This window comes from Aegilops tauschii, chromosome 7 (assembly GCF_002575655.3).
Source record: "Aegilops tauschii subsp. strangulata cultivar AL8/78 chromosome 7, Aet v6.0, whole genome shotgun sequence".
Classification (NCBI taxonomy): domain Eukaryota; kingdom Viridiplantae; phylum Streptophyta; class Magnoliopsida; order Poales; family Poaceae; genus Aegilops; species Aegilops tauschii.
The window spans coordinates 433,971,972-434,042,679 of record NC_053041.3 but is presented as its reverse complement, the minus strand read 5'-3'; the positions used below and the strand labels follow the sequence as shown (position 1 = coordinate 434,042,679).

The 70,708-nt window shown below is 46.9% G+C and overlaps 5 protein-coding genes across 8 annotated transcripts; 1 reads left to right on the top strand and 4 right to left on the bottom strand.

Annotated features, from left to right (window-relative positions):
- Positions 1-22,247: 22,247 nt before the first annotated feature.
- On the bottom strand, positions 22,248-28,807 carry LOC109735340 (uncharacterized). 3 transcript variants are annotated; one of them, XR_006665949.1, is made up of 6 exons: positions 28,491-28,807; positions 27,629-27,719; positions 23,984-25,871; positions 23,198-23,885; positions 23,021-23,101; positions 22,248-22,946 (listed from the first exon to the last, which is right to left on the bottom strand). XR_006665949.1 is itself a non-coding variant. In XM_045230607.1 (6 exons), exons 3-6 carry the CDS (start codon positions 24,301-24,303, stop codon positions 22,392-22,394), a joined length of 1,644 nt encoding a protein of 547 aa, XP_045086542.1. In that variant the 5' UTR covers positions 24,304-24,934; positions 24,972-25,871; positions 27,629-28,807; the 3' UTR covers positions 22,248-22,391. The 3 variants fall into 3 exon arrangements, 2 of the variants coding, with proteins under 2 accessions (XP_045086542.1, XP_073360240.1); XM_045230607.1 differs by having other exon boundaries at positions 23,984-24,934; positions 24,972-25,871; positions 27,629-28,807; XM_073504139.1 differs by having other exon boundaries at positions 27,629-28,807.
- Positions 28,808-29,032: 225 nt separating this feature from the next.
- Positions 29,033-31,480, bottom strand: LOC109735339 (uncharacterized). The gene has a single exon (XM_020294550.3). It carries the CDS (start codon positions 31,378-31,380, stop codon positions 29,350-29,352), a length of 2,031 nt encoding a protein of 676 aa, XP_020150139.1. The 5' UTR covers positions 31,381-31,480; the 3' UTR covers positions 29,033-29,349.
- A 355-nt stretch (positions 31,481-31,835) lies between these two features.
- On the bottom strand, positions 31,836-37,928 carry LOC109735338 (uncharacterized protein At5g41620). Of its 2 annotated transcripts, none has more exons than XM_020294548.4 (3): positions 37,124-37,928; positions 34,234-34,359; positions 31,836-33,867 (listed from the first exon to the last, which is right to left on the bottom strand). In XM_020294548.4, exons 1-3 carry the CDS (start codon positions 37,538-37,540, stop codon positions 32,176-32,178), a joined length of 2,235 nt encoding a protein of 744 aa, XP_020150137.1. In that variant the 5' UTR covers positions 37,541-37,928; the 3' UTR covers positions 31,836-32,175. The 2 variants fall into 2 exon arrangements, with proteins under 2 accessions (XP_020150137.1, XP_020150138.1); XM_020294549.4 differs by lacking the exon at positions 37,124-37,928 and adding an exon at positions 34,444-37,083.
- Positions 37,929-41,430: 3,502 nt separating this feature from the next.
- Positions 41,431-43,253, top strand: LOC109735332 (uncharacterized). The gene is made up of 3 exons (XM_020294542.4): positions 41,431-41,885; positions 42,012-42,161; positions 42,461-43,253. The coding sequence occupies exons 1-3, from the start codon at positions 41,796-41,798 to the stop codon at positions 43,001-43,003; spliced, it is 783 nt and encodes a 260-aa protein (XP_020150131.3). The 5' UTR covers positions 41,431-41,795; the 3' UTR covers positions 43,004-43,253.
- Positions 43,254-56,684: 13,431 nt separating this feature from the next.
- Positions 56,685-58,725, bottom strand: LOC109735346 (DIMBOA UDP-glucosyltransferase BX8-like). Its single transcript, XM_020294562.3, has one exon. It carries the CDS (start codon positions 58,165-58,167, stop codon positions 56,833-56,835), a length of 1,335 nt encoding a protein of 444 aa, XP_020150151.1. The 5' UTR covers positions 58,168-58,725; the 3' UTR covers positions 56,685-56,832.
- Positions 58,726-70,708: the final 11,983 nt, after the last annotated feature.

The window sequence follows — 70,708 nt, the reverse complement described above, 5'->3', positions numbered from 1 at the left end:
TGCGCTACCTACCACTTGCTATATCATGCCTCCCATGTTGCCATGTCAAGCCTCTAACCATCCTTTCCTAGCAAACCGTTGTTTGGCTATGTTACCGCTTTTGCTCAGCCCCTCTTATAGCGTTGCTAGTTGCAGGTGAAGTTGAAGTTTGTTCCATGTTGGGACATGGATATTGTTGGGATATCACAATATATCTTATTTTAATTAATGCATCTATATACTTGGTAAAGGGTGGAAGGCTCGGCCTTATGCCTGGTGTTTTGTTCCACTCTTGCCGCCCTAGTTTCCGTCATACCGGTGTTATGTTCCTTGATTTTGCGTTCCTTACGCGGTTGGGTGATTTATGGGACCCCTTGACAGTTCGCTTTGAATAAAACTCCTCCAGCAAGGCCCAACCTTGGTTTTACCATTTGCCTACCTAAGCCTTTTTCCCTTGGGTTCTGCAGACTCAAGGGTCATCTTTATTTTAACCCCCCCGGGCCAGTGCTCCTCCGAGTGTTGGTCCAAACTAGAGCCCTTTGCAGCACCACCTCGGGGAAACTTGAGGCCTGGTTTTAGTTGTATGGACTGCTCATCCGGTGTGCCCTGAGAACGAGATATGTGCAGCTCCTATCGGGATTTGTCAGCACATTCGGGTGGTCTTGCTGGTCTTGTTTTACCATTGTCGAAATGTCTTGTAAACCGGGATTCCGAGACTGATCGGGTCTTCCCGGGAGAAGGAATATCCTTCGTTGACCGTGAGAGCTTATAATGGGCTAAGTTGGGACACCCCTGCAGGGTATTATCTTTCAAAAGCCGTGCCCGCGGTTATGAGGCAGATGGGAATTTGTTAATGTCTGGTTGTAGAGAACTTGACACTTGACTTAATTAAAATACATCAACCGCGTGTGTAGCCGTGATGGTCTCTTCTCGGCGGAGTCCGGGAAGTGAACACGGTTCTTGTGTTATGGTTGTGCGTAAGTAGTTTCAGGATCACTTCTTGATCATTACTAGTTGACGACCGTTTCGTTGCTTCTCTTCTCGCTCTTATTTGCGTATGTTAGCCACCATATATGCTAGTGCTTGCTGCAGCTCCACCTCACTACCCTTTCCTACCCATAAGCTTAAATAGTCTTGATCTCGCGAGTGTGAGATTGCTGAGTCCTCGTGACTCACCAGATACTTCCAAACAGTTGCAGGTGCCGAGGATACCAGTGCAGGTGATGCAACCGAGCTCAAGTGTGAGTTTGACAAGGACCTTGGTCGTTACTATGTTTCGTTTCCTGTTGATCAGTAGTGGAGCCCAGTTGGGACGATCAGGGATCTAGCATTTGGGGTTGTCTTCTTTTATTTTGGTTCCGTAATCGGACCTATGTGTGTACTCTGATTGATGTATGATTTATTAATGTATTGTGTGAAGTGGCGATTGTAAGCCAACTCTTTATCCCATTCTTGTTCATTACATGGGATTGTGTAAAGATGACCCTTCTTGCGACTAAACCACAATGCGGTTATGCCTCTAAGTCGTGCCTCGACACGTGGGAGATATAGCCGCATCGTGGGCGTTACAAGTTGGTAATCAGAGCCATCCCCGACTTAGGAGCCCCTTGCTTGATCGAATCGCTGGCGTTGTTGAGTCTAGAACAAAAATGTTTTGAGTCTTAGGATTATATATATTGGTGAGTAGGATTCTTTTTACTCCTCAGTCCCTTCGTCGCTCTGGTGAGGTCTCCTGACGTAGAAGTTTTGACTCTTCTCTCCTCAAATTTCACAAAAAAAATTAGGATCACGCGGGTATCTTGGAATCGTTCCGATGGTTTTGTGACGAGAACATTGTTCTTGGTGCCTCCTGACATTTAGGGGTTGTGGCAGTGTCCCGGGGAGTTGAGCTCCGAGGTGTTGTCGTCACAATTTTATCGTTGCAGTTCTGGAATACCTGAGTTTCGCCGACATCGAAAATCTCTTTTATGCAGTTGTTGGTGAGATCACCTCGACGCCACCCAGTATTGGGGCGGGAGTTCGGGAGTATTGCCATAACTCGTATAACGGATGCTTTTCGAAGGTTGAGGTAAATGATTTCCGAAGGTTTCTTGGTTATGTGTTGAAGGATGGATACAGCTGGATCTAGGTATTGTTAGTTTGGGTGAGATATATTGTGTCCCTTGTATCCCCAACACCTGATTGCATAACCAGAAAGTTTCGGGAGTTTATAAGTGGGAATTCAAGTAGCTCCTAGGATATCTTTCCGACAGATGCATGATATGAGATTGGGGTTCGACGTCTAGTGGTCCGCCTTTCCACGGTTGGTTTTACAGTGGTCTCGTAGTGTCTTAAAGAGTCCTTGGCTATGCCGACTCGGGGACGCTTCATATGTCATGTGCACTGCCTTGTACATGATGGTCCTGTACGATCGAGCCCGTGTGGGCCCCACCACGAAAACTTCGGATTAAATCTCTATCATATGTTTGTTCCGGCTTATTCTGCAAGCCAAATCCTTTGTTTTTGTTTTGTTTTGTGGTATTCGAGTTGCTTCAATGCCAAGTGTTGATTCCATACCTCATTCGAAGCGGTGCTCTCATATTTCTATGGGAATACTAATCCTTTTTTATCGTCGAGATTGTCTTGTCAACCTTTTCAACCGCTGTTTTCATCTTCAAGTTATTCCATCCACTTCATCCTTGTAAGATCAACTCTCATCTTCTCAACGTTGTTGTTTTCCCATCCCCATTTATTTTTCTTATCCGCCCTTCGGCCATTTTGTTCACGGAGTCTGAAGTCGCTAATCGAGTATCCTTCTACTCATGCCGAATGGTCATGCCAATTCTCTTTTCCAACCGGCGTGCTTCTCTTCAAGTGGATCCGATCATTTCAACATTCGCAAGATCACCTCTCAGTTTTCCCAATGTTGTTTGTTTCATCCGCCCCAAGTTGCTTTCGTTTTCCCACCCTCACCCTTTTCTTCAAGGACTCATATTTCTTAATCAAGTATCCTTTTTATTGATGCGAAGTCTCTTCATTCTTTTCTTTCAATGTTCTTATCCGGTGATTTCCCATGAAGATACTAACGGAGCTTCAAGTTTATTATTCTTCGTTCTTTTTCTTCTCCGGTGGACTAAATTCAAGCCTTCAATGTTGGTCACATTCCTTTCCTTGTTTCAAATGCTTTCTCATGCCGGTGTACCTCTTAATCATCCACTTCTCGCCATTCATTTGTTCTGGAGTACCGAAGATATCTCAGAAGATTTCTGTCTCCATTATCAATCCGTTCAAGCTATTTTGAGGTTGTTATCTCTTTTGAGCCATTTAATTCAACCGGCGCAATCTTTCTTTTAAGCATTCAACGGTGTATCTTTTGAGTGGGCCCTAACCCACAGGTTTTTTCCCAGGATCTTACCTAACTCTTCTAATTCTTTCCGGAGTTATTCTCAAATTCATTGCAAAGTTTGACGTAAGAATGAATTATCATCAGTCAAATGTCTTTCTCCAAGATCTTTCAAACTCTTTTCATTGTTGGTTCAATCTTTCTAATTTTCATCCCTGAGTATCTCAACAATTCATGGTGGTGTTTCTCGTCGTCATTCTCGGATTTTGAAGACCGAAGAAGATTTTCTCTTAAATCTTGCTCCATTCTCTTCAAGATTCATGGTTATAGCTTGATGCCATCCTCTCATAATTGTTTTCGATTGTGAGAATACTTTTCACCTATCTGGAGCAATTCATGAGTCTTTTCAGTTTGATTCTCTGGAGCCCATCATCTCAGAATTATTCATTTAAGCTTTCAGCTCTCGTTCTCCAAATCATATCGGTGCATCATTCAAGTATTATCTAATTAGCTCGGGATCTCTGCGTTCACTTGTATCTAAATTCTCTCAAGTATCTTCGTTCATTTTCTAATTCTTCCTGGTGTTTCTTTATCTTTTCTTCTTTCATTTCAATTCTTACAGTGGTTCGTTCAAGATTTCTCTTCCTTCGTTATCATATCAATTTATTCGTTGTTTCAATCCTACCGGTGGTTCGTCGAAGACTTTTCTCAAGTTTGCGCTATATCTATCTTAATCCTTTCTACGAGAATAAGTAGTATGCCAAATCCGTTGCTTGTCATCAATCTAAATTGGTGAAGGATACGCGTAATGTAATTCTTATTCTTGTTTCCTCCAAGTGATTAATTCCTTCTTCCGGAGTTCGTTCATGATATCAAATTCTCGGTTCCAAGTTGTTTATCTTTTCTTTCCGGAGCTCCAAGTTATTTCAATTATATCATTTCAAAGCTTCATCTAATCATTGCAAGGCTTCTCCTGGAGTTCTTTTCAACTTTCCCTTTCGTTTGATCATTCTTTTATTATCGTAGTTCTTCATGGAGGATCAACATGGTGGCTCATCAAGGATTCCTTTCATTCTTCAATTGTTCTTCAAGAATTCTCTCGAAGTTATGATCCATCAAGCCATACTTCAAAATAAACATGGTGTTCAACACATGTTTTGTTTTGTGGAGTCCAAGCACTCTTCATCTTGCATTCTAAAGTGCAATTCGTTCTACCTTATCATTTGAGGTGGTGTTATGTCATTCTTGATAATTTTCTTCATGTTTCGCGTTTCACATGTTGTCAGGGATGAGATATTTTAGATCCATCAATCTCTTTGTTGGAGTTATCTTGTGTCATATTTCACCTAAAGCCGTCCCTAAGGAATGTTGCTATTATGGTGCTTATCAATGATCCAAGTTTTCTTCTATCCTCTTGGTGAAAGAAGTTTTTCATCGCCTTGGTGCTCTCACTCAAACCAATGGCTTCCTTTAGTGGCCGTTTGTCACCTCATATGTTGAGATGTTTCCATAAGCCCACTCCAAGCTTATTATTTTCGTTGTTGGTTTTCCAACAACTCCGTTCAATCCTACTTCGTAAGGATGCTCTTTAAAATTCATTTATGGTAGGAGATGTTGGTTTCATTCTTCGTTCTATTCACTCCAACTATCTAACTATCATGCATTATTTCCGGAGGCTTTGTGATGTTGCTCTCTTCGACCAATCATCTTGTTTTGTCAAGATCATGTAATTTTTCCTTTCTTATCCGTTTAGCCGGAGTGTCGTCTTTTCATTCGAGTTCTCTCATCTTATCAAGTTTTGTCTCCTTCCTCAACCGGAGAGCTGTCTAAAATCTTTCTTACCCCTTGTGCCATTCTTTCATTAGTTCCGGAGGCAGTGTGTTGTTAATTTCATCGAGTATCCTCTCATCTTGTCAAGATCATGCTCAATTCCTTCCATTTACAGTCGGAGTGCTGCCCAAATTATATCATTCTTATTCCTTCCCCATCTTGTTTTAACCGGAGTGGTTTAAATATCTATCTTGTCACTTAACCTCTTGGTTCTCGCCGTATCCCAGGTTCCTCTTATCTAACGGAGTGTTTGCAATCGCGTTCATCTCCATTGTATTCTTCTTTAAATTATTTAACCTCTCAATGTTCGTGGTTTCACTCGTTTGTCAAAGAAGCAACTTTGTTTTACCTCTTCCTCTTCCGTTTTTCTCCGGTGCCATCTTAGATCTTGGGACGAGATCCTCTTGTATTGGTGGAGTGTTGTAACGCCCCGAGAACGATGCTCCAGACGGCTTCCATGTTTTTCGTGTTCGCCGTGTGTTTTATTTGTTGGTTGCATTTCATCATAGCATCATTTGCATTGCATCATGTCATCATGCCATCAATTTCACAAACCAACTAAAAACTCACTTACATAAATTGCATGGATCCTTGATTCATATAAATCAAGGGAATTCACATGGTGATTTCTCTTTAAAACATATTCGAAGTCTCTCAATATTATCAGGGAGCTATAGTAAATATTCCATTAATTTGGAATTGACCATAACACACTTGCATTTGAAACTCCTCTCGTCTCTAAATTATTTAAATCCTCCATCCTTCTCCCCTTGCTCCAAATCTAGTTGTGGAGCTTCGAAATTATGTCAAAGTAGTCACTTGACATTCAGTTAACTTCAGGTTTAATTGAACCTCCAAATAAATCCCTTGGCTCTTTTATTTTTCTGAAATATGGAAAAGAAACCCCTTTTCTTTCTTTTGGCCAGCCAAGCAGGCCTCCTGGCTTTTCCTTTCCATCCAAAGTGGCCCAAGATCCAGCTGGGCCTCCAGGCGACCGAAGGCCAGCCCAGCCTCTCTCCCTCGTTAACCCTAGCGCCAGGGGAGACCCTCCTGCTCGATCCCCATCTCCCTCCCGAGCGCCGTCACGCAGGGAGAGGGCAGCGCTAACCCTTCTCCCGATCCACTTCTCTCCCTCGATCCCTCGCTCTCCTCTCGATCCCCATCTCTCCCTCTCGTTTCCCGTGCCCGCCGCCTCACCCGCATCACGCCCGATCCCCTCGCTCCCGCATCCGCGCGCCTCCAGTGCGAGACCCGCACTCCGCCCTCGCCGGAGAAGAGAACCAGGCCGGAGCCCCGTCGGCCTCCTAGCCGCCGTCGCGCCCCCTTCCATCTCCAGCCGCTCCTCTGCAGCTCCTCCCCTGCCTCGTCCTCCGGTTGGGGTGCTCCAAGATCGCGCCCGCTGCTGCAGTTCGTCGCGCCTCCGCCTCCAGCCATCACCCGCGCCGCCGCCGTTCCCGCGCCGTCGACCTCCCCTTCGGCCTCTGTTGTCGCACCTCTGCGGTTCACGGTTGCCCTCTGCCTCAAGTCCGAGCTCGAGCCCTGCCCGACGCTGCCATGAACAGCCACCTCGCCTGCATCCTCTCGTCAGCCATCTCTGCCTGCTGCCGTTCTGCCATCTCCGGCCAACTCTGCTGCCACCGCTGCTGCCATGACCTCCCCTGGTTCAGCTTGTTTTGAATGAACAGCAGCCCGATGGCTTCTCTGCTCCAAGTGCCTTCTGCACGCCAAGGCCCGGTGCACCCCTCGTTTCGCCAAGTACCACGACACCCACGTTCGCCTGCAGAATGTGTACCACTACCGTCGCAAGAACCGAGACCGGCAAGTCTAGAGACCGCCAAGTACACCTTCGGTTCACCAAGTATCGCACCGGACGTCTACGACCCGTGTACAACTACCGTCGCCAAGACCGGATCGACAAGTACCCCAACAACGTGTGTACCACTACCGTCGACCTCGAAGACCCCGTGCACGTCAAGTTCCTTGACGTGACCCCGAACATCTACGGAGTGTGTACAACTACGAAACGTGTACAACTACTTCCCCTACGACCCGTGAACGACTACTTCCCTCGACGATTTTGAACCGCCCCGAAATGCACGCTTCAAAGGTATAACCGCCGAGACGATGACCCGTGGATGAATGCATGTTGTATGAGATGCTCGTGTTTGCACCGTGTCCGATTTGTCACTCGTTTCCATGCCACTAACTCGTGGGAACCCGGTAGTCGGGAGCACCCCACCATCTCTAGCATGTTCCGCACATCCGCACACTTCCTTTTGCACCGGTATCTCCATGAGCTACCGGAACCGGGATGTTGTCGTGGCACCATTTCCGTTTCGCCGCCGTGGCACCTTTTCTTTCCTTCGGCCATGGCGACAAATGCCTCGTATCATGCTCATGTCAGCATTTTCATAAAATTGCTTAAAACTTGCATATGTCATCCGCATCATGATAACAACGATTAAAATGTTTAAAATTGTTGTTTGCTTTAAATTGCTAAATAACATATGGGGATTTCCGGAATTGTTGTTTGTTGTTCCGGCCCCATTTAAACTGGCCTAGATAGGTAGATTTCATATGCTTCACCCCTTGCCATGGTTAAATAACTTTTAATATTGTTGGGTACATAAACAAGAGCGAACTAAATAACTTGAATGTGGTGTTTCGTCAATATGCAACTCGTTGCATATTGAGCTCCACTTAATTTGTAGTATTGTTTGTGCACTTTGCCATGCCATGCCATGCCTCATTAAACCGGACATGCATCATACTTGTTTGTGCATCATGCCATGTGTATGTGATGGTTGTTTACCATGATGTTTTCTTCTTTCCGGTTGCGCTTCTCCTTGGTAGTTCCGGTAACGTTGCGATTGTGAGGATCCATTCGACTACGTTGGTTCGTCTACTTCATGGACTCGTTCTTCTTCCTTGCGGGATCTCAGGCAAGATGACCATACCCTCGAAATCACTTCTATCTTTGCTTGCTAGTTGTCCGTTCTATTGCTATGCTGCGCTACCTACCACTTGCTATATCATGCCTCCCATGTTGCCATGTCAAGCCTCTAACCATCCTTTCCTAGCAAACCGTTGTTTGGCTATGTTACCGCTTTTGCTCAGCCCCTCTTATAGCGTTGCTAGTTGCAGGTGAAGTTGAAGTTTGTTCCATGTTGGGACATGGATATTGTTGGGATATCACAATATATCTTATTTTAATTAATGCATCTATATACTTGGTAAAGGGTGGAAGGCTCGGCCTTATGCCTGGTGTTTTGTTCCACTCTTGCCGCCCTAGTTTCCGTCATACCGGTGTTATGTTCCTTGATTTTGCGTTCCTTACGCGGTTGGGTGATTTATGGGACCCCCTCGACAGTTCGCTTTGAATAAAACTCCTCCAGCAAGGCCCAACCTTGGTTTTACCAGTTTCCTACCTAAGCCTTTTTCCCTTGAGTTCTGCAGACTCAAGGGTCCTCTTTATTTTAACCCCCCCGGGCCAGTGCTCCTCCGAGTGTTGGTCCAAACTAGAGCCCTTTGCAGCGCCACCTCGGGGAAACTTGAGGCCTGGTTTTAGTTGTACGGACTGCTCATCCGGTGTGCCCTGAGAACGAGATATGTGCAGCTCCTATCGGGATTTGTCGGCACATTCGGGTGGTCTTGCTGGTCTTGTTTTACCATTGTCGAAATGTCTTGTAAACCGGGATTCCGAGACTGATCGGGTCTTCCCGGGAGAAGGAATATCCTTCGTTGACCATGAGAACTTATAATGGGCTAAGTTGGGACACCCCTGCAGGGTATTATCTTTCGAAAGCCGTGCCCGCGGTTATGAGGCAGATGGGAATTTGTTAATGTCCGGTTGTAGAGAACTTGACACTTGACTTAATTAAAATACATCAACCGCGTGTGTAGCCGTGATGGTCTCTTCTCGGCGGAGTCCGGGAAGTGAACACGGTTCTTGTGTTATGGTTGTGCGTAAGTAGTTTCAGGATCACTTCTTGATCATTACTAGTTGACGACCGTTCCGTTGCTTCTCTTCTCGCTCTTATTTGCGTATGTTAGCCACCATATATGCTAGTGCTTGCTGCAGCTCCACCTCACTACCCTTTCCTACCCATAAGCTTAAATAGTCTTGATCTCGCGGGTCTGAGATTGCTGAGTCCTCGTGACTCACCAGATACTTCCAAACAGTTGCAGGTGCCGAGGATACCAGTGCAGGTGATGCAACCGAGCTCAAGTGTGAGTTCGACGAGGACCTTGGTCGTTACTATGTTTCGTTTCCTGTTGATCAGTAGTGGAGCCCAGTTGGGATGATCAGGGATCTAGCATTTGGGGTTGTCTTCTTTTATTTTGGCTTGATGGCCAACCGAATCGAATGGCGTTACTATTCAGTTGCAACGCCATGGCCAACCGAATGGCGGATGGCGGAGGTCAATTTGGCTTGAAAAAGCCATTTTTCGAGAGCACGCAAAGCACGTGCCTTACTTTTATAGAAGAGAGCAAAGTAATTTACAAGAGGTCTAGCGAGTGCGGGGCACTCGAAGTCAAACACCCACCACCACTCCTACAAGTACCCAAAGCTAATCTCTCACAAAGCGTTGTAAACTACCTCCTCCCCGGGCCGCCATATTCCAATCTCTAAGTTCATCAAGTATCTTCTTCACGAGCTCCTGCGCATCCTCCTGTTGCTCCGCTCTGTTAAATGCCGTGGCATTCCTTTGCTTCCAGAGTGACCATGCCGTGCAAATGACCAGGGTGTCGAATCCACGTTTGTCTTCCTTCACGAAGTCCGATCGTTGTTGCATCCACCATTCCACAAAGGAGTCCGTGCTCGTGGGATAGGAGAACTGAATATGAAGCTTGTCGAAACAACCCATCCAAGTGCCACACGCGTAGCCACATTGCACTAAGATGTGGTCCACAGTGTCTTCGTCCTGCAGACAAGTGTAGCAGGCCGAGGTGTGATCTTGCAAACCATGTCGAGAGCGTCGATCCGCCGTCCACAGGCGATGTTGTGAGGCAAGCCAAGCCAAGCAAAGTTCATGCGTCAAAAATCTGAAAGTTCATGCGGCTAAGGTGGGAATGGTTGAGACGCACCGAGCCTGAATGGCCATGGCAAGGTCTTTGCTTGGCGAGCACCAGCCTGCCCGCTCTCTCAACGGCCCTCTATGCCATGCGGGCATGCATTTCCTCACCAAATCAAGCAGTGGCTGCCAGTCTTGCTTTGTTAGTTGTTTGATAGCCAGCTGCAGGCCCAGGTATCGACATGGAAACTCCGCAAGCTTGCAGTGCAGAAGCTCGATAACGCGCTCTTTGTCCTCTTGGTCACCATGGATGAGGGTGGCAGTGGATTTCAGATAGTTGACCTTAAGTCCCGAGGCTTCGCCGAACATATCCAGCGCAAACTTGATGAAGCTGAGGTCGGAGATGGTAGGATGGACGAATTGTTGGGGAACGCAATAATTTCAAAAAAAAAAATCCTACGATCACGCAATATCTATCTAGGTGATGCATAGCAACGAGTGGGGAGAGTATGTCCACGTACCCTCGTAGACCGAAAGCGGAAGTGTTATATCAACGCGGTTGATGTAGTCGTATGTCTTCATGATCCGACCGATCCTGGCATCGGACGTACGGCACCTCCGTGTTTAGCACACGTTCAGCTCGATGACGTCCCTTGTACTCTTGATCCAGTTGAGGCCGAGGTGACGATGAAGTTACCGGCGCAGGGCTTCGCCTAAGCACTACGATGGTATGACCGAGGTGTGTAACTGTGAAGGGGGCACTGCACATGGCTAAAAGATCAACTTGTGTGTCTTGGGGTGCCCCCTTGGCCACGTATATAAAGGAGGGAGGAGGAGGAGGCCGTCCTAGGAGGGGCGCGCCTATAGGGGGAGTCCAACTAGGATTCCCAATCCTAGTTGGAGTCTCGTTCCTTCTCCAAGAGGGGAGAGAGGGAAGGAGTAGGAAAGGGAGAAGGAAAGAGAGGGGGGCGCCGCCCCCTCCCTAGTCCAATTTGGACTTGCCATGGGGGGGCGCGCGGCCACCCCTTGAGGCCCTTCTCTCCTTTCCCGTATGGCCCATTAAGGCCCACTACTTCCCCCGGCGAATTCCCGTAACTCTCCGGTACTCCGAAAAATACCCGAATCACTCGGAACCTTTCCGATGTCCGAATATAGCCTTCCAATATATCGATCTTTACCTCTCCACCATTTCGAGACTACTCGTCATGTCCGTGATCTCATACGGAACTCCGAACAAACTTCGGTCATCAAATCACATAACTCATAATACAAATCGTCATCGAACGTTAAGCGTGCGGACCCTACGGGTTCGAGAACTATGTAGACATGACCGAGACTCATCTCCAGTCAATAACCAATAGCGGAACCTGGATGCTCATATTGGCTCCTACATATTCTACGAAGATCTTTATCGGTCAAACCGCATAACAACATACGTTGTTCCCTTTGTCATCGGTATGTTACTTGCCCGAGATTCGATCGTCGGTATCACCATACCTAGTTCAATCTTGTTACCGGCAAGTCTCTTTACTGGTTCCGTAATGCATCATCCCGCAACTAACTCATTAGTCACATTGCTTGCAAGGCTTATAATGATGTGCATTACCGAGAGGGCCCAGAGATACCTCTTCGATACACAGAGTGATAAATCCTAATCTCGATCTATGCCAACCCAACAAACACATTTGGAGACACCTGTAGAGCATCTTTATAATCACCCAGTTACGTTGTGACGTTTGATAGCACACATGGTGTTCCTCCGGTATTCGGGAGTTGCATAATCTCATAGTCAGAGGAACATGTATAAGTCATGAAGAAAGCAATAGCAATAAACTAAACGATCATAGTGCTAAGCTAATGAATGGGTCTTGTCCATCACATCATTCTCTAATGATGTGATCCCGTTGATCAAATGACAACACATGTCTATGGTTAAGAAACTTAACCATCTTTGATTAACGAGCTACTCAAGTAGAGGCATACTAGGGACACTCTGTTTGTCTATGTATTACACATGTACTAAGTTTCCGGTTAATACAATTCTAGCATGAATAATAAACATTTATTATGATATAAGGAAATATAAATAACAACTTTATTATTGCCTCTAGGGCATATTTCCTTCAATCTCCCACTTGCACTAGAGTCAATAATCTAGTTCACATCGCCATGTGATTTAACACCAATAGTTCACATCGTCATGTGATTTAACACTTTACAGTTCACATCGCCATGTGACCAATACCCAAAGGGTTTACTAGAGCCAATAATCTAGTTCACATCGCCATGTGATTAACACCCAAAGAGTACTAAGGTGTGATCATGTTTTGCTTGTGAGAGAAGTTTAGTCAACGGGTCTGCCACATTCAGATCCGTATGTATTTTGCAAATTTCTATGTCTACAATGCTCTGCATGGAGTAATTGCCCCCACTTTCAATATGTATCCAGATTGAGACTTAGAGTCATCCGGATCGGTGTCAAAACTTGCATCGACGTAACCCTTTACGACGAACTTTTTGTCACCTCCATAACCGAGAAACATATCCTTATTCTACTAAGGATAATTTTAACTGATGTCCAGTGATCCACTCCTGGATCATTATTGTACCCTCTTGCCAAACTCATGGTGAGGTACACAATAGGTCGGGTACACAGCATAGCATACTTCATAGAACCTATGACTGAGGCATAGGGAATGACTTTTCATTCTTTCTCTATCTTCTGTAGTGGTCGGGCATTGAGTGTGACTCAACTTCACACCTTGTAACACAGGCAAGAACCCTTTCTTTGCTTGATCCACTTTGAACTTCTTCGAAACTTTATCAAGGTATGTGGTTTGTGAAAGTCCAATTAAGCGTCTTGATCTATCTCTATAGATTTTGATGCCCAATATATAAGTGGCTTCACCGAGGTCTTTCATAGAAAAACTTTTATTCAAGTATCCTTTTATGCTATCCAGAAATTCTATATCATTTCCAATCAACAATATGTCATCCACATATAAAACTAGAAATGCTACAGAGCTCCCACTCACTTTCTTGTAAATACAGGCTTCTCCAAAAGTCTGTATAAAACCATATGCTTTGATCAACTCATCAAAGCATATATTCCAACTCCGAGATGCTTGCACCAGTCCATAGATGGATCGCTGGAGCTTGCACATTTTATTAGCACCTTTAGGATTGACAAAACCTTCTGGTTGCATCATATACAACTCTTTTTTAATAAATCCATTAAGGAGTGCAGTTTTGTTATCCATTTGCCAGATTTCATAAAATGCGGCAATTGCTAACATGATTCGGACAGACTTAAGCATCGCTATGAGTGAGAAAATCTCATCGTAGTCAACACCTTGAACTTGTCGAAAACCTTTCGCGACAAGTCGAGCTTTGTAGATAGTAACACTACCATCAGCGTCCGTCTTCCTCTTGAAGATCCATTTATTCTCAATGGCTCACCGATCATCGGGCAAGTCAATCAAAGTCCACACTTTGTTCTCATACATGGATCCCATCTTAGATTTCATGGCCTCAAGCCATTTCGCGGAATCTGGGCTCATCATCGCTTCCTCATAGTTTGTAGGTTCGTCATGGTCAAGTAACATGACCTCCAAGACAGGATTACCGTACCACTCTGGTGCGGACCTTACTCTGGCTGACCTACGAGGTTCGGTAGTACCTTGATCTGAAGTTTCATGATCATCATCATTAACTTTCTCACTAATTGGTGTAGGCATCACTCGAACTGATTTTTGTGATGAACTTCTTTCCAATTCGGGAGCAGGTACAATTACCTCATCAAGTTCTACTTTCCTCCCACTCACTTCTTTCGAGAGAAACTCCTTCTCTAGAAAGGATCCATTCTTAACAACGAATATCTTGCCTTCGGATCTGTGATAGAAGGTGTACCCAACAGTCTCCTTTGGGTATCCTATGAAGACACATTTCCCCGATTTGGGTTCGAGCTTATCAGGTTGAAGTTTTTTCACATAAGCATCACAGCCCCAAACTTTAAGAAACGACAACTTGGGTTTCTTGCCAAACCAAAGTTCATATGGTGTCGTCTCAACGGATTTAGATGGTGCCCTATTTAACGTGAATGCAGTCGTCTCTAATGCATAACCCCAAAACGATAGTGGTAAATTGGTAAGAGACATCATAGATTGCACTATATCCAATAAAGTACGGTTATGACGTTCGGACACACCACTATGCTGTGGTGTTCCAGGTGGCATGAGTTTGTGAAACTAGTCCACATTGTTTTAATTGAAGGCCAACTCGTAACTCAAATATTCGCCTCTGCGATCAGATCATAGAAACTTTATTTTCTTGTTATGATGATTCTCTACTTCACTCTGAAATTCTTTGAAATTTTCAAATGTTTCAGACTTGTGTTTCATCAAGTAGATATACCCATATCTGCTAAAATCATCTGTGAAGGTCAGAAAACAATGATACCCGCCGTGAGCCTCAACACTCATCGGACCGCATACATCGGTATGTATTATTTCCAATAAGTCAGTGGCTTGCTCCATTGTTCAGGAGAACGGAGTCTTAGTCATCTTGCCCATGAGGCATGGTTCGCAAGCATCAAATGATTCATAATCAAGTGATTCCAAAAGTCCATCCGCATGGAGTTTCTTCATGCGCTTTACACCAATATGACCTAAACGGCGGTGCCACAAGTATGTTGCGCTATCATTATCAACTTTGCATCTTTTGGCATCAATATTATGTGTATCACTACGATCGAGATTCAATAAACCATTTATATTAAGTGTATGACCATAGAAGGTTTTATTCATGTAAACAGAACAACAATTATTCTTTGACTTAAATGAATAATCGTATTGCAATAAACATGATCCAATCATATTCATGCTCAACGCAAACACCAAATAACATTTATTTTAGGTTCAACACTAATCTCAAAGGTAAAGGGAGTGTGCGATGGTGATCTTATCAACCTTGGAATCACTTCCAACACACATCATCACCTCGCCCTTAACTAGTCTCTGTTTATTTTCTAACTCCTGTTTCGAGTTACTACTCTTAGCGACTGAACCAGTATCAAATACTGAGGGGTTGCTTATAAACACTAGTAAAGTACACATCAATAACATGTATATCAAATATACCTTTGTTCACTTTGCCATCCTTCTTATCCGCCAAGTATCTAGGGTAGTTCCACTTCCAGTGACCGTTCCCTTTGCAGTAGAAGCACTCAGTTTCAGGCTTAGGTCTAGCTTTGGGCTTCTTCACGGGAGTGGCAACTTGCTTGCCATTCTTCTTGAAGTTCCCTTTCTTTCGCTTGCCCTTTTACTTGAAACTACTGGTCTTGTCAACCATCAACACTTGATGTTTTTTCTTGATTTCTACCTTCGCCGATTTCAGCATAGCGAAGAGCTTGGGAATCATTTCCGTTATCCCTTGCATATTATAGTTCATCACGAAGTTCTAGTAACTTGGTGATAGTGACTAGAGAACTCTGTCAATCACTATCTTATCTCGAAGATTAACTCCCACTTGATTCAAGTGATTGTAGTACTCAGACATTCTAAGCACATGCTCACTGGTTGAGCTATTATCCTCCATCTTGTAGGCAAAATACTTGTCAGAGGTCTCATACCTCTCGACTCGGGCATGAGTCTGAAATACCAATTTCAGCTCTTGGAACATCTCATATGCTCCATGTCATTCAAAACATTTTGAAGTCCCGGTTCTAAGCCGTAAAGCATGGTGCACTAAACTATCAAGTAGTCATCATACCGAGCTTGTCAAACGTTCATAACGTCTGTATCTGCTCCTGCAATAGTTCTGTCACCTAGCGGTGCATCAAGGACATAATTCTTCTGTGCAGCAATGAGGATAATCCTCAGATCACGGACCAAGTCTGCATCATTGCTACTATCATCTTTCAACTTATTTTTCTCTAGGAGCATATCAAAAATAAACGGGGAGCTACATCGCAAGCTATTGATCTACAACATAGATATGCAAATACTATCAGGACTAAGTTCATGATAAATTAAGTTCAATTAATCATATTACTTAAGAACTCCCACTTAGATAGACACCCCTCTAGTCATCTAAATGATCACGTGATCCATATCAACTAAACCTTGTCCGATCATCACGTGAGATGGAGTAGTTTTCAATGGTGAACATCTCTATGTTGATCATATCTACTATATGATTCACGCTCGACCTTTCGGTCTCAGTGTTCCGAGGCCATATCTGCATATGCTAGGCTCGTCAAGTTTAACCCGAGTATTCTGCGTGTGCAAAACTGGCTTGCACTCGTTGTATGTGAATGTAGAGCTTATCACACGATCATCACGTGGTGTCTCAGCACGAAGAACTGTCGCAACGGTGCATACTCAGGGAGAACACTTATACCTTGAAATTTTAGTAAGGGATCATCTTATAAAGCTACTGTCGTACTGAGCAAAATAAGATACATAAAAGATAAACATCACAAGCAATCAAAATATGTGACATTATATGGCCATCATCATCTTGTGCCTTTAATCTCCATCTCCAAAGTACCATTATGATCTCCATCGTCACCGGCATGACACCATGATCTCCATCATCTTGATCTTTATCAACGTGTCGTCACATGGTCGTCTCGCCAACTATTGCTTTTGCAACTATTGCTATTGCATAGCGATAAAGTAAAGCAATTATATGGCACTTGCATCTTATGCCATAAAGAGACAACCATAAGGCTCCTGCCAGTTGCCGATAACTTTAACAAAACATGATCATCTCATACAACAATTTATATCTCATCACGTCTTGACCATATCACATTACAACATGCCCTGCAAAAATAAGTTAGACGTCATCTACTTTGTTGTTGCAAGTTTTACGTGGCTGCTATGGGCTTAGCAAGAAGCGTTCTTACCTACGCATCAAAACCACAATGATTTTTCATCAAGTGTGCTATTTTAACCTTCAACAAGGATCGGGCATAGTCAAACTCGATTCAACTAAAGTTGAAGAAACTGACACCCACTAGCCACCTGTGTGCGAAGCACGGCGGTAGAACCAGTATCATGAAAGCGGTCATGTAATGTCGGTCTGGGCCGCTTCATCCAACAGTACCACCGAATCAAAGTATGACATGCTGGTAAGCAGTATGACTATTATCGCCCACAACTCTTTGTGTTCTACTCGTGCATATAACATCTACGCATAGACCTAGCTCGGATGCCACTGTTGGGGAACGCAATAATTTCAAAAAAAATCCTACGATCACGCAAGATCTATCTAGGTGATGCATAGCAACGAGCGGGGAGAGTGTGTCCACGTACCCTCGTAGACCGAAAGCGGAAGCGTTATATCAACGCGGTTGATGTAGTCGTACGTCTTCATGATCCGACCGATCCTAGTACCGAACGTACGACACCTCCGTGTTCAGCACACGTTCAGCTCGATGACGTCCCTCGTACTCTTGATCCAGTTGAGGCCGAGGGAGAGTTCCGTCAGCACGACGGCGTGGCGACGGTGATGATGAAGTTACCGGCGCAGGGCTTCGCCTAAGCACTACGATGATATGACCGAGGTGTGTAACTGTGGAGGGGGGCACCGCACACGGCTAAAAGATCAACTTGTGTGTCTTGGGGTGCCCCCTTGGCCACGTATATAAAGGAGGGAGGAGGAGGAGGCCGGCCTAGGAGGGGCACGCCTATAGGGGGAGTCCAACTAGGATTCCCAATCCTAGTTGGAGTCCCCTTCCTTTTCCAAGGGGGGAGAGAGGGAAGGAGTAGGAGAGGGAGAAGGAAAGAGAGGGGAGCGCCGCCCCTCCCTAGTCCAATTCGGACTTGCCATGGGGGGACGGTCACCCCTTGAGGCCCTTCTCTCCTTTCCCGTATGGCCCATTAAGGCCCACTACTTCCCCCGGCGAATTTCTGTAACTCTCCGGTACTCCGAAAATTACCCGAATCACTCGGAACCTTTCTGATGTCCAAATGTAGCCTTCCAATATATCGATCTTTACCTCTCGACCATTTCGAGAATCCTCGTCATGTCCGTGATCTCATCTGAGACTCCGAACAAACTTCGGTCATCAAATCACATAACTCATAATACAAATCATCATCGAATGTTAAGCGTGCGGACCCTACGGGTTCGAGAACTATGTAGACATGACTGAGACTCATCTCCGGTCAATAACCAATAGCGGAACCTGGATGCTCATATTGGCTCCTACATATTCTACGAAGATATTTATCGGTCAAACCGCATAAGAACTTACGTTGTTCCCTTTGTCATTGGTATGTTACTTGCCCGAGATTCGATCGTCGGTATCACCATACCTAGTTCAATCTCGTTATCGGCAAGTCTCCTTACTCGCTCCGTAATGCATCATCCCGCAACTAACTCATTAGTCACATTGCTTGCAAGGCTTATAGTGATGTGCATCACCGAGAGGGCCCAGAGATACCTCTCCGATACACGGAGTGACAAATCCTAATCTTGATCTATACCAACCCAACAAACACCTTCGTAGACACCTATAGAGCATCTTTATAATCACCCAGTTACGTTGTGACGTTTGATAGCACACAAGGTGTTCCTCCGGTATTCGGGAGTTGCATAATCTCATAGTCAGAGGAACATGTATAAGTCATGAAGAAAGCAATAGCAATAAACTAAACGATCATAGTGCTAAGCTAACGAATGGGTCTTGTCCATCACATCATTCTCTAATGATGTGATCCCGTTGATCAAATGACAACACATGTCTATGGCTGGGAAACTTAACCATCTTTGATTAACGAGCTAGTCAAGTAGAGGCATACTAGGGACACTCTGTTTGTCTATGTATTCACACATGTACTAACTTTCCGGTTAATACAATTCTAGCATGAATAATAAACATTTATCATGATATAAGGAAATATAAGTAACAACTTTATTATTGCATGTAGGGCATATTTCCTTCACGAATAGTGCAACATCGTCGGCATAGATAGACACCCTTTGCCAAGCTGAGATACCTCTGTAAGCGGATGGCACTCTTTGTTCCAGCGCCTTGCCGAAGATCATGGTTAGGGCATCCATAGCAATCACGAAGAGGAGTGGCGAGACGGGGTCACCTTGCCGAAGACCACAAGCATGTGCAATGCTTCTTCCCGGCACGCCATTAACCAGGATCTTAGTAGTTGCAGATTGGAGCAAGATCGAGACCCACCGGATCCATTTGTTGCCAAACCCTTTAGCTCTCAAGACGTCAAAGAGGAAAGGCCAAGAGAAAGAGTCGAACGCTCTCGATATGTCGAGTTTTAGAAAGACTCCTTTACTTCTCCTCGCCGCAATCTTCCTGGCCACTTGCCGAAGCAAGAGAGAATTATCATGTAGGCTTCTTCCTTTGATGAAAGACGACTGGTTGATGGTGACCAAGTCCTTCATGCTCGGGCGCACTCTGGTGGCAAGAAGCTTCGCAAATATTTTGGCCATGCTGTGCGGCAAGCTAATAGGATGATAGTCTCCCACTCTATCTACATCCGGTTTCTTCGGCAGTAGCACAATCAGAGCACGGTTCAGCTTGGAGAAACCACGACCATCTCCCACATAAATCTTGAGCAAGACTGCCATAATGTCATGTTTGATGATTGGCCAGGCTTTTTGGTAGAAAGCACCAATGAATCCATCGGGTGCGGGGGCTCTGTCCGGGTGAAGCTCTTTGATGACTGCCCAAACCTCCTCTTCAGTAAAGATGGCCTCAAGACAAGATAGTTAAGGTCCAGAGTGAACTGCCTTGCATGCGCCGTGCCAATGATGTCCTCATAAGTTTCAGAAAAAACTTGCTCCATACGATCCGGATTCGTGATCACCTCGTCTCCATGCTTGATCAGCGGTATAAAGTTCTTCGCTCTCCTCCCATTAGCGAAGGCCTGGAAGAACTTGGTATTGGCATCCCCTTCTTTAAGCCATCTATATCTTGACCGCTGCCTGTCAATGGTTCGTTGCAAGGAGGCCAATCCGAGCAACGCTAGTTTAAGAGAGTTTCTGAGCCAGCGTTCGAGCTCCGTGAGCTGTCTTTGCTCCATGGCCTTGTCGAACCTGAAGACGATCCAATTAGCCACTGCCATTTGCAACTTGATGTTGCCAGTCTTGCACTGTCCCCAAGCTTGAAGGGCAACAGCGGTGTTACGCAACATCTCATTAAGCCTCTGGAAAGGGTTTGTATCCGTTCGTCACAAGTCCAAGCCTCCCGCGCGACCTCCTCGAAGCCTTCCAACTTAAGCCAAAACATCTCAAACCTGAATCTCTTCTTATGGTAGAAGGGGGCATTGGTAGTTAGATGAAGTGGTGCGTGATCAGAGATCCCAGTGGACAAGGCCTGCAAAAGGTTGTCCGTGTGATCCAGCTCCCAATCCACGGAGACCAACACACGATCAATCTTGGTAAGCGTGGACCTCTCCCTCTCATTGGACCACGTGAATCGCCGCCCATGCATGTATAGCTCCTTGAGCTCATGCTCGTCCACGAACCGTCTAAATTTGTTCATCATGCCTCTGTTGAGATTGTTGTTGCTTTTTTCCAAAGCTCTGAGGATCATGTTAAAGTCTCCTAAAATCATCCAAGCTCCCGGACAAGTTGCTCTTCTAGCCGACAAGTCCTCAAGAAACTTGGTTTTGAGCTCATCGCCTTGTGGTCCGTAGACCACCGAGATCCACCACGGTGCGCTTCCTTTAGGTTGCATCCAACCTGTCAGGAAGTTAGCATCGTTCTGCACCCCCACCACATCCACCATAGTGGAGTCCCAAGCCAGCAGGATACCCCCTCGAGTTTCCTCCGAAGGCACGTAAGCAAAACCGTCAAAGGACGGCCCTAGACATTGCATAATAGTGTACTTATCGATTACATCCAATTTCGTTTCTTGCAAGCAAACTAAGCTAATCTTGACAATGTCAATGTACTCCTTGACCGCCTTTCTCTTGGCCGGGTTGGTAAGGCCTCGAACCTTCCAACAAATGAGTGCGGGGCTTAAATCCATGACAAAGTAAGCCGCCCACTCCTACACTTCACGCGTGAAGCTTATATGGCCTCAACGCTTCTCGCCATGCTTGCCTCCATGTCATGCATCGGAACTGTCTTGCCGAACAAGGCCGCAATCACTCTCACGTGCTGCTCTCGAAGGGGGGAGTCGAATAAGTCCTTGAGCTCAAGGTGGGTAACTTACTGGAACAGGGCGCAGCCGTCTGTGACGCAACCTCGATGGCGCGGTCCAGCCATGGCCGCGGCGGCTGCAACTCCCACTCCCGCCTGCACGCCGACGTACCTATACTTACACGAACATGAGTCGCAGGTTGCAAGGAAGAGCAGGATTCTCACGTTCACTGAGTTATCGTGTACGGCGGGCGGCGATCAGGGTCCGTGGACTTGCAGCTGTTGCTGGTCTGCACCGTATAGTGACTGATTTTTTTACTGAATTTCCTGTGTCTTGTCCGAATGCAGGGGTTATCTGCTTGTGGGTACTTGAGGTGGAAAGATAGAGTGGAAGGGGAGATCAAGGATGGTGGTACACAAGCTTGCAGATGACAACTTGTAGTTGCGGAATTCATACATTGTTAAAGAGAAGAAAATCTGTAGGATGAAGCAAGACAAGAATGTCATTAGTAAAAAAGCAACAAGAGCAGAACAAAAGAAGGGAAAGAAGAGACATCATACTAGTGTCAGTTGTATGCTCTTGGGCAGTTCTGTATGCTATAGTGGCATTTCTCACTAGAGGCTTTGTGTGATCTTGTGATTGATCCACATATGGTAGAACCTGTACATCTGCTTGATGAATGTATCTTGCTTTGTGAACATGTCACGAATGGAATTAGTCTCTGATTATGAATGGAAAATGAAAATTTGCAGATATTTTCTGAATCCAGTATAACTTTTTGTTGCAAATTTTCCAGAACGCAAACTGGAATTTTGACAGAATGCAAACCGGAATTTTGTCGAAATGCATGGCCAGTTATAACCCAGCTAACTGATGTACAAAATAAACTGGAATTGTAGCAGATTCAGTAGTTTTAGTAACATTTTGTTTGCAGAATCAGTAAATTCAACGTGACCAAATGAGCAAATTGAGTAGATAGGTTCAGTATAATCCACATAAATGAGCAAATATCGAAACATGTAATAAGGTTCAGCAGCCAAATAGCAAAACGTGACAAGCCTACAAGGTTCAGTAGCCAAATAGCCAAACATGTAATAAGGTCATTACATCACTAGTTCATTCATGAAGTACTTGAGCACACAAATTTATTAACTAGTACAAAGGACCTATTCTTCAGGTTGAAATGTGGTGCATGTTGAGAAAGTGGTATTTCTTCAACACTGGCATTCAGGTCAGGGATGAATGCATTAGTTGTTTCTGTTGCAGCAGTGGCTCCATCAGGGCCAAATAGGTTGTATAGACCCTGTCCAGGAAAGGTGGCAGCTCCATTTCCTCCTCCTCTGCCCCTTGCACCTTCTCTTCCTCCTCTCCCCCTTGCACCCCTTCTTCCTCCTTCCCTTCCCCTTGCACCTCCTCCTCCACCTCCTCTGCCTGTTGCATTTGAATTTTGTTTCTGTCTCTTATTTCCTCTGCCAGCATTTGAACTTGTGCCTGTCTCATCTATTTGTTCTTCCGATGCTCTTCCTACTCCTCTTCCTCTTGCTGCACCTCTAACAGTGTTGGTTGCTGTTGTAGTTGTCCTTCTCTGAGGAATGGAGTCCCTGGCATCGACTACAAAGGTTGATTCTTCTGGCAATGGGCCAGGTGCAATGTAGCTGCTTACATATGCTCTCTCCTGTGTTAAACAACATTAGTAACTGATAATATACTCTTACAACATGTATTGTAAAAAATAAAGAGTAATAATACCTCATGACTCATATTGTACACCATGCTTCCTTTGCAATTGATTGGGTCCAACCTTGGGTTCACTCTATGCGGCATTATATCCTGCAATTTGCTTTATATTATAAAAAACAATTCCTTTGCAATTACAAACAAAGGAGAAATAGTACACTGAAGAACATGTATGATGCAAATTGAAACCTGTAGAATAGCTGGGTCTTCAAACTCCTCTTCCTCTAGTTCATTGGCTTGTTGTTGAGCTGCAACATGCGTGTCATGCCCTTTACTGTTATGATCTGCTTGCCCACACACAGAGCAATGCATTGTCACACCTTTTTTGTTTAGATACACAGTGCCATCTTTCTTCTTCTTCTCTTCTGGTGTTTTCTTCCTATTTTTTGGTGGCCTGCCCATAACCTTCTTGAACACTGGAGGGTGAACTATAATGCCATTCATATCCTCCCATTCAGAAATGTCTCTCATGGGCATGATGTTCCAACCATAAGCTTGTAGATATGTTTCTATGGTATAACACTTGTGGACAAGTTCTTCCGGATCAATCCTTTCAGCTCTACAACATGCAATGGTATGATTGCAGGGAATTCCACTTAATTGAAACCTATTACAACTGCAACACCTAGCTGGAATATCAACAATATAGGTCTTATTTCCAGATTGTACTGAAAACACCCCTAGACCAAAATGTGTTGGGTAGCAATTTCCAGAAAATTCTGCATTCTTCTCTATCTTCTTCCTGATCTTGGGACAAATTCTACCACTCCACTTCTCAACTGCCTCCCTTTGCTTGGTTTCATGTCTAACAGTAATCTTCCCCATTATGCAGTGCAACATAGATATGATAGCTAGTTCCCTAGCTTCAAGGGTGTAGCTGCAATTGACAACAATTTACAAAAGTTATGACATGACACCTACAGATAACTTATGAGATGAAACAAGAATGCACAAATGTTATGACAAAAATTTAACCTGTTGTACACTTCGGACATGTTGTTAAGAAGGATGTCACACTTAGGAAAATCACTAAAAAAAGCTTTAACCCACTGATTTGGGGTCTTGCCATCCAACCAGTCGTAAGCTTGCTGGCTATCAGCTCTTAGTTTCTCTCTGTTCTCATTCCACTTGTCTGAATTAGTAGATCTTGCTATAGCCCAGAGATGATTCTTCAGTGTTTCTCCTTTGAACAACTTCCCGTAGTTCTCATACAAGTGCCGAACACAAAATCTATGCTCTGAATCTGGAAAAACAATCTGAACAGCTTTGATCAGTCCCTTTTGCTTGTCACTCATGATAGTATATGGGGAAGTGTTGACTGTTGACAATATTCAGGTCATTCTTCAGTGTTGTCAGAAACCACTGCCATGAGAAGGTTGATTCCACCTCGACCATGCCCATGGCAATAGGGAAAATGCAGTCATTTGGGTCTATGCCCACTGCAGTGAGAAGTTGCCCTTTGTACCTGCTCTTTAAGTGGCACCCATCTACAAATATGATTGGTCTACACCCCTTTAGAAAACCTCTCTTGCAGGCACAAAAGAGCAATACATTGAAGACAAATGGTCCTTGGGATCCTCATCATCTTTCTCCTTGACCTCAGTTGTACATAGAATAAATCTACTACCTGGATTGGACCTTCTTAGCTCCTGGCCAAAATTCCACAACTTACTATACTGGGATACTTCATCTCCATGAATTATTTCAAGTGCAGCTTTCCTTGCCCTGCTTAGCTTCATTTTGTTTGGGAGCAATTTAAACTCTCTCTGGACTTTCCTACCAAATGTACCCAAATCCATTTTCTGATTATCCCTGAATTCTTCAATGAACTTCTCTGTCAGAAGTTTTACAGTAAGGCACTTTGAATCCCAGATCTTCTTACAGTTGTGTGTGCCATTGTATTGCCTAACTACTATGCTGCCAGTCCTATTGTCCTTTGATGCCTTCAAATGCCATGGACGACCATCACTACACTCTGCATTCAGCCTCTCCGACTCATTTCTAGTTTTGCAGATCTTAACCCTATGTCTAACACTGTATGCATCCAATGCCTTCCTTAGCTCTTTCATATCACCAAAAACCATGCCAACCTTGAATGTTGGATTTGCCATGTCAAGCTCTGGATTGAACGCACTGAATGTGTACCTTAGCTTGCTAAGCTCTTCAGCTGACAGATTTATGTCATCATCATCTAAAGCATCCTCTTCTTCAACATATCCTTCATTTTCATTGTGATCACCCACTGTTTTGTCCACATTTTCCAAGAAAAGGTCATCATCACCATCTTCCACATCATAATCACTTCCATAAAACTCTGGATCTGTCTCATCGTCTTCATTTGTTTGCTCTGCCTCCCCTCTTTCCTCATCCTCCTCTTCTTCATGTTGTTCCAACTTCTCCTTGCCAGATGACTGCCATCTTGATGTTCCTTCTCCAGATCTTGCAGAACTAGACATTTTCCTTGGGCTTAACACCCTAGGAAGCTCAGGGCAACCATTAACTATGTGATCACCCCACATACTCTTCAGACGAATTTTTTCATCGACCATTAAGCACAGTGTTTTGGTTTCCTTGCTAGCATTGACCATAGCAGCACAAACTTCTGGAGTGTTTACTTGTACTAGCCCATCAACAATATCTTTGCCAGGGAAGCACCAGTACACTGAGAGTGCAGGGTCTTCCACATTATATCCTAAGTAGTTCAGGCAGTAACCTATCTTCGCAAGCGACCATGAGTCACTCTGACAGAAGTCAAAAATATCATGGGTACTGCCAATATAAGACCTGTTCACCCCATCTCCACAAAATAACCCATTGTGCTCAAAGTCCACAGAGAATAGCTCAGTGTTTTCCCCTGAAGTAACTGCAGAATATACAAAACAAAAGGTCTCAGACAGATTTGATGAACATAACTTAAGATAAATAAATACACACTTCAGTCAAGTTCAGTAAATGTATAGACAGACAGTGGACAAAGTTCAGTGTTCAGAAAATCAAAGTTCAGACCATTAACACTGCTGTTGCATACAAACATACATTTAGACCATTAACAGTGCTGCTGCATACATACATACAGTGGACAAAGTTCAGTGTTCAGAAAATCAAAGTTCAGTACATTCAGACATTTTCAGGTTTCAGACAAATTCAGTACAATCCAGTTTCAGTGACAAAAAATTCAGAAAAATAAGCACCTAGTTCTGTCAAATTCAGCACAACGTATACACAGATACGGCACAAAGTTCAGCGTTCCTCAACTCAAATTTCAGTCCTGTACATTTCTGGGCTGTATAGGATGCCATTTTGAACAAAGAAAACAGAGTGCTTTCATACATGCATATGCACACAACTACATCAGACTTCTCATATAAATTCAGGCGTTTTAGTCTTTAGTAGATAATGCATCATAAAAATTCTTATTGTGATTCTTTAAATACTGCTGAACCCCTACCTTGTAACCTGTACGATCAGATATAAAAATCAATAAAGTACGTGATTAGTCTTGCGTACGTGAGCTTCTCAAGTCTTCGTACGCGGCTGCCCCGGCGACTTGATCGCTAGCTTAAAGCTAACTAGCTAGCGTCGTTGCTCCGGGATCGATCCAGTCAAATTGGTCTAGCTTCTTACGTTCACGTATTGAGGGACAGAACTCGTCGGCTGATCACGACTAGTCGAGGCTTTGCCAACACTCTCGTTTATGCATTATGCATCAGAAAATTTCCCCTTAATCTCAACCACACCAACCGACCCTCTCAATACCGCTTGGGCATAGGAATTCCAACGTCAAACCTAAAAATCCTAGGAACCCAAGCCCCAATCCTCTAAAACGTAACAAAAAATCTTCGATCATAGCCAAACTGAAAACCTAGCAAAGAAGGGGAAAAGAAAAGCGGCGGCGAGGTGATGGATGGATTCGAGACATACCGTACGCCGGCGGGAACTCCGACACGGCCCGTATGACCGGCCACATGCTGCCTCGCTCGCCGCCAACGAGTCCAAACCAGCGCCGCGTCGATCGCCTCCGAGAGTTCGACGTGGGAGAAGAAAAAGGCAGGGTTTTGGGGTGGCTTTGGTAGGTCGTTTTACGAATCTGTCATAATATGGGGTTGGTCTTGCAAAATTTACATCGTCACGCTCAACCTAGGACGTCCTCTGGTAATATTACGCATTGTAGGGGGTTTACTGCACAAATGTGCACGCGGGCGTGTGGGCAGGGCGGACGTGGCACGCCACGTGGCTCGTGCGGATCACATTTGTAGTCATTTGTTACAACAAACGAGTTATTGTATGACTTTTCTGGAGTTTTCAAGATTGTGTATGAATCTGTTAAATTGGTGCAAGTTGTTGTATCGCGGGCGTAATTAACTCTATTCATTTTCTAAAATAAAAAAAATCGAGAAGCCTATTATTAATAGGAATTAATGGTCAGGATACTCAGTGCATAATATTACGGAATATATTGAGAGACTCACATAAGAAAACTTGCACGAAATAAATAATGGGTGTGCCTATCAAGGCAACAGAAATACTATTCTTTTCCTTGTTCAACATTCAAACAAAAGAATAAAAGAAGCATAGTAATGGACACCCTATGAGATCATCTCCAAACGTGGAGGCACTCACCCTTGGTACCGACCTTTGTAGCGGCTATGCTTATATCCAAAGCACACTGAGCTAAAATAGGAGGGGAAGGCATGAGAAAATGTAAGCACATCTGCACAACAAAAGGAAACAATATGTCAGGAACATACACACAGATAGATGGTATGCAGAAGAACAACCAAAAAACCTGAAGGGCTGCGACATATTGTGTGTAAGGCAGAAGAACAACTGAAAATCCTGATGGCATGGTATAAAAACATGATGAAACAAAACTCAATTTGGTAAACCAATATGTTTTTAAGAAAAACAACCTGTAAAGCAACTCACACCCATATCAATGTCAAACAGATAGCAACACCGTTTCTTAAAAGTCTATGGTACTATTCGTATTTACAATATATATGCTCAGATATATAGTAACAAAACTGAATAATTTAAGTACTTGGACAGAGACAGGTTGGAGCAGAGTGTCATCGACGGTGAAGTGAGAAGCTGCAGCAGAGGGCTTCATAGCGAGGCAACAGACTCAAGCAGAACAGGGAAGCGAACATGCATCTACACAATAAAATTTTAAGCATGGATCTGCAACTAAAGATTGCCCAGATGGAAGAACGATAATTTGGGCAAATGATTGAGCTACACATGAGACTAAGATGATCTAACGAGTGTAAATAAAAAATTCTTGCATGAACAAAATTGTACATATAGACAGTCCAGCTTCCACACATGAACAAAAATCTACAGATAGACACAGCCCAGCATGAGCAAAAATCTACAGAGACAAGCATGAGCAAAAATCTACAGAGACAAGCATGAGCAAAAATCTACAGAGACAAACGATAGCAAAATCAGATCAATTCTTTCATGTGACCATCCATCCAACCTGAAATCCACAACAATATGTGGTTGTACACCTGGAATTTGATATGTGTTTCCGCTGGAGCAATTCCTACAAAATTAAAGAACACCACACCAAAACAAATGTAAATTCAGATCTGCCTCTCCTTGAACACCAAACCAAAGCACCAGGGTTTGCTGTTCCACTCCCAAACACCCAAATCCAGAGAGAGATGGACCTGCAGGTCAAGCAGAGGCATGGATGATAGGCACGCTGCCGGGTGGTGAGGCCGCTCATGGGACCATAGTAGAGGTGAATGGTTTTATACATTTTGAGTATCACCCAAATGTTTCTGGTTGGGATTGACGTTGTACACGAAGATGCAAGCAAGCTGTATAGCAAAGATAAAAATATGAAGAGACTGCATGTTGACCTACTCATGATGTAAGATTTACTCCCCCAGTGTCAAAAAACGTCTTATATTATGGAAAGGAGGGAGTACGTTTCAACCATTGCTATGGCAACACAGCACATCAACACCTGAGCAACACAACAAATACTGCAGACCAGCTACAACACAGGTACAATTTAATAAAGAAACATAGTGCTTAGAAATGTTGATTTGAATTTTGAACCTTGTCAGCAAGTGGTCCAGATATGATGAACCAATTACACAACCAATGCCCATCTTTATTGCTAAGAACACACCCAACTATTTTTAGAGAACGACATGCAATGCTAGAATGGTTATTTACCACCTTCTGTGACTACAGTAAACTTCAAGCACTTTGGACATCTATAAGGTTCATCATCATATCGAATTCAGGGCATTTCACCATTCTTCAATACCAAGTATCCATCTTCATTTGATATGCAGAACTCAGTCACAGCCTGATGGCTGAATTCAGGGCATTTCACCATTCTTTAATACCAAGTGTCCATCTTCATTTGAGATGCAGATCTCAGACACGGCCTGATGGTACTCTTTCTCACTAATTTTTCTCTTTAAGATACTCAGAGCACAATCAAGGATTTCCTGCTTCTTTAATGTTCCATTGGGAACTCTATCACGGAAGAGCTTAATGAGACAATTTCGCACACTAGCCTTCTCCTCGGACTTTTGAACATATAAATCATGGACAGGAACAGCAACAAGACGTATTGAAGCATCAAGCTCTTTACGAGAAAGTGAAACACAAGTTTGTGCAGCATTTGACAGAGCTTGGAATCTTGCTCCATCTTTCCTATCAGAGGCATATTTTACTGCCAAGTGCCTCAAGTCTCTAACAACTGCCGGAAAGCTGCGAACTTTATTGGCAGTGAAGACACTATCCAAGACAGAGCGCACATGGTTTTCACTTCCTTGAACGAGGACATCCTTGGTCTTACCCATTACTGGATCAGGCCCTTTCACAGGAATGTTAGATTTGGTTGAGTTCTTGGTTTTCCTTTGTTCAGTAGCGCTGCATTTCTCTAGGGGGTCAGGCATGGTTGCAGCACGGACCGACCAAGCATTTTCTTGCTCCTTGACTATATGGGAATAATGTTTTATGAAGGATGAATCTGCTGCTACTATAAACTTGTAGTCTTGAAGCTTCTCCCTTCTTTTACCCAGCGGATTCAATATCATGTTCCTTGTTCGCTCATCTCTGATCAGTCTCTCCACATACTTCACAGGTATGGATTCCATTTTTGTAAACTCAAGCATAATTTGATCCCTTTTGGAAGCGAGTCCATCATCATACAACAAAGAACTTCTGCAGACCCATAAACCACGCACCAAATCAGCATACCCTGGAAGAGTTTCCAGAAGGTCTTCCTCCGAACAGTCTGGAGCAAGATGCATTAGAGCAACAAATCGAGTCACTTGTGACACCTCAGTAAACCATTTCTTCAGGCGCTCTTCCAGTGGCAGTGAAAGCATCTCCCGGATCACCTGGCTTCTGTTAATATTCTTGCTGCCTGTCGGCCCTCCAGGACACAATGACAATGCGTAATCCTGTGTGCTCATTGTGAAATCTATAGGCCTGCCTTCGCTCGCTACCATCTCAGCATAGTACTTGCTTGCAACATCACTCCCAGCTGGTTCGTAAGTGAGAGAAATCCATGGCTCAGGTTCTTTAGGCAAGTCCTTGGAACCATCTGAGCGCTCATTTCCCTTAGCTGGTGGAACAGCCTGGCCACCAGCACGACCACCATTTGTTTCCACCTGTTGCAAAGGCTGCCTAGTACGCGAAGCACCAGAAATCAGATGCGGCATTGACGGCCGTAGCTGCATCACCGCATCAAGATGATTCAGATGAACCATGTTGCCTCGGAGAACCCCAACGGCATAGTCAGACACATCGGCCGCCTCCGATGATGACAGCGTCTGCGTCGTCAGCCTCAGAGACCCAGAAACCTCCGGGTCGTAATTGTCGCTCTGCGTATCGACCTCCAAGTCCACCTCAACCTTTGAGCTCCCTGGCTTCACGCGCACCTCCTTGCACACCTCACCGAGCTCGTACGGACGCCAGCATGGCCTCAGCGGATACTGCATGATGTACAGCTTGCTGTCCTTGTCGAAGGGCTTGGGCGTGAAGTAGACGTCGATCTCCCGCACCACAAAGTCCTCGTCCTCGACATCCATGTCATCCGCGCCCTCGCCGGCGCCCACCCTGTCCGTGTCGGTCTCCATCGCATCCACGCCGCCCTCCGGCAGCGTGGCCGCCGCCGCCACAGCGTGGGGGTCACCCTCCTCCGGTTTTGGCTCCGGCTCTGGTTTGTCCTTGGGCTTGGGCGCCGGCTTGGCCTTCGGCTTCGGCTTCGGCTTGGGCTTGGGCTTGCCCTTGACGTTGGGTTGGAAGCGGACGGAGGGGGCGGCGGCGGCGGCGGAAGAGGCCGGGGCGTCGAGGGAGGCGAGGTCGGCCATGTCGATGTCGCCGTCGGTCGCCATGGCCCGCCGCTGGCGGCGAGCTGCTAGGGTTCCGCCGCCGAGGGGATTTGGGTTTTCTGTTTCTCAGGAAAGAGGTGTGCGGCAACTCGGGGCAGACGAGCGACAGACGCTGCTTATTATCCCGTGCGTTGCTTTGGGCTTGGGCCTGCGGATGCAGAAATGGCAGGCCTGTATGACAACGCTAAACAACTCCCTTTTTTTTGCGGGGAACCTTTGCGAGGTTGCCTCAAAAAAAGAAAAAGAAAAACACACAATTTGGGCTGGTGTACTGCTGCATCCAGCCAACCACGCGGCTCTTTGGTTTGGTCACGTAGCACGAACGTGAACGTCCATCGATCTTGACCACATGCTTTCATTCATGGGTATTATATAATCAGACGATCGTTGCAAGACCGCGCTGAAAATTCAAGCAGACGGGGACAATAGTACAGCTCTCAAGCTTTCTTCGAGCCATCTTCAGGGGTTTCAAGCTTTCTTCTCAAGCACAGGGGTTCAAGTTCCTACTTCTACATCGGCACATATAATACTACTATACAAACATTACAACGACAGGTGATTACCGAAAGTCCATCTCTACGTACATTCAATCATTCAATCATAGCCGGACGAGACTCAAGGATGCAAATCTACTCAAGGGGGTCTCTCCTCCCCCATGCAGCTACAATTCCGCATATCCCGCCCGCGACCCGACACCGCCGCGCATGAAATTCTGAACACATCTAGTCAGATGTCTTATCTTACAATGTAACCCCATTAAACCACAGCATGGAAGCTTAGCCCAAGGGTGCCAGCCAGTCATTTCCTTCTTGTGCTGATCAGGGGATAGCCCGACGCCCTAATCCGGGCATGCTGCCCCTCTAACCTCGCTTGCAGTAGCTTCGCCTTGAGCGTATTGTCTTTTGACCCGAGAGACCGCGCCGGCGAGGCCTCGGAGATTTCATGGTCCAACGACGACCGATGATGATTCTTCAGCTGCCGCGATGGACTGCGCAGGTTGTGCGGATCGCCTGTGGTAGCACATTCAGATATCTGGTAGTCTAACGACGCACGTTGATTCTTCAGCTGCCAGGATGGGCTGCGCAGACCGCGTACATCACCTGCAGTAGCACATTCAGATATTTGGTAGTCCAACGACGCGCGTTGATGATTCTTCAGCTGCCGGGCTGGACTGTGCAGATTGTGCAGTAGATCGCTTGAAGCAGCACATTCACGAAACTGATACGTCCGGGGATGATGATCGTGCGGTTTTCGCTCTAGAAATGCATGCTGAGGAGCCTCTGATTTGATCTTCAGCAAGTCATCGTGCAACCGTCGAGAGACTTGGGTCATGACTGTTTCATTCTGCTCATCTATAGGATCGATCTTGTCACAGTTGCGAGAGCTGATTTCTGGTGTCGAAGTATGCAGCTGTGCTTTGCTGCTGCTTGGCTTCACCTTGCCTTTTTCTGAACGAGGCCTTGCGGTTGAGATCCTTGAGCCCTCAACAGACACACCATCGGAAAACTCCAGTCTTCTCATTGGTGAATACATGCAGTCCGCGACTGTTCGTCGAGTTCCTGCAAGGTCATGAGTCTGCACAGCATCTCCATGCATGTTCAACTCAAAGCAATGCAAGTCGCTAGCAACAGAATTTTCATCGTCTTCAGCTAACCGAGGAGCACTAGTGGCTCCATTTAAGTGCAGAGATTCAAGGGACTGTCGACACAAGCTTGCGTCTCCCTTTTCGTTACCAGTATGTTTGTTAGCACCATAGAAGTTGCTTGATCTTCTACCATGAAGGAAACTCCGTATTTCACCGCTCAACCTCTCCGTTATTGAGGTTTTCCCTTCTGAATCTCCCCTGGCATCAGCATTTTGCATCTGTATTCGCTCGTCGAGCCATGCTTCTGAAATATGGACCACCAGCTTATCAGTCTTGTGTTCATACTCCTTTACATGCCTTTGCTTCAACACCCTCACTTCCTCTTCGTAGTTTCTGATTCCTAACGCAAACTCGTCGCAAAGATCTTCCAACAGGCGAGTTGCTTTCTGCTCTTTCTCCAGGTCTTTTACAGCCTTGAGAAATGCCGGTTTCATTGCAGACAACTCTTTCCCTAGCTTCCTGTGGAGATTCTCAGAATGTTTCCTCAGATGTCTCTCAGCTTCAAGCTCCTCTTGCAGCGAACAAAGGGTTGCTCTAAGCTTCTCTTGTTCCTTGTTTTTCCGAGCCATTTTGTCTTCACTGACTTGCCTGGCCAGAGACTCGATTTCATAGTGATATCGCTGCCTCTCTTGCGTAAGCTCTTGAACACGTGCCTGTGTATTCTGCAACTCTGATTTCAACCCCTTAACTGCTGACACGTCAACCGCATGCTGCTCTTCCAAGCTCCAAATACGATTCAGAACTTTCAATAGCTCTGTTGATGTTTTAAGATTGCAACCTGCATCCCTGTATCTATCCCTGAAATTCAATGACCGAGTAGGACTGACGAGGTTTATGGTAGCAGCCTGTTTAATGAATGGACAGACAAATACAATTGTGAAAAACATGTTTCTTTCAATGTTTATAGCTGCAAAATACTAAAACCAATAACATAACATGGCCTCATTGGCGACAGAGAAAAACAAGCATATGATTATAAATAGATTCCTAAAAAATGGCACTACCAGTAGCATGCATGATCACAGAGAAAAGGCTGATGCAGACTACAGAAATAATATTGGCATTCCAGTCTTGAGATAATAACGCATAATAAGCAACAAACATAACAGTATGTACAGATTCAAATGCTAAATTTGATTCCATAATGATACAAAAACTAAAACACCAAAATTACCAAGAGATGAGTAAAGGGAGGGAAAGTGTGTGCATACCCCAATTGAGCTAGTGTAGCTTGCAGGAGAAAGAGACTGCCTTGAATGGCATCGATCTTCATGTAACTTTTCATGTTCCATCAATGGTGCTGAAAGATCCCTACCACAGCCACCTGAAATATGTGGCTGAAATGCGACAGAAAAAGTAAGTTATGGAATTCAGAACCCGTGGCTTTGTAAAATAACAAAGCACTAAGCTGTGAAGCTTACAGCAGAAAACATGACTCTTCATTGGAATTACATTAAGAGAGTTCAAAATGCATGGCTTTTCGAACAAAAGAAGAACTTAAGCTTTGGCACCTCCAAGATAAAGCATTGTTCCCTTCAACTAAAACAAGTTCAGGAGGCATCATTCAAAAATTGGCATCATATCAATGCTAGCAAAAAAATCTCTTCAGAAACTTATGTACTTAAAATCGTAAGATCCTATTTATTGAGCATGTACATCACTATAAGAAAAACAGAACATGATGCTACAATACTGCATTGCACCAAACAGTTATACATCTAATATGATCTGTAAGTACAAGACAAACTGAAATCCTTTTGTGTGGCATGTGTGATGGCAATACAGCATTTGCTCAGCTTGGACTTCGAGAGAAAGATGGTGCAGAACGCAAGCTTTTTAGACAGTAGAAGTCTTGGACTGCAAGCTCGTTACCCTTTCATTCTGTGCTTGTTTTCGACACATAGTTATGCTACCCATCTATTATTGTGACACATTTCTCCATATATACCTTGTAATACTTTGGCTTATCTAACAGAAGCTGGGTGTTTTCCCTTCTGTCAGGGAAAGAAAATTTATAAGAGCATGAAATACAGGTTCATTTTCGTATATGTTTTGGGATCATTGCATAGTGAGGAACATTAAGGTTACAATTAAAAGATGAAAGCATATTCTTCAAGCTCAGAAGTAAACCAAAATTGCCAACATTTTATGGCAAAGATCCCAAACGACACAAAGATATTTTTACACCTTTAGAATTGGGATTTTGCTGGGAGAACATCAAGAAAGAGAATCACAATCATCACAGTTATCAGCCATGCAAGAAATCAAATGCCAGGTCGAAAAGCTCATCTCAAAGAACTAATAAATAGGACTGCAGACTGCTAGAATATTTGCCTGCCCATGATTTGTGAATGGTCGCCTGGAGGTTTTTCCTTTGAACATTCTATGTCTTTTCCTTAGCTTTTGCTTGACCTTACAATAATCAACCGATCATACTCTCAAAACCAAACAAAGAACTTTGGTGATCCTAAAGAAAAATTTCCTAATAAAAAAACCTCTACATGAGGTGCGGTTTCAGTACCTTTGAATCGAAAGGATTTAGACTTAGTGGAACTAAAACCGAGTACATGAGGTGCTGTTTCAATACTACTAGGCACAAGGAGGAGGAGAAGGTTAGTCTTGATGGGCAGGTGGTGCCTCAGAGGACACCTTTCGATATTTGGGGTCAATGCTACAAAGGGATGGGGATATCGATGAAGATGTGAACCATCGAATCAAAGCCGGATGGATGAAGTGGCACCAAGCTTCTGGCATTCTCTGTGACAAGAGAGTGCCACAAAAGCTAAAAGGCAAGTTCTATAGGACGACGGTTCGACCCGCAATGTTGTATGGCGCTGAGTGTTGGCCGACTAAAAGGCGACATGTTCAACAGTTAGGTGTGACGGAGATGCGCATGTTGAGATGGATGTGTGGCCACACAAGGAAGGACCGAGTCCAGAATGATGATATACGAGACAGAGTTGGGGTAGCACTGATTGAAGAGAAGCTTGTCCAACATCGTCTGAGATGGTTTCGGCATATTCAGCGTAGGCCTCCAGAAGCGCCAGTGCATAGCGGACGGCTGAAGTGTGCTGATAATGTCAAGAGAGGTCGGGGTAGACCGAACTTGACATGACAGGTGTTAATAAAAGAGAGATCTGAAGGACTGGAGTATCACCAGAGAACTAGTCATGGACAGGGGTGCGTGGAAGCTTGCTATTCATGTGCCAAAACCATGAGTTGGTCCTCTAGCCTACCCCAACTTGTTTGGGACTGAAGGCTTTGTTGTTGTGAAAACCTCTACCATATACGGTTGATAACTTGTTTGAGTGACAGTGCAGTTAAAACTAATACTGTTACTACTAGTATTTAGTTGCAGGTTCTATGTGTAAAGCGTACTCCAAATTCCCCTAGAAGAAGGGTAGTCCAAATTCCATTCTGTTGCAGCAACTGCTCAGTGGTAAATTTCAGGACATTCTACCACTAAGCAGCCAATGCACAAAGGCCAGGGGACCACATTAATACTAAACATGCCCGATTCATGTGCCAAAAATATGTACGAGCTCGCCCTCAATTGAAAGGAAGGTACAAGTATATACTGTGACAGCAGTGGATTTCGGATTTATTGCACATTACTTCTTGTCTTCCTGACATTTTGACAGTCCAACACCACAAAAGTGGAGAACAAAATAATAGAAATCTCGGAGCGAGGCTAAGGCTAATCGAATCGAACAACGCGGCGTGCTTGGTACTGCATTTTAGGACCTGATCTCTGCCTCGAAAATAGTCGAGGAAGGGGCACATTGCGGCTAGGATTTTTCTAGTAGCGCCGAAATGGCTAAATCTCAAGAAGCAGCAGCCTATGATACGTATGTTGCTGTGGCAGAAAAGTTAATCTATCCGCCGCACTGGCATGTGCATTGAGGAACAAATTCTAACATATTGATCCACTGAAAATTCGGTGACAATGACATGATGCCAATGTAGAGTATGTATATGGAGTTGTTGTGGCAGAATAGCAGGAAAAGACGGCAAGTGAAAATAGCAGACCGCAACTGACTAGCGACGTCACCGACGTTGACCAGGAAAAGCAGAGAGGCGGGGCGGTAGTAGAGCTCTCACCCGATCCACGTCGTCGTCGTCGTCGCCGTCGCGGCGGGGGGAGGCGGCGGGCCCCCTCCGCGCGCGCCTGCGGATCCGGCGGCCGGCGCCCGCTGCCCTGACGACGTCCTGGATCTCCCATAGGGTGGCGCCCAGCTGCCGCGCGGACGCCCCCGACGAGCTCCTCCTCCCCGCCGCGTCCGCCGGCGGCTCCTCCGGCCGCGGCGGCGACGCCTCGAGCTTCCAGGACGGCGAGGGCGTGGCGCGGCCCGCCCTCCGTCTCGCCCGCGCCGCCGCCAGCTCCCGCCGCAGCGGCGCCGGGGCGGTGGATGCGGCTGAGTCCTGCGGCTCCCGCGGCCGATTCGCGGTCCCGTGGCCCGGCTGCTCTCCGCCGACGCCGCATTTCTGCAGCAGCGATGCCGGTGGCTCTACCTCCATGGCTGCTCTTGCTTGCCTATCTTGGCGCGAGGTGTGCCCCGGCCCCTTCCCCTCCCCTGCCTGCTTTTTCTTTTTCTTGCTCTTCCTTGGACTCTCTGACTAGGGAGCTGCCATCGTGCCCTGCGTCCTCAGCTTCCCTTCCTTGTGCTGTCTCCCTGTGTACAGTGCTTGCGGCAGTAGGATCCCAGGAGTAGTAGGGCGGGAGGCATGGAGTATTTTTCTTTTTTACTGCCGCGGTGTGAAGGGAAAAGTGGTGGCCTGCTCTGGAGAACGGCGGTTGTCAGAGGCGAGGAAATTTTTACTTGCGGCGCATTGATTGATGATTGATCACTCACTCACTACACCGCATGTGGCGCTAGCGCTGCACGTACGTAGCCTCCGCCTTCCCCACCACCCCGACGCCTCTCTCGCCACCCAACTCACCGGCCCGACTGGACTGCTCGCCGACGGCCGACCCTGGCTGGCTAGCTAGCCTTGTATTCCTTGGGTTGTGGTACAGCTCGGCGTGCACGTACGAAACGTCTGGTCGATCGGTCTATTCGACCGACGGCACGGGCGTGAGGTGAAGGACTAGAGAGAGCAGGCGGCGGGCATGCTGCTGCTGCTGCTGCGCCGGTCGACGCGACCCGTCGCTTCATCTCTCTTTCTGAGACGTGACGAAATCTGCCCGTTCCAGTTCCAGGACGATACATCATGACCCTACCACAGTAGAGCAAACCAAGAAACATCGCCCTACGCTAGGCCGCACCGCTGCTGCAGATAACCTACTCGTTTCCGCTTTCTCCCCAGGGGAATATAATAAGATTCTTGCGTTGAAACCGTCAATGCAGAGAGAGAGAGAAAGAGGATTCCCGCGCTAGACTATCGTAGGGATAAAAAGATCGTTGGTCTTCGTGTTCTGTTTGAGCGACGTAGGCGTCCGCATTTGTCTTACCAAATGTCTCATGTCATGGCATTTGTCTTGCCAAACTAAATATGTAGGTAAGCCCTTTTTGTGTGTGGGGGGGGGGGGGGGGGGGGGGGGGGGGGGGGGGGGGGTTAAATGCATCTGAACTTTTAATCAATAATACTGAGGTTGAAGCTTTGACTGTGAAATTCCATTCCGTCGAGCGTTTTTTTTCTCTTGTGAAATTCCATTCCGTTGAACGTTGGGAGTTCTTTTATGCCTGCGCATGGAGTTTATACCGGGTACTAAAATATAAGAGCGCGTGAGCTCCATTTATTGCTATACCTACGTACTGTACGTGACCACTGTAGCGCCACCGTGCTTTCAATATTGTTTGCGTGTCATCGGCGGCAGTGCTCTTTCAGACCAAGACCAGACCAGCACTGTGACCTACGCTAGCAGGTTGCCGCAAGGACAAGGGCGACCCCAACGCCCGATCATCTGTTTTGGATGAAGAAATGTCCGCACACACTTTCAGATGTGTCCGTAAACAGCGGGACATGCAAAGGTCATCCGACTGAAAAAGAGCGCTCGTACCCAGCCGCTCTAGGGTTCCTCCTGTCTCTAGTCAATGCGAGCACCGGTCTACCTCGTCTCCTGTGATCTTAGTGTCATGGATGAGTGATGGATTTCGGCCCTTGTCGGTAGGAGGGCTTTGTTTTTTATGCTATTTTGAGGGGTTTTAGGGTTTGTGTCATGCTTAGAGAAAAGAGATGGCGGCGGCTTTCTGAAGGTGGAATAAGGTTCTCCCGCCCTAGGCCTTGTCTCGACGATGCTTCTAGCGTCATTGGAGGGCGTGTGCTGGTTTGTCTCCGGCAGATCTCGTAGGATTCGGTTGGCGTTTGTCTTCGATGGATTCACATGGATCCGATCTTTGTCCGTGTGTACTTGTGTGTCTAGAGCTTGGATCCTTCTGATCTAAGCTTCACTTCAATGACAATTGGTGTTCTGGTGCGTTGATCCTATAGGGCCTTAGCACAACGGCTTTCTGACTGTCCACTATAACAACTTTTGTCTGGCTCCAGGAAGGAGGGGCGATGACGGCGGCTCGCATTCGGCTCGCTTCAGTGCTTGTAGTCGTCGCTGGGTGATCTACGGATCTAGATATAATTATTATTATTTCTGACATTCGTTGTTTTATCATAATTAAATGATGAATACATATTGGAAGTTTTCTAGTAAAAAAATCAGACAATTGGCCAAGCAGACCGTACCAAAAGAAAAAAATGATGATTGAGACACATAGTCTATGGGGAGATATGGTTCAACTAACCGTGGGCCGTCGTACTCCCCGATTGCCTAGTCTATTGTCCGCCGGTGTTTGATGGCCAGCGTTGGATGGCGAAAAATGTCTGGGGCGTCAGATCCAGACATCTCAGGCATATTTGGTGACCTGCATTCCCTAAGGGCAGCTCCGAGGTCGTTTATCAAACAGACCGTCTTCAAATGTTTCTGGTCATGTTTAGAAGTGTCTACGAATTCTTTACTATCTCATTATTTCAAACATTTCGAATAGAAAATCAGAATGAAATTTAATGAATTTCATATATATTACATGCAAACTCCTCCAAATTTAACCTAAACTAGAGTAAATAGTGGACGCCAACTTCGTATGCACGCCCTCTGAGGCCATGGGGACAATCATCGCGTGTTGCAACCGCCATTGTTGTTGTCGTTCTCCCAACCACCATTCTTCCTCCTCCACCTTGCGCTCTCACCGATCTTGAGGCTAAGCTCGCGCTTCAACTCAATGATCCTGATTTGGAAGAGGTCCTGACTGACCTAACTTTCACGATGGGCATCCAACTCCTTGGTGGTCTTGGACCGGTCCAAGGCCCAGGCCTCCGCGAGCTTCGGGTCGGCGAGGACCCAGACCGATGGCACCTACATCTTTGGGAATGACGCCAAGCGTCGCGCCCGATACCGCCCTCAGCGGTACCTGGGACCTTGGAAGGCAAGGAGAGTCAGTGTGAGAGCGAGGGATCCTGTTAAAAACAGTGAGGAAGCAGTCTGTCGGACCGATGTGGCGGACATCCAAACGCCCCTATTCCACCGCCTCTAGATTCAGGGCCGTATCGGGATTTTTCAGACGTCGTCCATATCTGAACCAATATAGACATCTACATTTTCAAGGCTGAAAATTGTCCGAGCCGGGTGATATATGAAGGGAGAATAGGCGTTCACGTTGAAAATGCCTTGTGGCTCTGAAAAGGCAAAAGGAAAAACTATCTTGGGATGGGAGACGCCTCGCTCTCTTCTTCTTGGTCACTTTTTGTCACGATCTTCTCCTCCATAGTACTAGCAGCTCAGCTGGCGATATCACCGAGAAGTGGAGCGGCCATGTGCATCCGAGGCAGCGGCAGCCACCCGAGCAGGGTCGTCCCACCTTACCTCGATCTATGGCAGATGCACCGCCATGAAGCAGATGGAGGCGGGAGTACGAACCAACAGGAGCGGGAAAAAGGTGGACTTGGCTCGAACGCCACGCATGTGCCGTCCTGGGCTCCAAGGGGAAAGAAACAGGTAGTATGGATTTTTGCTTGCGACGTGCGAGGATGCCTGTGTGGATGTGGGCACACTAGCGAAGATCTTCATCGTTTTGGTGGAACCTCACGATAACCACCTTTTCTCCCCTTATTATGCGTGGCCCCATTAAGGGCATCTCCAACGGCGATCCATACGCATCCGTTCATGAATAGGAGGACTTTTTTTAGTCCCAACTTATAAGTCCCGAGTCCTTAAAAAATCCTTACCTGTTTGGTTCCTGGGATTTAACATAGACTAAAAGCCCATATTACAACTATAAGTCTCTATAAGTCTCTCCTTGAGAGTCTTATTTCTTAAGTCCCAAATGCCCACTTTAAGTCCCTATAAGCCCCTCCTGTTTGATTTAGATGGGACTTATAGGGACTTTTTTAAGTCCCTAAACCAATAAGTCGAGTATTTGACAAAAAACTACCACATTAGGGGTATCCGTCCCACAGAACTACCACTTTCAAAAAAGTGACTAATAACTACCGAAAATTTCAAATTTTGTGGCAAAAAACTACCAAGTCGTGTTGATCGTCTATTTAGCCGTTTTAACCGCTTAACTGACAGGGATGGCCCACATGGCAGGCCGACGGCGGCCCTAACGGCTAACGGACGCCCGCTCGCGGCCGTTAGTGGCCCGGCTCGGTCGGAACCAGCCAGGGGCTAGGTCAAAACCGACCGGCCGGCCGACCGAGCGAACCATCTCTCACTCACTCCTCTCCCCGAGCTCTCTTCTTCCTTTGTTTCCTCCGGCGACTGCGACGCGGTGGCGCGAGGATGCCTTCCTGGCCCAACAGCAACGAGACATCCGACGCCGACGATGACGAGTACATGGATGAGTACAGCAGCATGCAAATGGAGTATTTTGTAAGTGAGCTCACTCTGTTCTCTCCTATGCTAGGGTTAGGGTTAGGGTTTGAGCTCACTCTGCTCTTCCATGTAGTTCTTATGTGTGAGGTGTTGTGGCTGATATATATGGGGTTGGTACTGTAGCAAACTCCTGACACGGTGATAGATCCAAGTTTCAGTGGGCTTGTGGTTGAATCTGACCGTAAGTGCATCCTGCACAGGCAGAGACCAGGCAGGTTTGTGGCATTTGAAGGGACTGACACTGGAAGGAGATTCAATGGATGTGCTACTACGGTAAGAGCAACTATTGTTAGTGGTTTTCATGCGTAGATTAATTTGGTGGTACATAGTGCAAACAACATTGATATTCTTGTTGTTTCAGTATCTGTTTACTGAAAACTGAAGTACAAAGCTGGTGTGGTGTTCATGTGTTAGCTAAATCTATGATAGGAACTGAATCTAGGCAACATCTAAAATTGGTCTAACTGAATTTCTTTGTTACTGCATTCAGACAAACATTGATATGTATGTATTAATTCTGTAACTGAATTTTACTGGATTTAGTTATCATTAATATTTTACTGCATTTTCAGGATGGTGTGAACTGTGGTGTTCTGGAGTGGGTAGATGCCCCTTGGCCAGTAATTCTGCAGAGGTGTTTAACCAAGCTGTGGGATATGTATCATGAGGAGAACCTTGGTAGAGTCCAAGACAAAGAAGCTCATGAGATAGAGGTTGAGAAACTGAAGAAGGAGCTGGATTCTCTTGCCAATCAGTACAGTCAGCTTGTGGATGATGTATCCAAGCTGGTTGATTACCAGGATGGGCAGAAATCCCATGACATGGATTACACAAGCCATGAACTTAAGGAGAAGAAGCATCAGCTTGAGGAGCAGGCAAAGATTGAGGTTCAAATGGAGAAGCTTAAGCTGAAGAAAGAACAGAGGTGCATCCTGCAGAGTCAAGCTGATATCATTCAAAACACCAGGAAGGCCATGAAGGAGATACAAGTGGAGAGAGACCTCCTTAAAGAAGAGAAGAAGAAGCTGGAGCATGTCATTTCTGAGCTACTGAAGGTTGGTCATGGGTCCAAGGAAAAGCTGGACAAGATCAAACAAGTTGTCATGGAGGAGTGATTTTTTAGGCATGGTTGGTAAGTAAATATGAGGCCTCTATATATAACTGGCCTAGCAATGAAGGAGTATGATGCAAATATGCATCTCATCTGATGCAAATATGCATCTCAGTACTAATATTAGCTAATGAACTGCCTAAGCCTAAGAACTGCCTATGGTTTCAGATCATTTTGGTTGTGGTGTGGGGTGCTGTTATGGCCCTGATCTGTAATGCTCTAAGATGATGTTATCTTTAATGCCCTGATGCTAAGTTAAGAACCTTATTATCTAAGCCTGCTGCAGTTTCTATCTGTCTTTTTTATCCTACCTGCAATATGGTCCTGAGAAGTTTGTTGTAACATTTCACAGATTGCACAAACTTGGTAACACTGAACAAAGGTAGGTAGTTCACATAGGAGGCACCATAGGTAGCATTACATAGATAGCACAATACTTACTAAAACTGAAGATTACTGACACTGACGAAACTGACATAGGTAGTTCAATTGACGAAACTGACATAGGTAGTTCAACTACTGACGAAATTGAATCTGAAACTTATAGTTTCAGATTCACTTAGTTGTCTGTCCTGCTAAGCGTCCGGATCGTCGTACCTCTTGCTTTAGTTGGGTGGGATTTGGCTGCACCTCCACCTCCTCTTCCTCTTCGTTTTCATCGATGATGATGATGGGAGGAGGACGGCGGCGAGCCTGCACAGCTGGCTGTGCGACGATCTGTAGGTCGTCGTCGTCTTCGTGCACCTCTGCTGCGTTTGCATTTGATGTAGCTTGTGCTGGAGCGACATAGCGGTGGTCTGCCCACCGCTGCCTCTGCCCAGCATCGCCGGAGTCGGCCTCCTTCATTGCCCATAGGAGAATGTCGATGGGCATGACCACCTTACCTGGGTTTCCATAGCGCTGCTCCATGCGTTGCTTCTCCTCGCTAGTCGCCTTCTTCCTCACTTCCTCTGCTGCATCTACCAGCCCAATAGCGCTGGTGTACCTCATGGCGACCTTCATGTAGTCGAGGAAGAGTTCTTGGTCGCCGCATGCTGAACCAAGAAGCATGGCAACCCATCCCTTGCCAGTTGGGAATGGGTTTAGCCATGGGTCTGGGGAAGGGGAAGAGGAAGAACCAGCCATGGTTGGAGCTAGGGAGAGGAGGAGTAGTTGTGGGTGCGGCAGAAGTGAGGTGGGGGAGTTAAGTGGGGGGAGGTGTTGTGTGGCAGTGGAGTAGTAATAGTGAGGAGATTTTACTAGTCTTTACAGGTGGTAGATGTGCTGTATTTAATGTTCACAGTTTCAGTGTGTTGAAACTTGTGATAATTTGCTGCCATTTCTCATCGGGAAAGTGAAAGTTAGGTTGGAATGTAACCAAATTTAGAAACATTCAGCAATGCTTAGATAGCATGATCCTTAACCAGATTCATACATAGACAGAGACGAAACATTCAGTACCACGCATGAAAACGCATAAAACATAGATAGTTCGAGCTGATTTAAGCAAACATAGTACTAATACAGACGACGAAGATGACGAGAATTTGCTGCTGCATCTCCATTGTTGCATGCTCTCTCACTCTGCAGACGACGAAGATGACGCCGCTCTGAACATTCAGAAGTAACAACAATAAGTGCACGCAAATGCAGTATAAAGGAAGAAATAAGTTCAGAGACATACATAAACAGAAAACACAGAGCATGCAGAGAACTAATCCTCTCTTCCTTCGAACGCAGCCAACATCCTAGTCCACCGAGTCCTTGTTACTTGGAATCGATGGAAGCTTGCCCTGTCTCTTGCCCACCAGATGACAAGGTCATCCGTGATGTGCGTTCCTTCTGGGAACGCCTCATTGAACTGCTTGACATCGTTGGCGTTGCGTTCTGCCATAATCCTGGCAGCCAGCCTCCGCCGTCGCTCCAGCGTGTGCGCTCTGCGATTGGCCCTCGCAGCAGCCCTATCAACCTCCTCATGGTCATCCACTAGCTCTCCTAATGCTGGATCCATCTCTGGCTGAACTAGGGTCCGCGTGCTTCCACGGTGGCTAGGTTTAGGGTTAGGGGAAAGAGGTTGTAGGATCGCTGCGTCTTTTGTAGACAGAATGGCAGGCTTGGGAGGGGGGGCAGAGAGATCCAATAACCGAGCCCAGTGCCAAGCCCAAAATAATAAAGCATAACAGGGCAGCAGGCCCATCTTAGACAAGTTCAGACAAGTGCAGAAACTAAGTTCAGAAAAGTTCAGAAACTAAGTTCAGACTTACCATTAGTTACCACTTGCATAGAAGTAGCCCTTTAATTTGGAGCTTGGATACCTCTTCCTTTTGGTCCCTGCCAAACCTTGTGCAGAAGTTGTGGCAGATCTTGGTGCACTGAAACCAGAATTTCTCCCTCTACCTGCAGGCCTGCCCCTTTTGGATGTACCAACAGGGGCTGGTGCTGATGCAGAAGGTCCTGGAGCAGAATGTGATGCTCTATTTGCTGTTGCAGCAGGTCCTGGAGTAGGATTGGCTCTTCTTCCAGTTGTAGCATGGCCTTGAGCTGGTGCAGCTGGTGTATCTGCATAAACTGCCCTATTTTCCTGCATTCAAGAACCAGGACACATTTAGTGAGGTAAATACCATGGAAAAAGGAAACTTGTAAGTCATGTAATTACCTGATGTTTGTTTTTCCTCATCTGAAGCTTAGGCCTCAGAGCCTTCTGGCAACTTGTATACTTGTGTCCTTCTAGCCCACAGTTACTACATGTTATAGTCCCCATCCTACTACTATCTCTTGGACCTGGAACTTCAAACTGCCCTTTCCTCCTTGCAGTTTGTTTTTTCCCTGCCTTTTCTTTAAAAACAGGAGGCTCAATGTCTGGTGTGTTTGATTGAGGCCAGCAATCTGGACCAGGGACAGGGTATATAATTTCTTTGTATGTCTCAAAATATAATGTCTTCTTGAAAAATTCACTAACATAGTCCTCAGGATGCAGTTTTTGCTCTGTCATTGCAGATATGGCATGACTGCAAGGTACTCCTGACATGTTCCATCTTTTGCAATCACAGGTATATTTTTCCATGTCAACACAATATTGTTTTTCTTTGCTGGTAACTTGCCATATTGTTTCACCTGCTCTATCAGCCTGGCAATACTTGGCATATTTCTTGTTCTCTTCTAAAATCTCTGCATAGTTGGGTGTGATTGTCCACCTGCTAATCTGTAACTTCTCTCTGGTCTGCTGCCTCTTGATCATCTGCTTGGTCCTAATCCCTTCAAACATTGTCCTTATAGGCTTAGCCCTAACATCCAGTATCATCTTGTTGAACACTTCACTCAGGTTGTTCACCACTAGATCTGTTTTGCATGTATGATCCATAGCAAACCTAGCCCAAGCAGAAGCATCAATCTTTTTAGCCATTTCCAAGCATCCTCACACTGTGCTTTCAAATCTGCCATCCCTAATTCATGACCATGTTTTGTGTAAGAGTAGCTAGCCTGGTCCACACATTTCTTTAGTTCCCGCCCCCTAAATCCAGCTGCTTGGAAATTTGCCAGTACCTTTGAGGTGAATCAGGGAATACATCATTTATTGCCTTAAGCAAGCCCTGTGCATTAACCAATTAGTAATGCACATGATCAAACTTAAATAATTCCAGTAGGTACTAAAACCACATTGATCAAACATATTTGTGCATAAGACACTAACCTTTTGCCTGTCAGATATGATGGTGTATGTTCCAAACTTGTTGCCACTACCAATGCAACATCTCAACTGAGTTAAAAACCAAGTCCAACTCTCTCCATCTTCCTTGTCAACCACACCAAAAGCTATGGGGTAGATGTTGTTGTTGCCATCCCTTCCTGTGGCTGCAAGTATTTGTTGTCCAGTGGTTAACTTGATGAAGCATCCATCAAGACCTGGATTAAGTGACAAATTAGCTACAGCATAGAACTACCTAATTAATAACAGTTAAATCTTCAAAAATTACCTATAAATGGTCTGCAACCATTAAGGAAACCTTCCTTTGAAGCTGCTAAACAGTAGAAAAGATACTTGAATCTAGGAGTAGGTGCTGGGTTTTCTGGATCTTCAAATGTTGTCACTATACACCTGCTCCCAGGGTTTGTATCAAGAACAGCTTAAAGATAATCTCTTAACCTCAAATACTGCTGCTTGTGATCACCTTGCACCACATCAACAGCCTTCCTCCTTGCCCTATATGCCACACTCCTTGACACATCCACTGAAAACTTGGTCTTTGTCTTTTTAATTAATGCATCCACAGGAGATCTAATGTCTTCTCTCAATGCTTCCTGTACCGATCTGGACAACCACTTTGTAGTAACCTTTGTGGACTCTGCACATGCTCCACAAGTGTGCACAATATCACACTTCTTGATGCAGAAAGTTTTCTCATGAGCTATTTTAGAGGCAGTGATATAAAAATCACATCCTTGTGCTCTCTCTGAGCACCAAACAATAATCCTATCTGGGGCATTTCTATGGTATTGAAAATTCCTCAATGTCCTAATGTGAAAATCCCTAAGTGCATCTCTGTACTCATAAACACTGGTGAAGCACAATCCCTTACAAAACTGTTCTTCTGGGTTTGGTAGTTTGGGATTGAACCATACCCTTTCCTTCAACTTCATATTCCTTCTCTTCCTACCACTTGGTAGTTTATAGGATCCTTCAGGCTCCTCTTCTTCATCACTAATGCCATAATCACCAGGAAAACATTTTTCATCAGCTTCAGGCAACCAATCTGGTTTTTCCATTTTCTCAGCCTCATTGTGTGATCTAATTGTTGGACCAGGATTTCTCACTGGCTTTAGTTTCTGTGCCATTGGTCTATCTTCATCATCAGATGAAGAAACTGCTTGCAGTTCCACACTGTTGCCATCTGAATCAGACAGAAATTATGATATATCAGTGTCACCTTCAAAATGATTGAGGTCAGCTTCTCTCTGAAGAACACTTTTCTTAAGCTCTTCCTTTCTGTCCATGCTTGTATCCATCAACTTAGTGCAACTTTGTTGGGTGTTAATGCAATGATCAACAAAATAATAATCTCTGTTTTCATCTGCATTACACAGCTCATTTGCTCTCACAACTCTTATGTTCACACTCTTTTCATTTAGAGAGTGGAGCAACATCTGCTGCACATCATCTTCAGAAGATATTTTCTCTAAGCCTTCTATCCCTTTATGAGCATCATTAACATAGTACATATAATCATCAGAGCAGCAACCCTCACTCCTAATAAGAGATATCGGAGTCCCAAATGATATGTCTGACTGGTACATGTTTCTAACAACAGAATCTCTGCCTTCTAAATGGAACCAAATTCCCCATTTTGGGTCATCAATACTGGACAAAAATGGAATGAATTATTATAAAGAATGCACACTGCTAAAGTTTCTAACAATTTGCAATTACTCTGTTATCATACATTAGGGAAATTGACCTAAAACACATCCTGTCAATAAAACTGAAAAAGAAGAAGATATGTTGTACCTGCCGCCTCCCGCACGAGGAAGCTTGCGCCGGCCACGAGGTGCACTTCTTGTCGTCGTCGGTGCTGGAGCCGCCGCCAACTCCTGGGATGACTCGTCGGTGGTCGAGCCGCCGCCGCTGCCAACTCCAGATTCAGGCTGTTGCGCCGCAAAGCTACAGCTGCTAGAGCTGCCTAGCCACGTATCGACCTCCGAAAGGTCGACGCGGCCCCCAACTACGTCAGGAGGTTGGCCGCCGAACAAATCGCCGTCGGGGTTTGGATCCACCGCCGCCATTACCACCGCCGCCAGAGGAGAGAGCTCGGGGAGAGAGATGGTTCGCTCGGTCGGCCGGCCGGTCGGTCGTTTTGACCTAGCCCCTGGCTGGTTCCGACCGAGCCGGGCCACTAACGGCCGCGAGCGGGCGTCCGTTAGCCGTTAGGGCCACCGTCGGCCTGCCATGTGGGCCATCCCTGTCAGTTAAGCGGTTAAAACGGCTAAATAGACGATCAACACAACTTGGTAGTTCTTTGCCACAAAATTTGAAATTTTCGGTAGTTATTAGTCACTTTTTTGAAAGTGGTAGTTCTGTGGGATGGATACCCCTAATGTGGTAGTTTTTTGTCAAATACTCCAATAAGTCCCTGGAAACAAACACCCTCTTAGTCCACTCACACGGATGCAGTAGACCGTCACCTAACACTGCCCGTATATATTTCAAAAAAAAAATCAACAAATCAGATAAAATTCATGCAAACACAGCAGACTCATACAAATCGGACGAAAATGTTTATATTTTAGACATATTTTAACTAAAAAGTTAAAACGATATGCACGTATGGTCGCGCGGAGCTCCACTCCCATGACAAAGATGCACTACACTAGTCTACGACCGGCAGCAACGGATCCCTTTGTTTTCCCTATGTCCGGCAGTCCGCTGGAGGTATATTCTTCCCTTGTATCTTTCCTATGTCTGGTTGCGCCACTCATCGGAGTAGTAAAGTGGGTGCTTCAGCCGGAGGGGAAGGGGGGCGCCTCCGCTTCCGTGGAGCCCAGGCGGGGTCGACGATGGTCTACGCTGAAGAACCGGCCAAGTCACCGGTAGTACAAGCTGGCGACGCACCGGCGGTGGCCTTCCTCGAACCCAAGCGGCGGTGGCCTCCCCTATACTCCTTTCCCTCGTTGTTAGCGGCGGACGCGGACGCGCTAGCCACCGACTTGTCGATCTCCGCGCATCCGGCTTCTTTCTCTTCCGACAGTGCGCGGTTACCCACATGTTGACGGCGAATGGCGCGATCGCAGGCACAGTACAACTCGGCGGCGTCCACTGCAGCGACGATGCCCGTGCCGCTGTGCTCCCCCTCCCCCCCGTGCCAGTCTGGAGCAACGAGTTGCTGAAGAATGCGCCGGCTTGGGGTAGCCACTTGCTCCGTTGGGCTAGGTAGGGGAGGTGGAGCCGCGAGCTGCCTCGCTCGTATCTGGCGGGCTCGACGGGCCACCCAACCGGCTTTTATGCCGGAGAACTGTTGGAAATATGCCCTAGAGGTAATAATAAAATGGTTATTATTATATTTCCTTGTTCATGATAATTGTCTATTGTTCATGCTATAATTGTATTGACCGGAAACCGTAATACATGTGTGAATACATAGACCACAACATGTCCCTAGTAAGCCTCTAGTTGACTAGCTCGTTGATCAATAGATGGTCATGGTTTCCTGGCCATGGACATTGGATGTCGTTGATAACGGGATCACATCATTGGGAGAATGATGTGATGGACAAGACCCAATCCTAAGCATAGCACAAGATCGTATAGTTCGTTTGCTAGAGCTTTTCTAATGTCAAGTATCATTTCCTTAGACCATGAGATTGTGCAACTCTCGGATACCATAGGAATGCTTTGGGTGTACCAAACGTCACAATGTAACTGGGTGGCTATAAAGGTGCACTACAGGTATCTCCGAAAGTGTATGTTGGATTGGCACGAATTGAGACTGGGATTTGTCACTCCGTATGACGGAGAGGTATCTCTGGGCCCACTCGGTAATGCATCATCATAATGAGCTCAATGTGACTAAGGAGTAAGCCACGGGATCATGTGTTACGGAACGAGTAAAGAGACTTGCCGGTAACGAGATTGAACGAGGTATAGGGATACCGACGATCGAATCTCGGGCAAGTAACATACCGATAGACAAAGGGAATTGAATACAGGATTGATTGAATCCCCGACATCGTGGTTCATCCGATGAGATCATCGTGGAACATGTGGGAGCCAACATGGGTATCCAGATCCCGTTGTTGGTTATTGGCCGGAGAACGTCTCGGTCATGTCTGCATGGTTCCCGAACCCGTAGGGTCTACACACTTAAGGTTCGGTGACGCTAGAGTTGTTATGGGAAATAGTATGTCGTTACTGAAGGTTGTTCGGAGTCCCGGATGAGATCCCGGACGTGACGAGGAACTCCGGAATGGTCCGGAGGTGAAGATCGATATATTGGACGAAGGGTATTGGAGTCCCGAATTATTCTGGGAGTACGGGGTGACGACCAGCGTGACCGAAAGGTGTTTCAGAGGCCCCGGCAAGCGTTGGGGGCCTTATGGGCCAAGGGGAGGGGGCACATCAGCCCACTAAGGGGCTGTGCGCCCCTCCCGCCCCATCTCATGCAACGTGGAGAGGTGGGGGCGCCTCCCCTAGGGCAGCCACCCCTCCCGGCTTGGGGGGGCAAGTTTCCTAGGGGTGGGGGCGCCCAAACCCATCTAGGGTTTCCCCTGTGGCCGCCGCCCCTCCCATAGGGCGCCTCCTCCTCCCCCTTCCCCCTATATATAGTGAGGGAGAGAGAGGGCAGCCGCACCCTTCCCTGGCGCAGCCCCTTCCCCTCTTCAACACCTCCTCTCCTCCGTAGTGCTTAGCGAAGCTCTGCCGGAGAACCACGAGCTCCATCGCCACCATGCCGTCGTGCTGCTGGAGTTCTCCCTCAACTTCTCCTCTCCCCTTGCTGGATCAAGAAGGAGGAGACGTCCCCGAACTGTATGTGTGTTGAACGCGGAGGCGCCATCCGTTCGGCGCTAGATCGGATCTTCCGCGATTTGAATCGCCGCGAGTACGACTCCATCAACTGCGTTCTTTGTAACGCTTCCGCTTAGCGATCTTCAAGGGTATGAAGATGCACTCCTTCTCTCTCGTTGCTAGCATCTCCTAGATTGATCTTGGTGACACGTAGGAAAATCTTGAATTATTACTACGTTCCCCAACAAGAACTGCTCTTCCTACTCATCGGATGACATCGAAAGGGTGAAGAAAATGATGGAAGGAGGAGATGGGGAGCGGTGGAGTGGTGTGATTCTTGCCTGGTGTCTGGGCCTCCTTTAAATAGCGGGCGGACGAGAGGAGCTTGCCCATGTGTTTAATGATAGCCCGCTCGTGAACGGACGTGTGGCCGAAGTAGGTTTCTCAGCTTCCACGCGGGTTTAATGAAGACGTGTGAATGCGGCGAGGAGGCGTGTTCAACCGAACATGCAGCGGGCGGCGCCCTCGGACGGTGCGCCGCTTCAACGGCGAAGACATTGAGAGGTCGCGTCCGCCCTTAGCAGTCTTCAATATGCAGCGGCGTGCTCTACAGTGGCATGAATATGGGCAACTGGCGCCGGGAGGAACTTGCGCGGGCGAGGGAGGAGAGGGTTTGGGTGGGCTAGTGCGGTCATAAGTGGGCGTTGGTGTTGTCCAGACACTAGAAAAAACACGCTTATTTTTTATTTATGAAAGAAAGTACGTTCGAACCGCGCCGTAGACCGATACAGTCTCACGTTGGATGAATTTTATGTTCCAAACAGCACGATCTCAACGTACGGAGATGCCCTAAGAAAATCGTACTGGTATCTAAATATATGAGCTACTACTATGAGATCTGCGACGACCAACGTTGTTCCTACCCACTCTGGAACAAAAAGTGATTCAACCATTGTCTATCAAACGACCTCTGGTGTTGCACATTTCTAGAGACACCGAGCGCTAGGGTTTCTCATTCCTTAATGTCATGAAGGTGCAGTGGATCCCGTCTCTTGTCATAGGGAGGGCTCTGTTTGTTAATGTCTTTTTTGAGTTTTGTTTGGATTTGTGTCCTGCTCAGAAAGACGAGGTGGTGGTGGCGGCTATTTAAAGATGGAATGAGATTCTCTCCGCCTAGGTCTCATCCCGGCGGTGCTTCTAGCATCGTCAGAGGGCATGTGGAGGTTTACCTTCGGTAGATATAGCGGAATTCAGCCGGCGTTTATCTTTGATTGATTTATGTAGATCCACTCTGCGCTCGTGTGTCTGCATGCTGAATCTTTCTGATCTATGCCTCTCTTCATTGATGACGGTTGTTGGTCTGGTGTGCTGATTCTATAGGGCCTTTGCACGACGACTTCTCGACTGTTTAGTACAATATGGTTCTCCAAGCTTCGATGGAGGAGGGGCGATGATGATGGCGGGCCTTCTGTTCACTCCAGTGGTTGCGGTCGTCATTAAGTGATGTACGGATCTGGATGTAATTTTATTTTTGGTGTTCTCTTTACTACCTTAATAGTTAATAAATAGATCAAAAGTTGTTCATGAAAAAAGGTGATTCAACCGAAGTCAAAGGGCAAATTATCCCACAAAGAGTCTTTTTCTGTTGGTAAGATTACAAAAGAGCACCCTCAAACTTGTTTAAATATTTCAGCTATTCTCTCTTTCCTTAAAAAGGCTTACATTCGATCTGTAGATTTACTCATATATTAAGAAAATATATACCATGTTTCCAATGCAAAATATGTAGCACTATCTCGATTGATTGAGAAAATGTTTTTTTTCGAGAAAACTTTCATTTTATTCATCATCAGTCATGATAGTATAATGAGTACCAGAAATAATAAAAATTACATTCAAATTCGTAGAACATCTAGCAACGACTACAAATTTAAAATATACCCAGTGTGCTAACAATTTATTAATCTCTCTCATAATTCACATTTTTCATATCAACCTCGAATAAAAAGAGCCCGTAGGATCCTCTGAAACGTGAATGAAAGAATGAATTCCTATATAATTTTTCAAAGCCAATTTTTCAATCCAAAGGTCATCGTAGAGCGTCTTCATGGGATTCTGTTTCTGTGAAATTCTTCTATTCCATTTCGCAAAAAATAAAATAAAAAATTCTTCCATCCCAGTTCCAACGGGACCTTAGAGCATCTCCAGCCGCCCCCCAAGACACCCCCCAAGAGGCTTTTTTTAGCGCCGGTGGTCAAAAATCGTTCCAATCACAGCCCCAACATCTCATTTTTCGCCGGATTAATCCAAAAACTCAGCCGGCGACCGCAGGTGAAACCCAGCCCACCGGGAGTCACTTGGGGACGGAGAGAGAAGACTTTACATGCAATTGGCCCATAGTCAGCCTCCCACCCCCTCTCTCCCCTTTTTCTCCAGGTCCCACCCTCACGTGCTCGCCTTCCCTCTCCCCACGACGCGCCTGCCTCCCCGCCTGCTCGCCGTGCTCGCCCTGCGTGTTGTGGCCGCCCTCGACGGAGCGGAGTGGAGCTCGTGGCCAGGCGTGGACGGGGCGAGGGAGATGGACTCCGGGGAGGCCACGAGCAACACCGAGGCCGGGCGGGGCGGAGCATGGCCGGCGAGTTCACGGCCGGGCGAAGCGTGGCAGGGGCGGAGCGATTACAGCAAGAGCTGGCGTGCTCTGGGTCGCGTCCCGGCTCCACGTGGCCTCCCGCAAGTACGAGCTGGTGCGGGGGCTCGCGGAGCTGGTGCGGCCGAGAAGCTCGCCGCCGAGCTGCTGTGGCTCGGGCAGAAGTGGCCGGCAGCAGAGCGGGTCGCGGCCGGCGGGGCATGCCTGGGCTAGCGGGGCGCACGAGGAGCAGGTGCGGGCGGCGGGGCGACCGCGGCCAGGGCGCGCGCCGGTGCTGGCAGGGCGCGGGGCACTCGGTACAGCGGAAGCAGGGGAGGAGCGCGGCAGCGGCGAGCGAAGCCGGCTTCGCTCGCCGAGGGGCACTTGCTTGGCCTAATTGTACGTGGCCATGATCCTCGCCTACGGCTCCGTCAAGTGGTGGGGCATCTTCACGTCGGACCAGTGCTCCGGGATCAACCGCTTCGTCGCGCTCTTCGCCGTGCCGCTGCTCTCCTTCCACCACGTCGCGCCATCGCCGTGCCGCTGCACTCCACGCTCCAGCACCACGCCGCGCCCCAGCAACCTCACCAACACCAGCCGGACAGGCGCAGGGCGCGCAGTCACAGCCGAGGCTGCGGTCCGACCGCCTCGTGGAGCTGCTCAGGGCGGAGCCGTTCGAGTGCGGCGACGACGAGGGCGAGGCGGTCGCGGCCGTGCGTGGCCGGGCATGGTGCACCACGGGCAGCAGCAGCCTCGACGGGTTGGTCAAGTGCGTGACGAGGAGGAGTCCGTCGACGTGCTGTGGAGCCGGAGAGCACGTAGCGGGAGCGGCCGGCGTGGTGCGCCTCGAGGTGGAGCCGGGAGGAGGCCGCGGCAGCCAGCCGTCGCCGTGCGTGACGAGATGCAGTCTGCGCGGCGCGCGGAGGACGTCGGCGGCGGCGCCGGGGGGCGCGCCGAGCTCGAGCAGCGCGTCGCCGGCGGCGGAAGACGAAGACGCGGCCGAGGAAGTCGCCCGGTCGGTTGGGGCCGTCGCCGACGAGCTCGAGCTCGCGTGGCCCGGCAGTGCCGACAACATGTTTGTTGTAATGACAAAGTGAAAAAGAAAAAATAAGACACAACCTGAGGGGCACAACGGCTGGAAAATTTTTGCACCCAAAGGCAAAGTTAGCGCCGGGGCGTCTCCAGGAGGCCGAAAAAACGTCCTGGGGGCACAACGACTGGAGATGCTCTTAATATCTGCAAGAGGACAAGAGAGCCCTAACAAAAGCTCTACTAGTAGCTCCTAAACAAAAGCTACGGCCGAGCTACGGCAGCATATTAGACCAGCACGAGTCCACGTTCGTTGTCCTGAAGATTTGTAGAGCATCCCGTAGGGACGCTAATGAACTGGTGTAGTAAAGCTAAGCACGTGGTGCCAGATCAGACCCCTCCTTGTCTACTCCGGAGCTGGAGGCGTGGACCGTCGGCACAGACCTCGTCGAGAAGGGATTGTCCGAACATGTCTGGCATACCGAGGCAGGGGAGGAGATCGAACGCCAGTTCCAAGGACTTTGCCAGCCACTGCATCGCTAAGCTCGTGCGCCGTTCCGGTTTATAGCCGAGGAGGACAGGAGTGCGTGCGATGTTCGCCAACTGCTAGTGCTGACACTTGCGTTGTCATCTTGATATCTGAACTGATGTTCAGTTCAGAACTTTGCGTGGTGGGTGTACAGCGCTCCTGATAATCTGAACATGCTTCTCTGAACCGCAGAAAACATGCAACCTTGCTGTGCTGCTTTGCAATGACGCCAGGAATGTTACTACTGAATTGTTTCAGCTTGAGTCCATTTTGAATCCATGTGCCATCTTTCTATCTTTTGGAATCAATAAATGTCATTGGCGTATCACGGAGCAGATGTCAACCAGGATGACATGTACTCCCTCCGTTCCTATATGTAAGTCTTTTTAGAGATTTCACTACAAACTACATATGGATGTATCTAGACATATTTTAGAGTATAGTTCACTCATTTTGCTCCGTATCTAGTTCATAGTGGAATCTCTAAAAAGACTTATATTTAGGAACGGAGGGAGTATGTATCAAATGTGGAAGCATTGCCAGATTGCACTTTCATTGGTTCTGAACATTTCATTATTTCTGGACCAGGTTTCACCTTTCAGATCGATTTCAGCTTACACAAACATTGATGCTTTTAGAAATTTCTACTCCCTCCGTTCCAAAAATAATTGTCGTGATTTTAGTTCAAATGAGTATTATATTTATAATGAATCAAATTCCAGAATTCAAAATAGCCAACACCGGGTTTTTTTCCAGACCCAAAAATTGACAGTGTACATTGATCATTCCGTTCCAAACTAATTGTCGTGGTTTTCCGAGACTCGCATTCCTTCACCCGCCTAACATGTGTTGAACCGGCTGTTTTCCAGAACGGGTTGCCGCCGCCGCACTCAGAAGGAGTAAGCACCAGCGACCCCATTGCATCCGGAACATAACCGCCAAACTTACTCCAAACTGCAAGGCAGTTATGGCTTAAACTCTCGATTATATGTTCACTGTTTCATATGCACTTGGTAAACAAAGCAGAGTTGAAAATCTGATCGATGCATTTCAAAGTCTGGCTTATAATTTATAGAATAAACAGGATAATTTATGGAATACATTGGATAATACTGCAGGGGCACAAATCCTATGCTGCACGGATGGGCAGGACTGTTGCAGCTGTGGCCACAACTTTCAGAATGAAGCAATTCGTTCCAGCAAGGCAAGCAGCGCCATGTGAGAGGAGCCCCCATCTTCAATGCAACGTCCCACCTTGCCCTTGAGATCTCGGGCCCTCTCTCTGATCGTCTCCCCTTCAATGCCAGGGCCCATCAACCTGTCGATGGCGGCCCGGACGCTCCCCCGGCCGAGCCTCCCCACCTCCACCCCCACCTTCCACACGTCGCACGCGTACCTCGCCGTCCCGAACTGGTCGCCGAAGCACGGCAGGCAGGCCATCGGCACGCCCTCCGACAGCGCCTCCACCGTCGAGTTCCACCCGGTGTGCGTCAGGAAGGCGCCCACGGCGGCGTGGCCGAGCACCTTCTCCTGAGGGGCCCAAGGGACGATCATCCCTCGGTCGCCTATCTGCTCCGCCAGGCCGGCAGGCAGCTCGAGCGAGCACGATGAACGCCCGCGGACCATGCCTGGCCTGACCACCCACAGGAACGGATGGCCGGTGTCGGCTAATGCCCAGGCCAGCTCCGCTAGCTCGTGCGCGTCGACGCTGGCGACGGTCCCGAGGCTGACGAACAGGACGGATCCCGGCGACTGGTTGTCCAGCCAGTCCAGGCAGCTGGAGGAGCCGTCTTGGGGCGGCGGCGAGAATCTGTTGAGGGGGCCGACGGGGAACACAGACAAGGAAAGGCCGTCGCGGATGTCGCCGACCACGGGGCCCTCGATCGCGTCGAAGGTGTTGACGATGAGGCCCGACGACCGCCTCGCTGCGTCGACGAACCGCTCGAGCAGGCCGGCGAAGGTGTCGAGGCTGCTCGCGTCGAGCCGCTGCAGGTCTCTCACCCGGAACGGCGGCAGCTCCTCCACGGGAGCGTCCGCCCGCGACTCGTCGTAAGGCAGGTGGCCCTTGGCGAGCAGCGCCGGGTAGGCCATGAAGGTCCGGAAGCTGGCCGCGCTGCTCGTCATGAGCGCCAGCGCCGGCACGCCGAGGTCCCTCGCTGCCGCCTGCGCCGAGAACCACACCACGTCGGTGACCACGCAGCGGACGCTCCCCTCGGCGAGCAGCGCGGCCAGCCGGTCCTTGAAGGCGGCCGCGCAGGACGCGTTGAGCGCCACCAGGAACGCCGCGATGTCCTCGGACGCGGCGGGGAGGTCGGGGGCGGGCACGGCCACGAAGTGGTAGTCCGCAGGGTAGCACGCCTTGTCCGGCGCGTGGAGTTCCGTGTGGAGCACGGTGATGGCGTGACCGCTGGCGTGCAGCGCCGCGGCAAGCCGGAGCATGGGGATCATGTGGCCAAGGTAGGGCAGCGGGAAAAGGACCACGCAGCGCCGGAGAGCATCGCATTGCGCCATTGCTTCTGTGAGGCACGGGAATCACAGTATGGGCCGCGGGAACTTCGGCTTATTTGCCATTCAGTGGGAGTAGCAATGGACAGGAACACGTGTAGCTGTACCCGCCATGGTGGATGGAAAAGGGGATAGTAGGTAATTTTTCTCTCTCGAGAAAACGCAAAAAGCTGTCTTGCGTAATCCGGAGAAGAGTTTGTACAACAGTACTCCTTATGTAACAAAATATAAGAGCGTTTGGACTACTGCTTTGGTGATCTAAATGCTCTTATATTTTTTTATGAAGAGAGTACAAGTCATAAAAAAAAGTTTATTTCAACACAATACAATCACATATGCTCACAACCACGAGTCCACGAGCATACACTCATCCCATGAACACACACATTTTATCCTTATGAACAACTTTTTGAGATTGTCGAAGTCATCATAGACGTCTCGTAGTCTAGGAGTACATTTCCTCCCACTAAATGAAAATCACCGAAAAAACTGAAATAATCCACGAAAATCCTCTTAGTCGGATGGTTAGTTCGCAACAATGGGCGTTGGAAGCAAGGGGAAGAGAGGACGCATATCTAAGGCAAAGCTGGAAGAATGGGAGGAAATGCTCTCCCTCTACCCTCTTTATACCCACCCGAGACACCGAAAACCACGGGCTCGGCGGAGTGACATGTGCCACATTTCCTCCGCGGTTTCCCATTTTGCGAGATACGACCACGGGAATCCAGGCACGTTCATCATAACACGCCAGTCAATGTTAGACCAACGGGCATCACGCAAGTCTTCCTGCCAGTTATGACGGGATGGGATGAGGTGGGGCTGGGGACGCCTCGATATCTGGAACGTATGTCATGGAGCTCCGACCTACGATGCCGCGACATCTCGGGACTCCGTATTTCGAGCAACGGTGGCTCTGAGCGGTCAGGAACAGGCAAGTCTCGCGGGCGACCTCAGGCCAACTCCACCGCGCGACCCCATCCTGTCCGGGTGCGTCCGTTTGGGGTAGAACGGACGAATAGCGCGGCCCAACGCGCGGCCCCAAACGGACAAATGACAGGATTCCGTCCGTTTTCGACCCATCCCCGGCCCAAACTTGCGCCGAGTTTGGGGTGAAACGGACATCGCGCGGACGGGCTCGCCGCACGCCCTTGCCCCCCCGTGGCCCGCCTATCGGGGACACTAGCAATCCCTTCGCTTCCAACGCCTCCACCCCCTCTCCCCGCCCCGCCGCTGGCGCCACCACTATTCTCCGGCCGCCTCCTCACTGCACCCTGGTGGCAGTGTTCGGCCTTGAGTACTTGAGGCAGCCAACTGCCGCTGATACAGAGAGATTGTTGGCGACCAACACAGCTAGAGGCTTTCCTGGCATGCTTGGCAGCATAGATTGTATGCACCGGGAGTGGAAGAACTGTCCATTTGCTTGGCAGGGCCAGTACAAGGGGCATGTCAAAGCGTGCACTGCCATATTAGAAGCGGTGGCTTCGCAGGATCTTTGGATATGGCATTCTTTCTTCGGCATGGCAGGTTCTCACAATGATATCAACGTGTTGCAGCGTTCTCCAGTCTTCGCAAGGCTTGCAGAAGGCCACTCCCCACCTGTCAACTTTGAGATCAACGGCCACCAGTACAACAAGGGATACTACCTAGCTGATGGTATATATCCTCAGTGGTCAACTTTTGTGAAGACAATCTCGAACCCCCAAGGTGAGAAGAGGAAGAGATTTGCCCAAATGCAAGAGAGTGCAAGAAAGGATGTGGAACATGCTTTTGGTGTGCTTCAATCCCGATGTGGTATCGTTCGAAACCCTGCACTGTCATGGGATGAAGGGAAGCTTTGGGAGGTGATGACTGCTTGCGTGATCATGCACAACATGATCGTCGAGGACGAGCGTGATGACAGGATCTTCGACCAAGGATTTGATTATCAAGGTGAAAATGTTGAGCCCCTGCACCAAGAACCGGCACGTTTGAATAGTTTGTCCAATTCCATCGTGAACTGCATGATTGGCACACTCATTTGGATCTTCAAAATGACTTGGTTGAGCACGTGTGGAGTCACATTGGCAACCAATAGATGTATAGGTTCATTATGTTCATTCAAAACAATTTCGATTTGGTTGTAAAACTATTTTATTAGAGACAATTTCGATTGGGTTGTAAAACTATTTTTATTTGCAGAAAATTAATATTTAGACGTGCAAACTTGTTTTGATATGAATATATGGGCATTTTGGCCGTGGCGTACAGAATGGGGCCAAAGGATGCGGCAGCGCGCTGGGTGCACGGCCACCGCATCCCAGGACAGGCCCGGACACAACCCCATTGCCCTACCCAAACGGACCGAATCCGGGCTAAGCGGACGTCCGTTTGGGATCGCGCGGTGGAGTTGGCCTCAAACCCCGAAGTCTCAGTGTAACACAAAACATGAAGGAATGCCCGAATCCTCGAAACCCCCATCGGCAACTCTGAAGTTATAAAGACAACGTCTAGGATGCCACATACTTGGCAGGCACAAAAACCCATTTGAGGCCAGACTCATCAGGTCAAGCCATAGTGATTGTCAAGACAACAGAAGCCCGTTTAGGTTCTCATCCCCGGAGACAAAGATACTCTAATTCCAGACGCGCTCGGGGGCTATTAACAGTGCAATACTCCGATGGTGGCCTGTCTGAGGGGAAGCCCGGCAACAGGCATGCTACGAGGCCTATGCGGCTTGGACAGAACCTGTCAATAGGACAGAGCCCGGACGCTTGGATAGAGCTCAGAGATCATCTTGGCATGCAAACTAAAGTGACGGTGACATGAGATCAGATAGATTCCTGTGTACACCCTACCCCTGTCGTCTATATAAGGCGGGGCTAGGGGTAGCCATTGAAGGAAATATGCCCTAGAGGCAATAATAAAGTTATTATTTATTTCTTTATTTCATGATAAATGTTTATTATTCATGCTAGAATTGTATTAACCGCAAACTTAGTACATGTGTGAGTACATAGACAAAACATAAGTGTCCCTAGTATGCCTCTACTTGACTAGCTCGTTTATCAAAGATGGTTATGTTTCCTAACCATAGACATGTGTTGTCATTTGATGAATGGGATCACATCATTAGGAGAATGATGTGATGGACAAGACCCATTCGTTAGCTTAGCATCATGATCGTTACAGTTTCATTGCTACTGCTTTCTTCATGACTTATACATGTTCCTCAGACTATGAGATTATGCAACTCCCGAATACCGGAGGAACACCTTGTGTGCTATCAAACGTCACAACGTAACTATGTGATTATAAAGATGCTCTACAGGTGTCTCCGATGGTGTTTCTTGGGCTGGCATAGATCGAGATTAGGATTTGTCACTCCGTGTTTCGGAGAGGTATCTCTGGGCCCTCTCGGTAATGCACATCACTATAAGCCTTGCAAGCAATGTGACTAATGAGTTAGTTGTGGGATGATGTATTACGGAATGAGTAAAGAGACTTGCCGGTAAAGAGATTGAACTAGGTATTGAGATACCGACGATCGAATCTCGGGCAAGTAACATACCGATGACAAAGGGAACAACGTATGTTGTTATGCGGTTTGACCGATAAAGATCTTCGTAGAATATGTGGGAGCCAATATGAGCATCCCGGTTCCGCTATTGGTTATTGACCAGAGCTGAGTCTCGGTCATGTCTACATAATTCTCGAACCCGTAGGGTCCGCATGCTAAACGTTCGATGACGATCGGTATTATGAGTTTATATGTTTTGATGTACCGAAGATTGTTCGGAGTCCCGGATGAGATCACGGACATGATGAGGAGTCTCGGAATGGCCGAGACATAAAGATTCATATATGGGACGATAGTATTTGGACACCAGAAGTGTTCTGGGGGTACCGGGTACGTATCGGGTCACCGGAAAGGGGTTCCGGGCACCCCCGGCCAAGATATGGGCCTAGGGCGGAATAGACCAGCCCCTAGTGGGCTGGTGCGCCCCATATATGGCCGAATAGGGTGGGGGAAAGGAAAGGGAGAGGAGAGAAAGGAATGGGGGCAATTCGGCCTCCCCTTTCCTTCTCTCCCCCCTCCTCTTTCCTTCTCCCTCCGAAAAACATGGAAAGGGGGGAGGCCGAATAGTATTAGGCCCCAAGTAGGATTCCACCTACTTGGGGCGCGTCTCCTGCTGCTCCCTCCCCCTCCCACCTATATATATGTGGGGAGGGCACCGCTAGAACACACAATAGACAATCTCTTAGCCGTGTGCGGTGCCCCCCTTCACAGTTACACACCTCGGTCATATCGTCGTAGTGCTTAGGCGAAGCCCTGCGCCGGTAACTTCATCATCACCGTCGCCATGCCGGCGTGCTGACGAAACTCTCCCTCGGCCTCAACTGGATCAAGAGTACGAGGGACGTCATCGAGCTGAACGTGTGCTGAACACGGAGGTGCCGTACGTTCGGTGCTAGGATCGGTCGGATCGTGAAGACGTACGACTACATCAACCGCGTTGATAAAATGCTTCCGCTTTCGCTCTACGAGGGTACGTAGACAGCACTCTCCCCTCTCGTTTCTATGATCACCTAGATAGATCTGGCGTGATCGTAGGAAAATTTTGTAATTACCGCGTTCCCCAACAGTGGCATCCGAGCCAGGTCTATGCGTAGATGTTATATGCACAAGTAGAACACAAAGAGTTGTGGGCTATAATGGTCATACTGCTTACCAGCATGTCATACTTCGATTCGGCGGTATTGTTGGATGAAGCGGCCCAGATCGACATTACGCGTACGCTTACGCGAGACTGGTTCTACCGACGTGCTTCGCACACAGGTGGCTAGTGGGTGTCTGTTTCTCCAACTTTAGTTGAATCGAGTGTGACTAGGCCCGGTCCTTGTTGAAGGTTAAAACAACACACTTGACAAAAAATCGTTGTGGTTTTTGATGCGTAGGTAAGAACGGTTCTTGCTAAGCACGTAGCAGGCACGTAAAACTTGCAACAACAAAGTAGAGGACGTCTAACTTGTTTTTGTAGGGCATGTTGTGATGTGATATGGTCAAAGACATGATACTATATTTTATTGTATGAGATGATCATGTTTTGTAACAGAGTTATCGGCATCTGGCAGGAGCCATATGGTTGTTGCTTTATCGTATGAAATGCAATCGCCATGTAATTGCTTTACTTTATCACTAAGCGGTAGCGATAGTCGTAGAAGCAATAGTTGGCGAGACGACAACGATGCTACGATGGAGATCAAGGTGTCAAGCCGGTGACGATGGTGATCATGACGGTACTTTGGAGATGGAGATCAAAGGCACAAGATGATGATGGCCATATCATATCACTTATATTGATTGCATGTGATATTTATCCTTTATGCATCTTATTTTGCTTAGTACGACGGTAGCATTATAAGATGATCTCTCACTAAATTTCAAGGTATAAGTGTTCTCCCTGAGTATGCACCGTTGCGACAGTTCGTCGTGCCGAGACACCACGTGATGATCGGGTGTGATAAGCTCTACGTTCACATACAGCGGGTGCAAACTAGTTTTGCACACGCGGAATACTCGGGTTAAACTTGACGAGCCTAGCATATGCAGATATGGCCTCGGAACACTGGAGACCGAAAGGTCGAGCGTGAATCATATAGCAGATATGATCAACATAGAGATGTTCACCATTGAAGACTACTCCATCTCACGTGATGATCGGACATGGTTTAGTTGATATGGATCACGTGATCATTTAGATGACTAGAGGGATGTCTATCTAAGTGAGAGTTCTTAATTAATATGATTAATTGAACTTTAATTTATCATGAACTTAGTCCTGATAGTATTTGCATATCTATGTCGTAGATCAATAGCTCGCGATGTAGCTCCCCGTTTATTTTTTGATATGTTCCTAGAGAAAAATAAAGTTGAAAAGATGTTAGTAGAAATGATGCGGATTGGATCCGTGATCTGAGGATTATCCTCATTGCTGCACAGAAGAATTATGTCCTTGATGCACCGCTAGGTGACAGACCGATTGCAGGAGTAGATGCAGACGTTATGAACATTTTGACAAGCTCGGTATGATGACTACTTGATAGTTTAGTGCATCATGCTTTACGGCTTAGAACCGGGACTTCAAAAATTGTTTTGAACGCCACGGAGCATATAAGATGTTCCAAGAGTTGAAATTAGTATTTCATACTCATGCCCGTGTCAAGAGGTATGATGTAACGCCCACGATGTGGCTATATCTCCCACGTGTCGAGGCACGACTTAGAGGCATAACCGCATAGTGCTTTTGTCGCAAGAAGGGTCATCTTCACACAATCCCATGTAATGAACAAGAATGGGATAACGAGAGTTGGCTTACAATCGCCACTTCATACAATACATAAATATAATTCATACATCATCCAAAATCCACACATAGACCGACTACGGTCAAATCCAAATGAAAATAAGATAACCCCAAATGCTAGATCCCGATCGTCCCAACTGGGCTCCACTACTGATCATCAGGAAAGGAAACATAGTAACGACTACGTTCCTCGTCGGACTCCCACTTGAGCTCGGTTGCGTCATCTGCACTGGCATCGTCGGCACCTGCAACTGTTTTGGTAGAATCTGTGAGTCACGAGGACTCAACAATCTCACACCCGTGAGATCAAGACTATTTAAGCTTATAGGAAAGGATGGTGTAATGAGGTGGAGCTGCAGCAAGCACTAAGCATATATGGTGGCTAACATACGCAAATGAGAGCGAGAAGAGAAGCAACGCAACGGTCGTGAATCTAGAAGTGATCCTGAAACTACTTACGTTCATGCATAACTCAAACCGTGTTCACTTCCCGGATTCCGCCGAGAAGAGACCATCACGGCTACACACACGGTTGATGTATTTTAATTAAGTCAAGTGACAAGTTCTCTACAACCGGACATTAACAAATTCCCATCTGCCTCATAACCACGGGCACGGCTTTCGAAAGATAATACCCTGCAGGGGTGTCCCAACTTAGCCCATTATAAGCTCTCACGGTCAACGAAGGATAAACCTTCTCCCAGGAAGACCCGATCAGTCTCGGAATCCCGGTTTACAAGACATTTCGACAATGGTAAAACAAGACCAGCAAAGCCGCCTGAATGTGCCGACAAATCCCGATAGGAGCTGCACATATCTCGTTCTCAGGGCACACCGGATGAGCAGTCCATACAACTAAAACCAGGCCTCAAGTTTCCCCGAGGTGGCGCTGCAAAGAGCTCTAGTTTGGACCAGCACTCAGAGGAACACTGGCCCGGGGGTTTAAATAAAGATGACCCTCGGGCTCGCGAAAACCCAAGGGAAAAAGGCTTAGGTGGCAAATGGTAAAACCAAGGTTGGGCCTTACTGGAGGAGTTTTATTCAAGGCGAACTGTCAAGGGGGTCCCATAAATCACCCAACCGTGTAAGGAACGCAAACTCAAGGAACATAATACCGGTACGACGGAAACTAGGGCGGCAAGAGTGGAACAAAACACCAAGCATAAGGCCGAGCCTTCCACCCTTTACCAAATATATAGATGCATTAATTAAATAAGAGATATTGTGATAATCCAAAAAATATCCATGTTCCAACATGGAACCAACTTCAACTTCACCTGCAACTAGCAACGCTATAAGAAGGGCTGAGCAAAAGCGGTAACTTAGCCAAACAACGGTTTGCTAGGAAAGGATGGTTAGAGGCTTGACATGGCAATATGGAAGGCATGATATAGCAAGTGGTAGGTAGCGCAGCATGGCAAAAGAACGAACAACTAGCAAAGCAAAGATAGAAGTGATTTCGAGGGTATGGTCATCTTGCCTGCAAGGTTCTCAGAGTTGTCGAAGGCTTGATCCTCGTAAGCGTACTCAACAGGTTTCTCGTTCACGAACTTGTCTCCCAGCTCTACCCAAAACAAGAACACAAACAACGGAACCACAATCAATCACGGGAAATGCACAAGCAACATGATGCAAAACATGCATGATATGCGAGATGTGGTATGCGATGCATATGCGTGCTCCGGAAGAAAAAGAATGAACAAGGAAGTAACTTGGCAAACCAAGAATGCCACTGGAAAGATGAGATGATTTCGGTTGAAATCGATATAAAGATCACCGGAAACGGATGCACGGTTTGCAAATGGCAACCAAAACAAGAATGACATAAATCTGCGATTAACAGCATGATAGCACTTAGAATACAACAAGTAACTATGCTACAGCACTCCAACAAAGCAACAAAGAGTATGGCAGTAATCTACATAAGATGCTTGACAAAAGATGAACATTGAGCTACGGCTAGATCACAACATAACAGGCTCAAACAGGCATGGCAAAAGTGCAAAAGATATCAGGTTCACAGACTTGGTGAAATTACTGGACATGTCTGAAACAGCATCAGGTAGCAATGTTCAGAGCAAGTAATCAACATGCTACAGGAATTTAACATAGCAAAACAAGGCATTGCTTGCATCTACTAAATGCATATGACAAAAGTCCCTTACTGACCATAAGACAAAAAGGACCAGACAATATGATGGCAACCATGTAAACATAGCAAGTTTCGTTAACAGGTTTCAGACTTGGCAGAAAACAGAGCATGACAGAAACAGTATTATGAAGGCATCTTGGTGAGCTTGTTGCACTCATCACAAAGCAATTCATGACAAAACAAGAATACCTACAGTAATATGGCATATTTAAGAAGCTATCCATGGCAAGAGAAAATACATAGCATGTATGAAACAACTACAACAACCTTGGCAAAATTGAATATCATGTTAACAATCTGCCAGAAATATTTTATAGCAAAAGTAGAGCAAGATTAAGACATACTATGGCACTCCATAATTGCAAACAAGGGCATGTATGGATAGAGCACAACTATATCTACAAAACATCCTTACTGAACATAACCAAAAGGAGCATGGATCTCTCTGTAGACACATGGATACATGGCAACAAAATAACAGCAGAAACAGACTGAAAATACCAGTCCCTGAAAACAGAAACATCACGAAGCCTAGTTTGCATGCTTGTGCTAGTCACCACATAGATCACAAAAATACATGTCATACACCTCTGTAAATATGGCATGGCATACATCAAAGCACATGTAGAGCTCATGCCCATAAGATGCACACATCAAATGTAACAAAAATAACAAATCACCAAGTTCTGATAAGTAACAGCAGTAAACATCATATAGCACTCTTGCACCAGAGATTTGGGCATCAATATGGACTCAAATGAACATGGCACAAAGGAACAAAATGAAGAGCATCTCGAGACGAACATTTCGATATATCATGCACGCAAAACGGAGCAATATGAAGAGAGTTATGATGCGATAAATAGAAGCATATATTGTAAAAACTTTAGGACTTAAGAGAAAAATCGAGGGGAGGGGAGAGAAGTCAACCCTAGTTCCAGATCGGATCGGGCCGGTGGGAGTTCACCGGAGTTCGGGGAGACGGCGGCCGGCCGGGTTGGGGAGGAGGAAGAGGAGCTCGGAGGAGGAGCTTGGGCGGCGGGGCAGCGCCGGAGTGGAGCTGGAGGCGGGGACACAGCGGCGGGGCACGCGGGCGCGGTGCTCCTCGGGCGCGGCGAACGGCGCCGGCGGGGTCGGCAGAGGAGCGCCGGCGGGAGGACGACGGGCGGAGCCGCCGCGTGGGTCGCCGGCGGAGCGGGGCGCGGGCTCGCGCGGGTCCTGGCGACGGACGGAGGTGGGCTCGGGGCCCCCGACGCGGGCCTCGCGGGCTCGTGCGGTGGAGGCGGCCGGGGTGCTGACGTGGCGGCTTCCGGTTGGCCGGACGCGGCGGCGGGGATGTGTCCGGTGGCGGCGGACGCGTCCGGTGGTGGCGGGGGCGATTTGATCTAGGGTTTTCGCCCGAATTTCGGAGGAGGAGGTGTTTTTATAGGTAGAGGGAGCTAGGAGACTCCAAATGGAGCACGGTTTTCGCCCACACGATCGCGATCGAACGACCTAGAGCATGGAAGTGACTTTGATGGGTTTTGGGCTATTTGGAGGGGTTTTTTGCTGCAACACACAAAAGGACTTTGCGGTTACCCGGTTAACCGTTGGAGTACCAAACGACCTTCAAATGGAACGAAACTTGACAGGTGGTCTACCGGTGGTATACCAAGGCCACTTGGCAAGACTCGGTCCATTCCGAGAACGTTCAACACCCGCTCACGAAAAGAAACAAGAGGGGTGCGCATGTGCACGTGGGAGTGTCGGATTGCAAAACGGACAACGGGGAAAATGCTCGGATGCATGAGACGGACACGTATGCAAATGAGATGCACATGATGACATGAACAAAATGCAAAACGAAAAACAAAACCCGACCACGAAGGGAAAATCATAACACATAGCCGAAAATGGCAAGAGTTGGAGTTACAAATATGGAAAGTTACATCCGGGGTGTTACATATGAGACCTCTGACAGTACTTTGCCTACAAGATGGAGGAGAATAGCTCAACCAGTGAGCATGTGCTCAGATTGTCTGGGTACTACAATTGCTTGAATCAAGTGAGAGTTAATCTTCCAGATAAGATGGTAATTAACAAAGTTCTCTAGTCACTATCACCAAGTTACTAGAACTTCGTGATGAACTATAATATGCAAGGGATGACGAAAACAATTCCCAAGCTCTTAGCGATGCTAAAATCGGCGAAGGTAGAAATCAAGAAAAGCATCAAGTGTTGATGGTTGACAAGACCACTAGTTTAAAAAAAGGCAAAGGGAAGAAGGGGAACTTCAAGAAGAACGGCAAGAAAGTTGCTGCTCAAGTGAAGAAGCCCAACTCTGGACCTAAGCTTGAGACTAAGTGCTTCTATTGCAAAGGGACTGGTCACTGGAAGCGGAACTGCCCCAAGTATTTGGCGGATAAGAAGGATGGCAAAGTGAACAAAGGTATATTTGATATACATGTTATTGATGTGTACTTTACTAGTGTTTATAGCAACCCCTCGGTATTTGATACTGGTTCAGTTGCTAAGAGTAGTAACTCGAAACGGGAGTTGCAGAATGAACAGAGACTAGTTAAGGGTGAAGTGACGATGTGTGTTGGAAGTGGTTCCAAGATTGATATGATCATCATCGCACACTCCCTATACTTTGGGGATTAGTGTTGAACCTAAATAAATGTTATTTGGCATTTGCGTTGAGCATGAATATGATTTGATCATGTTTATTGCAATACGGTTATTCATTTAAGTCAGAGAATAATTGTTGTTCTGTTTACATGAATAAAACCTTCGATGGTCATACACCCAATGAAAATAGTTTGTTGCATCTCGATCGTAGTGATACACATATTCATAATATTGAAGCCAAAAGATGCAAAGTTAATAATGATAGTGCAACTTATTTGTGGCACTGCCGTTTAGGTCATATTGGTGTAAAACGCATGAAGAAACTCCATGCTGATGGGCTTCTGGAATCACTTGATTATGAATCATTTGATGCTTGCGAACCATGCCTCATAGGCAAGATGACTAAGACTCCATTCTCCGGAACAATGGAGCAAGCAACAGACTTGTTGGAAATAATACATACAGATGTATGCGGTCCGATGAGTGTTGATGCTCGCGACGGATATCGTTATTTTCTTACCTTCACAGATGATTTGAGCAGATATGGGTATATCTACTTGATGAAACAAAAGTCTGAAACATTTGAAAAGTTCAAACAATTTCAGAGTGAAGTGGAAAATCATCGTAACAAGAAAATAAAGTTTCTGCGATCTGATCGTGGAGGAGAATATTTGAGTTACGAGTTTGGTCTTCATTTGAAACAATGCGGAATAGTTTCGCGACTCACGCCACCCGGAACACCACAGCGTAATGGTGTGTCCGAACGTCGTAATCGTACTTTACTTGATATGGTGCGATCTATGATGTCTCTCACTGATTTACCGCTATCGTTTCAGGGTTATGCTTTAGAGACGGCTGCATTCATGTTAAATAGGGCAGCATCTAAATCCGTTGAGACGACACCTTATGAACTGTGGTTTGGCAAGAAACCCAAGTTGTCGTTTCTTAAAGTTTGGGGCTGCGATGCTTATGTGAAAAAGCTTCAACCTGATAAGCTCGAACCCAAATCGGAGAAATGTGTCTTCATAGGATACCCAAAGGAGACTGTTGGGTACACCTTCTATCACAGATCCGAAGGCAAGATATTCGTTGCTAAGAATGGATCCTTTCTAGAGAAGGAGTTTCTCTCGAAAGAAGTGAGTGGGAGGAAAGGAGAACTTGATGAGGTAATTGTACCTGCTCCCTTATTGGAAAGTAGTTCATCACAGAAATCAATTCCAGTGATTCATACACCAATTAGTGAGGAAGCTAATGATGATGATCATGAAACTTCAGATCAAGTTACTACCGAACCTCGTAGGTCAACCAGAGTAAGATCCGCACTAGAGTGGTAAGGTAATCCTGTTCTGGAAGTCATGTTACTTGACCATGACGAACCTACAAACTGTGAGGAAGCGATGATGAGCCCAGATTCCGAAAAATGGCTTGAGGCCATGAAATC

What these genes read in the sequence shown, in the direction of transcription:
- LOC109735340 (XM_073504139.1), bottom strand. Translation starts at nt 24,303, where the DNA reads ATGAGTGACAAGCAAAAGGGACTGATCAAAGCTGTTCAGATTGTTTTT. An exon ending in AAGACCCAGCTATTCTACAG is followed by an intron (nt 23,102 to 23,197) that starts GTTTCAATTTGC and finishes AGCAAATTGCAG; the next exon opens with GATATAATGCCGCATAGAGT. An exon ending in TGTACAATATGAGTCATGAG is followed by an intron (nt 22,947 to 23,020) that starts GTATTATTACTC and finishes TGTTTAACACAG; the next exon opens with GAGAGAGCATATGTAAGCAG.
- LOC109735339 (XM_020294550.3), bottom strand. Translation starts at nt 31,380, where the DNA reads ATGGCGACCGACGGCGACATCGACATGGCCGACCTCGCCTCCCTCGAC.
- LOC109735338 (XM_020294548.4), bottom strand. Translation starts at nt 37,540, where the DNA reads ATGGAGGTAGAGCCACCGGCATCGCTGCTGCAGAAATGCGGCGTCGGC. An exon ending in ACGACGACGACGTGGATCGG is followed by an intron (nt 34,360 to 37,123) that starts GTGAGAGCTCTA and finishes GTCGCATTTCAG; the next exon opens with CCACATATTTCAGGTGGCTG. An exon ending in GCTACACTAGCTCAATTGGG is followed by an intron (nt 33,868 to 34,233) that starts GTATGCACACAC and finishes TTCATTAAACAG; the next exon opens with GCTGCTACCATAAACCTCGT.
- LOC109735332 (XM_020294542.4), top strand. Translation starts at nt 41,796, where the DNA reads ATGCCTTCCTGGCCCAACAGCAACGAGACATCCGACGCCGACGATGAC. An exon ending in GCATGCAAATGGAGTATTTT is followed by an intron (nt 41,886 to 42,011) that starts GTAAGTGAGCTC and finishes TTGGTACTGTAG; the next exon opens with CAAACTCCTGACACGGTGAT. An exon ending in TCAATGGATGTGCTACTACG is followed by an intron (nt 42,162 to 42,460) that starts GTAAGAGCAACT and finishes CTGCATTTTCAG; the next exon opens with GATGGTGTGAACTGTGGTGT.
- LOC109735346 (XM_020294562.3), bottom strand. Translation starts at nt 58,167, where the DNA reads ATGGCGCAATGCGATGCTCTCCGGCGCTGCGTGGTCCTTTTCCCGCTG.